Raw genomic sequence first — 72,089 nt, 5'->3', positions numbered from 1 at the left:
GTGACAGACAATAACAGGAAGTGATTAACAAGGTCCCCGACACAGTAGGTCCCCCAGTAGTGGAAATGCTGCAATTCCTTCCACAGCAACATGGCTGATTCAAACCAAAGGGTGGGAGAGCAGAGTCACAACTACAGGACACCGCTCCAAAGACTGTTTTGTCCAAGAAAAAGCCGGATACAAAATGTGAACAGCAGGAAAAGGTGAGGCCTCACTGTCGGCCAAACCGACCATGTTGCCCAAGTGCAACAATAAACAGCATGAAGCGTGTCTGGCTAAGTTAATGTTAAAACATAAAAGACTAATCCACGTTAATGATTTTTTTAACCTTTATTTACCCAGGGAAGGTTTGTTGAGCATGCATACTCTTTTGAGCAACACCTCACTTCACATTCATATTTTCACACCTTCACACTTCACAGTTACCCAGTGTAACCACAGTCTCTACTGTTTACCACTGATCAGCTCCACTGGAGCAGCTGGGGCTTTAAGGAAAAATCCCCTCTTTAATATTGGGATACTTAATGTGATGGTCAGCTGTGATATTATATAAAAAAATATATATATTTGAGACTAGGTTTCCAGGGGCTTTAAGGAAAAATCCCCCTCTTTAATACTGTAAAGAAACAGCTATTGATGCATACCTTGCATTTCTGGGCCCATTTTTTTGTTGTTTGGTGGTGTATTTTTCTTATTCCTACGGATAACTGGCCAGACTGGGTAGACGTCACGTTGAGATATTTCCAGCACAGCTATAATGGAGTTTTTATAGCAGAAAAAAATTCACTATCTAAAACATAAACAGTAAACTTCAGGTTTTGTCAGTGCCTCAGAATCAAAGAGCAAGGGCTTCTTCCTAGACTCACCATTTTGCACCAACGTTCAATCATACAGGGAGAAATCCATCATTGAAGAGGAAGAGAGACCAATTTCTCCTCTGACAGTAGCCTCAATAGCCCAGAATGCAATGCAGCCACAAGACGTGCTGTGTTTTGAGTAAGGGGCAAGACTCGCGTTTTTCTCGACTGGAAAAACTCTTTCGCTCTTATTATGCTATTGCTGTTGCTCTTTCCACCTATACATGAATGCAACCAGTTCATGCTCATTCACTGGAGGTTGTCAAAAGGCATTCTGGGAAATGTAGGAAATCACTAAAAAGGCAGCCTGAGGGAAAGTGGGTACACCAAAAAAGTAAATTACAACAGTTCATCACAAAATAACTCCTGGAACGCAGTGAACATCACAGATTGATGATATTTATAACAGTGTGAGTATCCAAGTGTGGATTTTTTGTGCTGTGCAATATCATTTTGACAGGAATTGTTGAAGGACGAGACAGTTTTTGTCATCCTGCCCAAATTTTGTAGTCTAGATAGTCTAGCTATGTGAACCTGCAACCTACTGGTCATAATCCCACTTTTCTAAGCTTTACTCTGCTGCCTAAAGGCCACATCCACACTAATACGTTTTCGTTTTAAAACGAAAACGATCTCCGTCCACACGAGCGTTTCAGAAATAATCTCCGTCCACACTAACACACCTGAAAACGCATATCACATGACCATTCACGTACACTGGGCATGCGCGTGCCGGTGTAAACAGGAAGCAGATTGTCTACTCTGCGGTTGGTTGCTTAGTTGCAGAAAATACTACGGAGGAAGAACAGCAATGGCGAAAAGTACGACCAGAGATTTCTTTGCTTGGACCGACAACGAGATGGAACTGTTACTGAAAGTAACACATGAGTATAAGGTATAGTATAAGGAAAGGACACGTCGTGACTGATAAGACCCAATCAGGAAGCGAACGTGGGTGTCTGCGTCATCGTTTTCAAAAGTCTCCGTTTCCGCCCGTCCAGACTAAAACACAATCCCGGAGTTTTCGAACTAAAGCGGGGTCAGCAGCGTTTTCAAAAGACCCAGCTGCTGTCGCCCATGATGCTAAATCAGAGCAGGCATGTCAGATTGAACGTTGCAGACGTTCATTCTCAACCACATTTGTGTATGTGAACATTCGTGCTCGTCGTGTGCTCTCTAATTTTGAGCCCTCAGAATCCTATACGTGCGTTTAAATACTGTCATGGCCACGGAGCCAGCATATTATCTGCCATCCTTAATAAGCATTCATACGTGCAGCTAGCAGGGAACATGTGTGGAGAAAAGGTTCTGTGCTCTGATGCTGCTTCTCTCTCTTTCTCTCTCTCGCTCTCTCGGTCTGTAATTAATGTTCTTCAGGGGATGTGTAAATATAGTTGCTCAGTCTTTTAGCCAATTACGCAGAACAAAGACGGCGGATGTCAGCAGAATCCTCTGCGCTCTGGGAGCTCCCAGCACAACCAGGACTGACCTTCAGGCTTTCACGTCTTTGCCGCTCCTTATCAACACACATTACTTTGTTATTGTCATCCAGGCTCGTGCTGTCTTCCAAGGACTGTTTGGGATATGAATCATGCGAGAACACAAACTTTAATTTTAAAGTTTCTCCTCCCTAATTACCTTGCCGAACAAGGACTACATTGTTGACATATCACGATTTACTTGGATGTTTTCCTGCTGTCATGTGTATCTGATGATCAGTACATTTTAAAGTACTGCCAGGATATTTAAGGAAGACAGTGATATCCACTTAGCATAATCCTTCAATTTCATTCAGCGTGACTGCAACAAACATTTTGTCAAGTTACCTCACTTGGATTTAATATGCAGTGAAATGTGTACTGTTGTTTCCTTTTACTCCAAAAATGACATACAATCCTTTGATAGCTTGTGTAATAATTAATAATATGCTATAATATCTCATTCATCCAGTGAAGGTCAGACATATTGGATGGCCATGGATTGGTTCCAATGAGGACACTTTTTTTTTTTTTATATTTAATTTTGAGCTTTTTACAATATATAAACATACAGGAATTCAATAAAAAAATGTAAAAATACAAAAAATAGAACACATAGACACCCCCACCCACTCCCACCTCCCCACCCCAACACAAACGCACTAACACACAAAATGCCAGATTACAAATGAAGAATATAACACGGATGACTGTTAATTGTCCATACATGCCAGATTAGTCTGTGTCAACCAATGAGGACACTTTGAGAGGCCTCCAAGAGGAGACTGTATAACACAGGAAAGGACACAAGGACCCTCCACTCCTCTTGCTCTTTCACTCCTGCATTGATCCATTGATTAATTTACCTTCATGACTAAAGATGATCCTGCCACAATGACACAGCGGAGAGTCAATGACCACTGGAGCTGCTGCAATCCAAGGGACTCATAAACAGAAGTGCTGTGACCTATGAAAAAATCTGAGAAGACAGCCCGAGGTGCGGCTCCGTGCCTACAGGATGTCTGAAAAATGGGTCGCACATGTGGGCGGGCTGATCCCCGTGTCTGGGTGAGTTATGGAAAACAAAAGGATCCATGTTTGCCACAGTGTACACAGGGACCTCCACTCCCTCGGCGCTGATGGGGTGGCATGGGTGGGTGGGGGGTGCTGGCGGCCTTTTTTAATTAGATTTGGTCTCGGGCTCGCGTCCGACCTGACGGGGGATGAATGCGCTGCGCAAACAAAGTGGACATTCATCAGTGTTGCCAATCACACCGGACGTGATTGAGTTACACACCCCGTGGCCCCAGTGCTGGGCTAGCATTACACAGGTCGCCCAGGCAAACATCAGCGCGCTGCACTCACTGGCTCAAAAGGTCACAATGTGTTGGACTCTATTTTACAAGTCCGCCTAAAGAGGTCACATTAACATCTGAGTATTATACCCGAGGTAAATTATCATTAAAGTGTGATAACCAATTACATGTCAATAGGTGAAACCAGTAGACTGAAGAGCTTTGCGAATACATGCTGATATGAATCAATATGGAGTGACATGAAAAAAAATCTACTGACAACCCATACTCCGTGAAAAATGCATTAGTGCTGAGTTTCTAAGTAATCCATAATACTTTTGCTGCCACTGTACTAGCAGTTAAAGAGAATACATTGCATGGATTGATTTATATTTACAAAAAACTTAATTTTAAAAGGGAGAAATACCTTGGATGTGCAAGATTCAAATGCTGAATTGAAGTTCTTAAAGTTGTAAAGCTACTGAAAAATCAAATATCACACTTATAAAATGCAAAGTTTTTGTTTGCTGCTGGACAATATACAAAGTTTAAGTGTTAGAATGTTTTTTTGGGTTTCTTTTTTTACATTCCTAATTTCAGACGGAAACTCCCTCAAATTCACTTGTTTTCGATGGATAGGGTCTCCCAGGGTGTGGTGATGTAAGCATGTGCTGGCTCCCAATCAACCAGAGTTGCATCAGTTGAGCTTAATTGTTTTCAGCTTGAACTGTTTGGATGCCTTCCACTCAAATCATATTTGCATCATTTGAATGGGAGGGCTGGCACTACCTGACACTGTGTGCAATACTGTTACCTCACCTAGTCACTATCTGTGTTTGACTTAAGGTTTTTATTGTTTTCGTTTAATAAGAGAATAACATGACAAGTTAATTGAAAAAGCATGGATCACATTTGTATCTAGAGAATAAGATTTAGATGAAGCTGAAAATAAATGGATAAGTGGAGACCTGACAGTGTCTGAATGATGATGGCTTGTGGTGCACAGCTACAGTAGAAGTCTTGAGGGATTTCCAGCCCCAAACCAAATAGTCCTCTACTCTCCTCCTCCAGTTGTATCAAGAGTAAACAGGAAGCATGTGGCATGTTGTGAGAGGGGGAGGGGAGAGACGGGCTCAGAAGGGAAGCAAAAGGGGAAGACCGGTGAAAGAAAGAAAGAAAGAAAGAAAGAAAGAAAGAAAGAAAGAAAGACTTAGCAGCTCAGTGTATGTACTTTGTTACTGTCTTATATCTTTGTCTTTGTTCTTTGTCCAACTGTAAACACATGAAACCTTTTTTCAAGATTTTGTTGTTGCTTTTTTATTTTTTATTTTTTTATTTTATAGTTTGCCAAAGGTGGGGCAAAATTCCCCGGTCAGCTCCAAACAGTGTAGGTATACCTGGTATGCACCTGAGCTACATTTTGTGATGGACAGTAACACTTAGATCATAGTTTCTTTCATTTCTGTGTGCTTTGAAAATAGCGCTCCAAAGATGAAGTAAGAAATGTAACACTTTGTCACTGATCTGTTAGTCACATGACACAACAACAACAGCAGCACACTTCAAGCAGTGTACCCAACACCGCAGTGTGCCTGGTGTCCTGTGGAATGAGGTGGAGGGGGTGAAGAAGATACTAGGAAAGAGGAGTTAACTCAAGACCCCTACTTTCCTTCTCACAATGCATCTGAGGCTGGTTCACCATGACAAAGACCAGCCTGGTAGCCGTAGCTTACTGTCAAGCGACTTGTTGGCTGATGCTTTATTGATCAGCGGCACTCATTATGCAAAAACCTAAAGAACCCAGGCTGCGAGCCTCTCATCACTTGGCACGGGCGCGCCATGTATATTTCATGACCGCAGCACGTTACCACTGCCAATTCTTCCCTTTGAGTCGGATTCATTGAGAAACCCACAAGAGCCTGGGGCATTCATCTTTTATAATGTTGTTTTTCGTCTCCATTTGATGGTCTCAATGAAAGATTTAGAGAGATGCTTAATCCTATCGGTCGAGGTAGGTAGACGGATGCTGCTACTGCGGCGATGAGACCTGCAGTGGAGGGATGGAGGGAGGCAGGGTGCAGACTGACAAGCAGACAGACAACCATGGCGCTAATATAGCAGGGAGGGAGGTGCTGATGGCCTGTTGCCAAGGTGACACGGGCCAGCCGGGTTCTGTCTCATTTGCAGATGCAAACGAGACCTCGCAGCTCCAACCGACGCCTGCTAAGCCTCCTCTGGAGACACAAACTGAAATTTCCCCCCTGGAGAACAGCTCCTGCATACACCTGAGCTGAGAGCAGAGGGGGAACGCAACTATTTATTTGCTTTTCACGTTTGTCTGCGACGTGCCTCCTTTGTGCCCCGTCTGTCTCCTCTCCTTTGGGAAGGAAGGATTGCTTATAGTTTCTAAGTGTCCGACAACCCCCACATTGACATCCCCTCTTCTTGTCTCCTCTCCTATGCCATTGATTCCCTGTGTTGAATTGGCCTTTTCAGAGAGGGGGCTGATAGCGGTACGTGCGGCTGAATAACAGCCCTCCGCCGACGCAGCACTCCGCCCCAGCGACAACAAAAAGCCAGACTCCTTTGTTTGGCTGGAGGTAAACAGCTGGGAACAGATGATGTTGGCCAGGCTGATTTACGTGGCCACAGCTACCGTGGTGACAAGGCTCTGTTGTGATAGAGACACACGGACCGGGGGAGAGAGAGAGAGAGAGAGAGAGAGAAAGACAGAGAGAGAGAGAGAGAGAGAGAGAGAGAGAGAAAGACAGAGAGTGAAAGAGAGAGTGAGAGGTCAAGTCAGAAAGTGCTTTTAACAAAACATGTTTCACAGAACAACAAATACAGATAAAAACAAGAAAAAAGCACATTACAAATTCAGAGAGCAGAGCTTTTGTGTGTGTGTAGGTGTGTGTGTGTGTGTGTGTGTCTGAAATCCCCTCTAGAGAACACTTCCTGCACACACCTGAGAAAGAAAGAGAGCGATGAACAATAGAGGTATCAGAATGACGACACAAAGGTTTGCAAATGACAAGAAGAGCACAAAAAGGCAAAAGATAAGGGGAGAGAAAATTAAGCATTCCAGTCCCCTTTCTCATGTTGTGTTTTTCTCCCCTTTCCATAAACACAAAGATATTCTGTCTTGCATTTTAATCACCGCCGGCCGGTCGGCGGGGCAGAATTATTGCGTGTTCTGTTGTGATAATTTGGAGGTACAAAGTACAAAACAACAGCAATGAAACTGTCATTAACAAGTGCGGCTGACGCGCGCCTATGAGAAACGCCACATATGCCGCGCAGACCAAATCCTGAATGGTTTAATGGTCATGAATAATTAGGGCATTCTCTCACAGAGCAGATGTCTCTTTCTGCCAAACACTGCTTCTCGCAAGAATGAACGGCAGGGCGAGATAAGCCTGCTGGAGAAGCAGAGTGGGGGTCTCACTGGCTAGGAGAGGAGGAGAGGAGATTGGACACAGTGGCCTGTAATACAAAACCATGCATGCACGTTCACATGCATATATGAATGCACACACACACACACACACACAACATGCACACATGCGTTGATCAATGCCCCAAGCCCTCTGACCCAACCCCCAAAACACATAAACACACTGACACCGACATTATTTACGTGAGCTCCCACTTGAACCTCCTGTAGTCGGGGGAGAAAGCGGTGGCAAGGCGCCACTCGGCTACATAGTCATTGTGTCAGCGAACCCATAAATTATTTACTTTGCCACTCAAATATTGATATGGAAATCACCCTCTTATCAACTGACAGCGAGCATGTCGTCAGAACTCTCTCTTTCTTTTATTCCTTCACACCAACCATGCTTTTATGGAAAATAGCCCCCTTTTTCTGCAATAACTGTTTCCAAGTACAAAGATATACTAAAATGACTCATGGGCTTATTGGGTTTCATCACATATGTTAAGCTGATGTGTCACATGGTTGGAAGATGTGTCACCATCTTTCACAAAAAGGAAAATGGTTTTACTGACATCACAGGAAGAAATTTGTTTTAACATGGAAATAAAGAAGAATGTCCATCCAGTGTCTTAATGAGTGGGACAATTTTCACAAAAATTGTATACTTCTGCAAAATGTCTTTCTCTTTCTCTCTCTCTCTCTCTCTCTCTCTCTCACTCACACACACACACACAGATGCACTGAGAATCTATGCACAACTGATCTCAGCTCTCAAATCTGCGCCGAATGACCAGCCGCATTTTAGCGCTCATGGTCCAGCGGTTTATCATGTATAAGTGCTTTAATAGTATCTAAAGGTCATGTGGTGCCAGGCTGAATGGAGCGTATTCAGCGGTCCGGCACATTGATTCAACCTGACAGCTATATGTCTGCGGACGGATCCGAAAAAATTACACAGAGGGACTCAAGAACAGATCTTCGTTTGTCAGGGGCCACAGACATGCTTGTGATGGCGAGCTGCACTGGTTCACGTGGGGTCTCGCCTGTGTTCAGTTAATTTTCCACTCCATTCAAACCACTCACACATACGCATAGACAAACAAGCATGCTTATATATAGTCACCCCCCCCCCCCTCTCTCTCTTTCTCTCTCTTACATGTGAAGGTCAGCCGAGGAAAACAAGTCAGGCATCAATATATAGATCCCTCTGTTTGGAACCAAGTCAAGGCAGGGGGACTCGAACTCAGGGATTTGGTGCTGGGGAAACAATAATTGGTTGTTATTAGGCGGATTGAATTACAGAGATGTAGATTCTGGACGATCAATGGCCGGCAAACAATTTAGCACTTGAAGCCTATTGATTTCCACAGCTTCCCATACATGCTGTAGGGACTGTGAAAAGCCTTGATGGATCCAGGTATAGCTCTATTATGATAGGGAACAAAGACGAAGTGAGTCAGACGGCGACGCTAACAAAGGCTCCTCTGCCGTGCCTTTGCAAGATTTGATTTTTTTTTTCTCTCCCTGTATTCAACTCAGTCAAACCAAGGAAGCTCTTGTGAACAGTAGCTGTTCAACTGCCTCTTTGCTGCAAAACCTCTTATTGAAGAAAAATCATCCTGCCTGTTGTGGAGATGAAAATGTTTGACTGCAAAACAGCTTTATGTGGTAGATGCTGCTGTTTGTCATAGGAGAGGTGTCAGGAAGGAGAAGTGTTTTGCAGTTGAATTTGCTTTGTTTTTTTTAATCTAATGGCGTGTGCCTGCCAAGCTCAATTGAGTGCGTAAACTGTCACTTCATCAGTCACATTATGCCTTGATTTCTGAACAAGAGAATAACTTACTGGTATCAACTTAGGCAACAACAACTTTGGTTCTGAGTTGCCTTTGTCTTCATATGAATTTGTTTATGACTCAGATGCATCACAAGTCAAGCAGCCATGTGCTCAAGCTCTGACATTTGGTGGCTGTGATATCATGCTTGCCAGCCAAGCTGAAGCAGAGTGTTAGTCCAAGAAAACCCATCAGATAGGATATGGTATTTGTGTGTGTGTGTGTGTGTGTGTGTGTGTGTGTGTGTGTGTGTGTGTGTGTGTGTGTGTGTGTGTGTGTCCTGATCCCCACATCTCCAGGAAATCCCCATAGGAAGAGGCAGCCTGTGGCACCTCATCCCATTTCAGTGATAATGCCATCATTGTCCTTTTGGCAGAAGATGGAAATGAGCTATGCGCTGCTCTTATGGCTGACTTGTGGCTACAGTCAAATGAGGATGTCTTTGTCCACTCTGGATCACCACACCCATCGTTAATTTCCCCCTTCTTATCATGATATTGGCATGACAGCATGCTTCATTGTGCACATTCATAAAACATTAAAGGAGTGTATACCATTGTAGAGCATTTTCCTGCTTTTCTAGACTGCAGTACAGTTCAAAAGCGCTTTTAAAATCCCTCTGAAACACCATCAAGGCTCGTCAGTTTGTGTATGTGTTGCAATTCTATCGTGGCAAAATGTAAGCCACTTTGCAACAGGGAGATTAGAGCTTGTTGACAAGGAAGTGGAGTTCCCAGCAGTTAAGGCTGACTTGGGTTTGGCTTCTGCTCGCACTCATCACCTATAGGCAGAAACAGCAAAACTGACCTCATATCAGCATTTTTGGAGCGTCTTTGGGGCATGTCCAAATTCTGTTTACTGAAACGATGTCCAAGCAATTATTTTGCAGACGGTAGCATGATTGTCACAATGATAGATAACTCGCACAGATGAAAAATTATGTCTCTGAAGCATGTTTTACATGCATTTTGGAGGCAATGGCAGCTGTGAGGTAATACATTTTTAATTCAAAATTTTTGCTGAGCCAATGGATGGAACCAAAGTTGGGTTAAATAGAAAGTCACTGTTAGCCAATGGAGATTTGCAAAAAAAAAAAACCTTGACAATGTCAACTCTATCATTTAAAGGGGAACGCCACCTAATTTCACCTTTCAAATATGTTTTTCCTATATGCAAGGACCGTTAATTCTGATTCAGCAAACATTCACACGTCTCATAACCAGAACCAGAAATGAGAGATTTCTTACCCTTCCTCACACCTTATAATGCCACAGTAAGAATGAATAGGAAAATATGACTGTGACAAATCAATCCCATGATGTTTTTTGGGGCGGTTATGTGTAAATTTTCTGGTCTAGAACTGATAGCACTATAATGCTTAAAACTTGGAGACAGACTTGTTATACTGTATACTGTGTACAGAAAAAGGGACTTTTGCATTTGCGTAAGAAATGAAGCACCACACTGGTTTCGGATGCAACGTTCACAGACTTGCTGACCAAACTAGTCCAGTTCTTCGCACACCAGCCCCCACTGTGTGACCGTCTGCAGCTGGTCTAAAACATCACATGACTGGTTGTGTTGCTTTGTGGAAAAGCATCTCCAGTTCTTTTTTAGTTCATTGCCTTTGTTTACATCTCTTTGCTAACATGGTCATGGTCAACTCTTTCAAAAAGAACCGTTACGACGTTAGTCTGGCTGCAATATCTGCACCGATCACATGGCTTCTAAATCCTCATATTCCCTTTTGTTGCTCTTTCACCGCAGCCATTGTTGTTCTCTGAGTTTTGTCACCGCTATTTCCGCTTTCCCTAGATTCCAGTTATCTTCATGCTGGTGTGGAGTGTAAATAAACGAACAATAGAAAGCCACAGCAAGTATACACAAAATTGTCCTGTGTTTGAGTGGTATTCCTGAATCATCTGATCGGACACCGTTAGACCACTATGTTTCCTTCAGTAGTTCAAAATAGATTTTCAATTGCACAATGATCACAACAGCGATCACTGACCACATGACTGCCACTATATGAGATGGCATCTGTGAGACTGTAGAGAGCAATGTTAAGAAGCTACAGTTACAGGATTTGCTCCAAGGCACTGTGCTCAAAGTAAACATATTTCAAGAAGCCTTTATTTTATTGGCCAACACATTGCATAAAGTTGCAAAACTCCAGAGGAAAGCTTGTCTGGTGCCTTCTTTAACTCAATAGAACATATTAGAAAATGCTTAATACAAGCTTTTTTAAACTTTTTTTTTTTTTTTTTATATGAGAGGAGTGTCCCGGATATTACTCCTTTTTTTCAACAGTGTTCAGTTGTACTTGTTCCAGTCCCATGCTGTTTCCTTTCCTCACTAAACACCATGCAGCAGGGTGGAGGTCAAGCCAGAGGCAGGAGATAAGAGGGACAGAGGGGGAGAGGGAGAATGGAGCAGGGAGAGGAGGGTGTACTCCCTGACCGCAGAGCACAGTGTCTTATCTTGTCCTCTGTCCTCCCCGTCTTTATCTCCTGCACATGGACGTGAAGACTGTACACAGCTGTTTGCCAGAGAAGACGGAAAGAGCACTGTAATATTTTATTCAAATGGACGTGTTTTGCGTCAGTTAAAGTATTTGTCTAGAAAATGACTCATGTAAAGGCAAAAGTGTAGCTCACTAAATGCTCGAGTGTTTAGATGCTTTTAAGTGAAAACCATCAAGCTTTTATGTGTGCTCCAAAAATTCTCCCTCACCCCCAGAATGCGGGATTACCAATTTAGGTGTCAGCTGGCCAATAATTTGATGCGTCATTATCCATCCTGCGCTCCTTTTTTTATCTCATATCAACAAAGCTATGGTATCAGTTAAGGGAAATAAAGTCCAGCATGGCTGTTATATTGTAAAAGCCAGATTTCATTGTACTCACTACTCTTAAGTAAATACTTCAAAAAGTACTCAAAGACTCAAGAATCAAACTACCTACTTTCCAGAAGAAATTAGTATTATTATGACTGTATTATGTATAATATATAGAATGTATAATATTATGAATGTCTGCAGCTAAGTGTCCATTTACTGGTGATTGACCATGTAATGAAGGTAATTTCCAATACACTGGCAGTTGAGATCGTCTTGTCATTTGAGAATTTATTGCAGTCGATGGGTATTGGAGCAGCTATATAGCAAAGCCCTCGTGGTTTTTATTCCGTATCTTCTGCTGTTGTTTCATGGTTTCAAACGGCAATATCCAGGGATGAGTCTAGAGTGGATCTTGGATAAGCCTCTAGCCCTTGGCTTAGGTCCCCACCCCCATCTCTCTCTCTCTTTTCTCTTGCTCTTCTAACTCTCTCTCTCTACCCTGTTTCTCTCTCTATCTCTATCTCTTTCTCTCTCTCTCTCTCTTTTCTCTCAAACAGACACACACACACACACAGAGAGACTCCACCAGCACCACAGACACTCTTGCCAATTTAATAAAGAGAGACTTTGTCATGCGTATCTCTCCCACAGCTTCCTGGCCAGAGTGACAACAGTGTGGGTGAGTGGAAAAACAGGAAGAGGACAGGCGGACTATAGACAGTTCTGGTGGGCAGTGGTGCCTGTGTGTGTGCGTGTGTGTGTGTGTGTGTGTGTGTGTGTGTTCATGCATGTGTTAACCCGCTAAGACTTGTGCTCATCAGGACATTGCTCAACATTTAGAAGCGGCGGTGGTGTAAGAGAGATAGGCTCCCCAGTCAGGAAGGAGAACTGGCTGTTTCCTGGCAGGGACCTCTAGCTGTCAGCTCCCATGTGGCAGTGGGATGTGGCTCCACCATTAACAGACCTGCTGATGGGAAGGCCAATGGACGAAGACCACTGGGGAACTTCACCCAGACCCAAAGCTTTTGGGGTAACTCAATAATGCATGATTTGTGTTTGCTTGGTGGTACAGCATGATTGCTCTCTTGAACGCCCCTCAGGAGGATGGATATCCCTGAAAATGCAGAAATCCCTCCAATGTTATTGAATACACTCTCAGAGAAAAAAGTACAACATTGTGCCTTTTAGAACGGGGCTGTACATTTATCACCGTCCAACAGAGACAAAAGGTAGCCTCCATTGTTCTACCCTTTTATTCAGAGAGTGTACGAGCAGGCGACTAGTGCAATTCCACGATGTTATTGTATTTTCATGTCTTAATATTAATCTACTTTCCCTCCAAATTATTTTGTTGCCGTCAAAGATGTTATGACCAACTGCTTGAATACTAAGTGTCTGTCCAAATAGATTTCTGCTGTGAGTGAGTCATTTGGTAAATAAAGGGAATGACAGCGCTGACTTTCAATTTGGCCTCAGCTGCTTAGCAGTCTAGTTGGAACACACATAAACATGATGACAGACACGCACACACACACATGCACACACACACACACACGCACACACAGACCCACGAATACACGTGGTTTGGGTGTTCACAGAAGGCATTTGAATTCTGTAGTGCATACATGTAAGAGGTGGAATTGCAGTGTGCAAACATGGTGTGATATGAAACCTTGGCTTGAAAATAGGTCATATCAAAGGTTGTACAGCATTTGAAGTGCCTCACTGTTATTGTGCCGATGTATCAGAAGACAAGACCTACTTTAGCTCGACAGCCAGAGAAACTCCCTAGATGGTAAACAGAAAACTGAAATTTATTCCTAGAAAAATCCGGATTCTTATTGTCCTGTCCGAAAAAGGCTATTAGTTCCTGGTGTTTTTGAGAGACTGACCTACAGTCAGAGATGCCTTACAGCTCACTGTCATATTTATGCCTTGAGATTTATTTTGGAGAAGTGAGCAAAGTCCTCCCCCCACCCCCCGCCCCACACCCCCTAACCCCCCCACACCCCCTAACCCCCCCACACACTCCACAGAGACGGATCTGTTTACCGACAGTGAAAAGATGAGAGGTGTGTGTGTGTGAGTAAGAGAGGGAGAAAGAGACAAACTAGGGGGGAGCAAGGGAGGGAGGGAGGGGTTGAACGGGACAGTAAAGCCATGCGTACATATGTGTGGGGGTCAAAGTGCGTGTGAGTGTGTCTTCGTCTGTGCGTGTGTGTGTGTGCGTCGTGTTTGTTGGCGGTGGAGGGGAAAGGTGTCATCGGGTGCTTTGGCCCCGCCACACACCCGACTCCTCCTGACATCTGTGAGTCAATTAGCTGACTGAAGAGAAAACATCCCTGCCCCCTCTCTCCCTCCCTCTCTCCCTCCCTCCCCTCCTCCCTTCCTCCATGCATCCCTTCCTCCACCAAACAACTCCAGCCAGCCAGTTAGATAGTGTAGCACAGAGGCTCCTGCCTGCTCAGGCTGGTGCGAGGCGTTGGGGGAGGGGTGCTAGTCAGGGCTTGGGGGGGGGGGGTGGGGAGGTGGTGGTGGTGGTGGTGGTGGGGGGTGGGGGGGGGGGGTGATGAGGTTGGATGTCAAGAATGTGGCTCATGGTCTGCTCTTTTGTGTGTTTTGTGCAAGATGAATAGGCCCACGGCAGGCTGGGGTGCTAGCCGGCCGCGGTTCCCCATTGACTTGTGTGTTAGAAAAGCCTAAAGGCCCTGGCCTGCCCCTCTTGAAACGAGACAGACGAATAATGAAGGCTGCTGGGTGAACAACTTAAACGCCCACTCCATATAGACATAACTCTTTATCAATGTGTTATTTCCTCCATGGCTCATTCTTGTCTCGGTATTGCATATAGCTTCATTATCTCTCCCTGCTCTTGCGCTCCCGTCCCTCTCTCTCTTCCTCTATCTCCCTCTATCTCTCCCTCCCTCCCTCCCTCTCTCTCTCTCTCTCTCTCTCTCTGTCTCTCTCTCTCCATGCCTCCCAGAGCCCCCTATCAGGATAGTTATTGTTTGCTAAGCTGGTGTGGGGGCTGTTCTTTTTTGTGCCTGGTGCATCCCACATTCCCTTCCCCACTCGTCCCCGATGCCCTCCATGTCCTCAGGCTACTGCTATGGAAATATGCTTCAGTCACATTGCTAATTATTTAAGAGTTGTCACCTCATTAACAGTGCTGGGAGATAATGAATGATTAATAGGTCATTCTTCACATCGTCACTGTGTTCTCCCACTCTCTCCCACTCCCCTCCTTCCATAATAAGTCCTTGTTTGACAGGTTGTGCTGGCTCTCGCTGTCCATTTCGCCGGTCTGTCTCCCGCACGCCCGTGTTTGTTCATGTTCCTGGAGGTAACTGTGTGGAAACGTTGTCACTGGCTGTAAGGCAGGAAGTGCAGCGAAGGGGACATGATTAGTGTTTGTGTCTGCAATGACCCCTTAGGCTAGTAAACGCTAAAGAATGGTGTTGCCTGGAAATGCGTGCACATGAGTTTGCAGTGCTGACTGTAAATGACTGATGTCGCTTGGTAATGAGCCAAGATCGGATACATGAGACAAGGGAGAGCTACAATGATATTTGTATAGCTTGCATTAAGTCATCATCGGAGGGTGTGAACACCTGCAGGCACTAATACTTATCATGTCTTCAGTGTGATGATAACTACGCTGGGAATTCTCAGCTGCAGCGGGGCAGAGCAACTGTTGCAGCGGTTATCTGGTGCCTCAGACATCCCTTCATATTTGGTCTGGGCTCTCTCAGCTGACAGGGACTTTGCATTCATTTAGGCTCACTGCCGTGCCTCTTCTGACAACTCTGCATCGATCTTTGGAATTGGCTTTTACCATTTACTCCTCTTAGAGTGGCTCGATTGATCACATTGCCTCTACAACCCATAAATAAATACAAACAAATACACTTTACGGCTTACGCTTATGAATGGTTGTATGAACACTACATCAGCATATTGATATCTATGATTCTGTGGCTTTCCTTTACCAGTAATTTGTTAGCAGTCATATAGAGATTAGTCCTAATGGGGCTTTTCAAGTGACATGAAAGAAGAGCAGAGAGAATAAAGACATGCCAGTCAAGTGTGTCATAACTGTTGCAAACACAGTGACTGACCAAAGTTCATAGAAGACATCAAGTCATGGCCAGTGTAAAAACAATGGCCGTTCCGTTAACTTCACAGGGAACACTTCCAAAAGCTGTTGGGAAGCTGTTTTAATTTGGAGCGTCCAGACCACCTCCCTCCCCCCAATCACTACTTTCACTCCAGCCCCAACCCCCCTTTTGGCCCCAGGGCCATGAGTGGCAGTTACCAGGTTTTCCCCCTCCTTCCCCTCCAAATTCCCTCACCCACTTCTTCACAACAGCAGTGGTTTGAGTCAGACCCTCCCCCACTCCCTCCCCCGCTAGCCTTGACTCAGGCTTATTGCCCTCTCTGAGCTGCTCGACTGAACAGTGACTGTTGATTGGTGGTTGAGATGGAGAAGGAAGCCTTGGGAGTATTTATAGAGACTCTCTCATTTACCAGAACAATAACAACCCTCCCCCACACCAAGACAGAAAGAGTGGCGGAACTTAAACTGACAACAACGCACGTTGACTTTTGGTTTCACATCTCAGGGGAAATGTGTATACTAGGACACACTTTGTCCCGTTGAATAAGGTGACTGTTGACTATATTTGGTAATGATAATGGAATAGGATAAAAGTTAGCAAAACTGACCGTTCATACCTTTTCTAATTCAGATTCAGAGAGCAGACAAGTGTCTTTAGGTTTTTGGGAAATGCAGTTTTTCTGAATTTGCATTTAGATTTACATTTTACATTTCAGGCATTTAGCTGACACTCTTATCCAGGGTGACTCCAGTGAGTGCAACAGTAGAAAAAGCTTAAATTCCTAGATCACCAAAATTACAAGCAGCCAAAATAAGGAAAGCAAAGGAGTGCCATGTAGAGCTTATGTGTGCCTTGTCCCAAAAACAGGTGGTCAGTTGATGTCCAGGCAGTATGTGCAAGCACATACAGTGACTGTTAAGGGATTTTAATGTGAAAATGTCCATCTGTAACTGATGTACTGTACTGCTTTGGCGACATAGGTTTCTTTCCTGTCATGCCAAAAAAGCATATTTGAATTTGAATTTGACTCTTTGTTAGAGCTGAGATGAGCCAACACATTGTATATGAGGCATGACCTGGTTTCCAGGCGATACTAGCCAATCCATTGACACAAGTGGAGCCCATTCATTTTGCAGCATGTGGGAGCTTTTCCTGAGCACTCAGCCATATGGCAAGCCCAACACTATAGGCCCACAGCTCCCTATCAGCCATAAGGCTCTATATGACGCTACCACTCATTACTGGCACAGAGAGCGTGGGTAGGATTAACACTGAGTCAGCTGGTCCTAGATCAGCGGCTATTAGCCGCAGAGAGAGATGGAGAAACAGATTAAAGATGACTTGGGTGCAACGAGATCAGTTTCCACCGGCAGCTGATTAGCTCACGCTGCGGAGGGGCATAGCTGCCCATCAGGCTGTCCATCTAATCTTCTGCTACTGTAAACATAGGATAACTCCCCCACCTCAGCCTGTCAAACAGAAACTGGCATTACTGCACAGAGGGGATAGAGTACATTCAGCCACTATGATACTCACACAGATTTAAGCATAAAATATTGTTTGTAGTTGTAAGTTGCTTTTTACATGCTGTGCACACTAATGTTGTAATAAATGTGTTATTACATTATATGGCAAAAAAAAATTGTAATTACAAGTTAGTTAGTAGTGGTTTAGGCTTTCAAGTAGAGGTATTGTGAAAATGTGTATATCAGACCAGATTATACAACTGGTTAGAGTTGTTGCAATGTCAAGTATCTCAAAGTGTGACTCATTGGTTACAAACATAATTGCAGAACAAATTCAAAGTCTCTCTCCAAGATGTGATAACTACCATTTGAACAAAGTGACACTTTCTCTTACAAAATGCTCGACAGCACAAACTTAAAGCCAAGTTTGACATTTTTAAAGGAAGTAAATGAACTCTTTGACTGCAGACTGGATCCTCTAGAAATGTAATTATCAGAATTATCTAGATACTGTATGTATATCCATGTAATGATGCATATTTGATAAATTAATAATTTGCAGTCATATATTACAGGGCATTTTTGGCAGCTCATCATGTCGGCTAGTTTGTTACGTTTTATCAAGCTAGTCTGATGCGAGGATTCTTGTTTTGTGTGGTAAAGGTCCCTTTGTGCTGAGATGAGATTGTGTTGAGATTTTCCACAGAATATGACTCAATGGGACACAATGTAACATGTAGTGTAGAGGCTGGTAGAAGCTGGTCTCGATAGTTTAAGGTAATTATACTAATATCTCACAATTAATGTGGTAATAATTTATTGATGTAAAAATGATACGTTGTGCAAATCAACGGCATGTAAGTAAATCAAAGGTGCAAAATTGATATTGATCACTTATGATGAATTACGTTATACCTCAGTTTCTTCACCCTCAAAAAAACCTTGAATGCAGCTCCAAAACAGATGTATGCACCAAGCATACTATAGCCAATAAAGAGGAAAACTTGCCATAAAATACTGAAATAACAGTTATATCACCTATAAAACTGCACTCTCTCTACTGAAGAAAATTTCCCTAATTTTGCCTTGGTTGCTCTGTAGGTGGTGAAAAGCCAGACTGCAAGTGACAACAGGATAAAGGCTCAGCTGTCTTTGAGTGACATCTAGAAGTCACAATAGATATTTTCTGTGATTCCACAGCTTTTCTATTTTTTTTTTTTCAGTAGAGCAACCCTTTCAGTGAAGTGACCTGTTTTCAAAAAAACCTTAACAATCACAGAATTGCAGAAAACCTGGGGGTCTACATAATTCTCTCCCCTATGACTGTCAGTGTCTGTCTGTCTGTCTGACTGACTGACTGACTGACTAACTTACTAACTGCTGCTTATTCTCAGCACAATTGACTGTCATTATGCAACAGAGGGAAATTAGGTGTAAGAGACAAATGTTCAGAAGTTCAAACAGTAACAGTATGATCAGTAAAAGGTTTTTTTTAACCACTTCTCCAGGGTGAGTAATACAGAGTTGGTCCCATCCAAACAAAGTTCATAAGCCACTTGTGTTTTTGTTTTCCTGCGTAGCGTCACCAAGCAGTAGCTTGCCAGAAAGCCAATAATTAAAGTGTTTTTTTGCATGTAATGTAGCATTAACTGTGTGAGGCTATCCTGCTAACAGCACAACACCACCTTGAACATGTTTTGCCATTTATGTGTAACTAAGCTACTGTACAGCTTGCTACATAACAATGTGAGAACAATGTGAGAAAAATAACTAGAAGCAGAGTGTTGTTTTGCACTGTTCCTCTCCTTCTTTATTGACCGGTAGTTTGATGTGAGGGCTGAGGCCAAAAGAGTGCCTGCATTCCCAAGATAGAGGAGAAAACAATGTCTTCCCAATACCTGGAGTGTCGACAATAACAGAGCGGAGAAACCACATTCCAGGACAATCTGTGATGGAAACGTCCAGCTGGTCAACAAAGCAGACTCTAGAGACTGCAAGCGATGCATGATAGCTGCCATTATATCAACAAACAGGCCTGGTTGACTGGAATAAAGGAGACTTTTACCCAAAACACTTACAGTTGGGAAAGGTAGAGAGGTGATACATTAACAGCCAAAGTTGAGCTTACATGAGATCATTAGAGTAACCTTACTTATCTGAACTAGATATTGGAACTGTGCTGCAACTGAAGCATTTTTATTGTGTGTTATACAGTGTGGTGCCAGGGGCGTGTCCAAGCTGACCTGACCGGATCGGATCGGAGGCAATGCTTACAGCCTACTGCTCCTATAAACACAGTCACACAAACTCTCTCTTGCTCTTTCTCTCTTACATGCAAACATGCACAAACACACACACACACACACACACACACACACACACACACACACACACACACACACATACACGCACACACCAATATATTCTCACACATGGGCTCACATGGAAATCAATAAATGGCTAAAGGCAAGGTGTTTGGAGGCTCCTCCCCCTACAGAGAGGTGGCTAAACCAGTGAAACTTACACAATCAGAAGAAACAACCTAGAGGGATGGGGCTGCAATTTACCCTCCATCTGATTATAACAACACAGGCCCATTCAAGGAATATATAATTACACAATGCATATCTGCCACCACAATCATGGCTGATTAGGATTCCATGCAAATATCTTGGGTCTGAAACAGACGGCTTGATCTGATTGGTGAGCTCCAGAAGGTTTGGACACGTTGCCTGCTCGCTCTCATGCAAATGAGACCATTAGGAGCTTTTGGCCCTGGAATGAAAATAAAGACTGTTTCAATGCAGTTTTAAATGCATATCTGGCTCATATTGTATTGTATTATAGCATAACCTTGCACAGAACACTACTCCACCAAAAGAGTCCCCATCAAAGCACAATAGACTTATGTTGATTCTGTTTTGTTTGGACTGACTGGCTGGGTGAGTTTCTCAGAAAGCCCCTGCACCTGGGATTGGCTTATTAACACTAGCTTAAAGTGACCAGTGACCAATGTCGAACAATGACAAACGGCTGCCAATGGTTGCCCATTTACAGATGAGTTCCCCGGACAATAGATTGGCTCGCTCTCCCAAAGTGGTTCCATTCATTTGCAACTGCAGGCAAGAGGTGCTTGTCCTGAAGTAGGCAATCAGAGACACGTGCATCTGCAGAGTGAAGATTCACACACATACACACACTCTTACATCCATGTTCACACACATAAACACTGGCAAAACACACGCATGCATTCAGCAGTAGCTACAGTGCTGCTGCAGCCGGTGTGGCCTAGAATAGCACACAGGCTACATTCCTCTGCCCTCCCTCCACTCCCTCGCTCAGGCAAACACACAGCAGACTGGTGGGTCACATGGACCAACAGTGATCTTGGAGATGAAGTGTACACACACACACACCAGCGGGTAACGCACATGCATCACATCACATGCACAGATCAGTGGGTGTGGGCAAGTTGTGAACATGCATGAATACTTACATACCAATATCGCTTTTCTCACACACACACACACACACACACACACACACACACACACACACACACACACACACAAATACACAAAGGCATGCATGCTTAGGCTCTCACGCTCGATCCCACTTACACAGGTAAACACCTTCACCCAAAGCAAAACACATAAACACATATCTCACAAATACACAAGCATCTATCTATCTATCTATATATATATATATATATATATATATATATATATATATATATATAGATAGATAGATAGATATATACAGTATATATCTATATATATCTGTCTATCTATTTATCTATCTATCTGAAATGATTGAAACATAATGAAATATTGATGAGCCCTTGTGTCCTCAAATGCAAACACAAGAGCAACAGTTACTGAAGAAGACAAACCAGATGTCCAAATATTCTTTAAAAAAGAGACAGTGGGGAGGAGGGTATTTAAATTGGCTAGTGTGTCACAGTTCTCCAACAGCCCCCTTTTTTTTTTTTTTTCTACGCCCATGCACAATTATATTAAGTAGGGCCAATAGGAACAAAGAAGAGGCAGGACCGAGGCTCCACCTCTCCCCGACTGCCTTCCTCTGAGCTTTTTAGATGTACATAATCCCTGAGTTGACCCAGAAAATAGGCAGTCGTTTCAAGATCTGATGCGGCAGTCTTTGTGCACACCGTCCCCGCTTGAGCATGAAGCGTAACCCTGTGGAATACATATTGTAATCCGGAGGAGCCTCGCCTTGCAGAGCAAAACTGTTAAAAAAAAGACGGAGCTGCAGCAAAGTCGCGCAACTTTGTGAAACGTAGCGGATACGGGTAAGTGATTTTTATCGGATTTATTTGTTGGAGAAATTGGGGCTTGTGGTCTGTGTTGGTCTCCGGGGCTGCTGCTGCTGCTGCTGCTGCTGCTCCATTGTTTGCATTCCCTTGTTTAAAACTCGGGAATAAAAAAAGGGATACGAGTAGTCTACAGTGTCGCTAACATCGTTGGATACATTCACTGAAACGAGTCGATGGAGCACAATAAAAAAACACGGAGCCTTTGTTGTTGGATTTTACGAAATTTGGCGATTCAGCTGTTGGAGAGATGTTGCATGATGTCAGTGTTCTTTGTTGCAACCTTACGTGCGTAAAATGTAACCGACAGTAGACATTTTTCTCTCAACTGACATGCAACATAGATGGGGTTTAAGCAATGCATTACGTGAGGCACGATTGTCTTCTTTTCTCGAGCCAGTCATGCATGAATTATCCAGCTGAAAAAAAAATGTATCCTAACAGCGTAGAATGTTACCTGGATTTCAACCTGGGCGTTCATTCCTTGGCACAAAGAGGGGAGATTTTTAGCAAGACTAAACACAAGAATAAGGTTTCCAGTGTTCGCCAAAACGCAAAACAACCCTGCAGAATTTTTTTTTTCAGGAAGCGTCCTCGGTGGTTTGACTTGAGATGACATTGTAACATTAGAGCTAAATTGAAATCGTTTTTTTTTCCCTTTTCAACGGAGGTGAAGAGTGTGTTCATTATAAAAGAGGTCAATTGGCTGGATATGAAATTGGATTGGACTGAACCAATGAAGTCGCTGCCCATCTCACACATAGCATGGCAACATCAACACTATTGTTGTGTATCTTAACCAGGTTCATGCTGGTTCACACTGAAGGACAACTAAATATGTACATGGCATGCGAGTATCACCCCCCCACCCCCACCATTGAATGTTGTCACCCTTGCCAAAACATCTTGTCTGCCCATTGCATTGTCTGAGAATCAAGTCCTGTCTAACAGTGTCCCCTCTATGCTCATAGACAGGAGGCATGGCTGACCATCTGATGATGCCCATGAATCACAGCTCAGCGGGCGCCAGTCTCCACGGTTACAGGATGGGCATGAACGGCGGCCTGCAGGCAGGTCACCAGCAGCATGCCAACCAGCCGGGCATGCGGGCGCTGCCCAACGGCCAGATGATGCACTATGGCGGCGCCCAGGCCAACATGGAGGCCGCCATGAGGCAACGGCAGGGCATGGTGGGAGGGCCCATGAACGGACAGCTGAACGGAGCCCAGATGGGGCACCACCAGATGACCTCTGGTAACATGATGTATAACGGCCAGCCGCAGCAACAGCAGCATCACCCCCAGCAGCAGCAGCATCAGCAGCATCACATGCATCCGCAGCAACACCAGCAGCAACAAGCCCAGCACCCGCAGCAGCAGCAGCAACAGCAACAGCAGTTCATGAATGGAGGGCTAACATCGCAGCAGCTCATGGCCAGCATGCAGCTGCAGAAACTCAACACCCAGTACCATGGACACCCGCTGGGGCCTATGGGCGGGAACCACATGGGCCCCACGACCCAGTACCGCATGAACCCGGCCCAGCTGGCTAACATGCAGCACATGGCCGGGCCGGCGCTGGCCCTGAACGGCATGGACGCGGACATGATCGACGAGGAGGTCCTGACCTCGCTGGTCATGGAGCTGGGCCTGGACCGGGTCCAGGAGCTGCCAGAACTCTTCCTGGGCCAGAATGAGTTTGACTTCATCTCGGACTTTGTCAGCAAACAACAGCCCAGCACCGTTAGTTGCTGAGAGAAACTGATCGAGAACTCTTGAGAAGGGGCATGGATGGAGACAGGAGTGAGAATTGTCCAGGATGGATGACAACTGCTCAGCTCTTCACTTTTTATTTTGTGAGCACCTTCCAGTACAACTAAGCCAAGTTGCAGTGCAGGGTGCGCAGAAGAGACGCTAACTGTGGATAGCCACAGTGAATGCACAGTGCTCGAGTCTCACATGTGCTAGTGGCCAGAGGGTGGTTGGCTTAAGGCCCAGTTCCACCTCTCCCGTCTCCTGGACATGAATGTAATAAAGTAATGCTGAAATTCTCAGAAGCCACTCTGAACAATGCTATGACACTGTGTAGCCTCCAAACCTGGACTCCATGGCAGTTTACCAGTAAAAAGGTGTATTTATTTATTGCTCTCTGAGAAAATTGATATAGAAAACAACCAACAGAGATTCTCCATTTTGAGAATCAAGTGGTTTGGATGATTTTTTTTTTCGGGGGGTGGGATGGGGAGAAATTTAAAATTGAGGTCTCTGTTCATGATTTTTTTCATTCCATTTTGGCCTGGTATTAAAAAATAAGCTCAGATGACAAGGTCATTTAAGAAGAGCTTGGATTTTCTATCACCAAACGGAGACAAGACAGAAGTACAATGTTATGTCATGCATTTGAATGGGAGTCTCATCCAAATTTTAAATGGTTCACTTTTGGAAAAGTGCTGCCTTTTAGATGTGATGTTCTCAAAATCTACTGCTTGTACTGTATGAAGCTGTATAACTCCAGAAATGTCCACACTGTTGTGTTCTATTGGAGATGTAGAACCGCCTTAATCGCACAGATTCTTATTTATTGGTTGTTTATATTGTCCCCTTTTTGTGGTCAAGATGGGGGGATGGTCTTTGTGAAAGGGGTTTTGAGGATCAATAAAGATGGCCTGGATAGAAATGTGGCCTGCTTTTCCATTCATTGTACAGCTCTTCCCCCAGGCAGTGGAGAGCTAGCTAAGTGCTTAGGTTAACCTGGGGGTGAAGGGAAACCTTCATTCATTTCAAGTCTATGGAGGAAATGTTTAAACAGATACAATATTTATGGTTTTTGGAAAGGATATATAGGCCTGTGCACTGACTCTACTCCAAACCTCATGGGTTTTCAGTATCTTATCTTTCCCTGATTTATCGTTTTCAAAGCTAAGGTAAGGCACAGTGTCAATGATATTAATTATTGGCACATGGGGTCACAGTTGGCTAAGAGGAGCAGTATTTGATTAAGGTTATGGAATAATTAATATCAAAGTAAATCTGATGTGACATCTCAGCGATTGATATCCAAAGAGAATTTACTGTTTCCTGAGTTTCAGTCTTGGCGATTAGCTAAACAAATGCTATGCACTGACATTACAGATGGTGAAAAGTATTGGCCATGGCTAAATGATAACATTATGACAAAATAAAGATTGGTTGGCTGACAAAGGGCAGCAGTAGAAGTGCATTGGTTTCTCTACAGCACCCCTTAACATGTCTTTACTTTGCTGGGTGTAAAGACTAATGTGTGATTGGGGGAGGTGAAAATGGCCAGAGAATGCTTACCTTGATGGGGGTTTAACTGACTTGAGGCTTGTAAGCCCTGCCTCGGTGACAGTTGTTACCTTTTCACAGCTAGCACAGTGGGTGGTCAGAGAAACAGAATACTCAATGAATATTAGATGCCATCAATAACTTTGAACAAATGACTTATGCAGAGTCACAGACAGCCCATGTCCATTTGAAGCCACAGCCAGCTGGAGGTGTAAAGCATTCATTCAGCTACATTCAGGTTTTTCCTCATATAGTTGTATTCATCACTAAATGAGGGTAAAGGGATTGTCAGGGGTGGCTGAGTTTGTTGGATTGTTCTGTGCCTCCAGGCTATGAAATGCTTGATTGAGGTCATGTTGGGAATGTCATCACCATATTTAGCTCTTCCCATTGTCAACACAGGCGTCTATAGCAACATCATGAGTAACAAGGGAAAAATGAGAGCACTATTGTGGTCCGCAACCAGGAATAGCACCTGCTGATTGCTCAGTTTTTAACTCAACCTCCATTCTAAAAGAAGCATAATCTATTTTCATTTGTGCAATTGTGCGAGGTCAGTGTGTTCTCGATACCAAATTGAAACACGGCATCATGGAGAAGCATGATCCAAATTGAAATGTCTTGGCCTGGATGCACTCTTACACTTGTTTCAAGTAACAAAAACTGACGTAAGGTTGTGTGTGTGTTTCCTTGGCTTGTTACTGTCAAGAGAAAGGCTCATAAATTGGCCAACTATCTTGGCACAGTGCTTAGTAACGGTTGCAGGTCTCATGCCCATTGCCAATCTGGTGAGATGGTCTTTCTGGAAGGCCAAGAGTGGCACATGGTGCATGTTGGCATACTAGCAGAACCCTGTCTCCACATATATCTCATAATTGTACACTGCACTATGAGGTCCTTGTTTAGCACCAATTAAATGCAGAGGTTTGTTTCTTAATCATTGTGACTCCATGGTGGAATGGGCAAATGCCAAACAGCCCTGTTTGCTCTCCCAATCCCTTGTTATGACTGCTGCCTGCCTCATAGAGACCAGTCTAGACGCAGGCTAAGCAGGGTGGGACGCACTGAGACGTTTACAGTCAGTTCTGTTTTTCTCTCGCTCTCTTGTTTTCAGCCCACCCACAGTAACTGCTGAACGCAACATTGTCTTCCTGTGGCAGCTTGCTGTTTTCTCAATATAAGTCAGAGCCTGAAAGCCACATTCTGATAGAGAGACAGACAAACCCAGGCAAGCTGAAAGAGAGAAAAAAACAACAGAGATAAAAGGGGAAACTAGAAAACACAAGGATTTCTCCAGTTTTTAGAATTAGAAATTAGAAATTAGGTGGAGGGATTTTTTTCTAGTGCCTGGGGATTTCTTAGCTGGGTTTTCCCACCACACTTTTATGATTCCTGAGAAAACCCTCCAATAAACAGCACCCAAAGAAAGGTTTGCACGAGAGGCATGCTAAAGCTAGATCACATTCCTCTCTTCAGTCCCGGGTCTGTGTAAGAACTGTCAAAACCACTTCTCTTCTGTCTATGTGTTGAGTATGGTCGCCTGTCTAGTTTTCTATTTCCAGGCTCTGGTCCAGCTGGTGCCGAGCCTTGCCTGAGCTCACGGTAATCTCAGGCCTTAGCACCAATGACGGATGGGCGGTCATTTGCTGTTGTCACGCATGGCCAGCCCTTCCCACACACACACACATACAGCATCAGCACACAACCTGATCAAACAGGCTGACTGGGATACCTCAATATCAGTGTGGCGCCAGTGAAAGATATAGGATTTGAGCGTCATCTCTGGTCATTGTGTCTGATCTTCACACCTACGCCCATGTTTGCAGATGATTGTGTGTGCATTAACAGTGCAAATAAGAAAATCACTTTGGTAAAGAGGAACATCCAGGAATTGTAACTCAATAAAGATGCACAGCAGATATTCTGTCATTGCAAATTGATATAACAGTAGATTCTGCGTTAGAACACATGAGAGAGCTAATTTTGAGGGGGGAAAATGACGTCAAGAATCCTCCAGCGGGAATAAGAGTGAAAGAAAAGAGTGAAACACACAACGAACGTGAGAAACAAAGTGAGAAATATCGAGTTGTAGGAAGAATATTCTAGAAAACCTGCTGAGGTTCCCAGATCAGTGGATGAGTTATTTATTGACAACATAGGCATATCTCTATCTGAATGCCTGGCTGAATATGAGGAGGACACATGCTTGAACATGTCTGATTCCTAACAAGAGAGAATGGATGTTTTAGTCATGTTTTGGGGCCAGACACCTTTTGTGAGTGAGTGTGTATGTGGCCAGACACCTTTTGTGAGTGAGTGTGTATGTGTGTATGTGTGTGTGTGTGTGTGCATGTGTGTGCTAGCAGGGGGTAAATAAACAGCAGATCCCTCCGGGCAGGGTTCATTCAGTGGACATGTTGCTCAAGCCGAACTTCCTGATTTTCTGGCTCAACTGTCACCTTGTGTCTTTTAATATTCAGTCTTATTGGACAATATTCCTCCCTCCCCTTCGCTTAAGTTCCCCTCTTAAAAAGATACAAACATTTCAACTGCACTAAAATATCAGTTGCTGCATTGTTGGATTCAGTATTGCTGCCAGGCTTTTAGTAAAGCTCAGCGTCTTCCCTCTCTCCCACACGAGGGAAAAAGCAATATAATCACATCACACAAGCCTTTCCTGGAGCCACATAGTTTAGCCGTGTCTCGGTAATCATTTTGTTTTCCATATGAATCCTGCTGAGGAGGCCTTTAAATGCCGCCCTGTTCCCTGTGCATGTATTCTCCAGAGGTAACTGGCTGACTCTGGCTTGTTGGGGCAGGTGACACTGGGGTTGCCTAGTGACTGGCAACTCCCCCTTCGCCCCCCTCCCCAAATCTGGGGTTGAATGGTTTGCCAGCTCTTTGAAGTAAAGGAGGGGGTGTAAATAATTTATTTTCCTGCACACAGCTGACACTTCTCTGTCAAGCCGGCTCAAACAGGTAGAGGTGTCCCAACAATGTCTAAAGGTGGTAAATATTTAAGGGTTGGGGGATTTACACTGTTGAACCCAACTGAGCTGCGCTGTGGTTTCCCAGTAGTATCTTAATAGCACAATGTTCACCTTGATGATGAGTTTAAATAAAGGTTGCATATCCTAAACAGAGCTGCGTTGGTAACAGACATGGGTAAAATGGTGTTTTTAACTGCTTGGAGTACCAGATGGGTGTGGTTTACCGCGTCAGCACAATTCAAATCTGAAAAGTAGTTTCAGTTGCCTTTCTAATACATTCCTGATCGTCTAAACTGTTTGTGACTCATTGAATTGTCTGCTGTGGCAAACCCCGGCCAAGCAGATCAAAACAAATGCTGACAATTACTTGTAGTAGTATTTGACTCAGGCCCGTTTGGTAGGAACGGGGCAAGCAGGAGTTATTTGGGCCAGGCCAACAGAGTTACAGGTTTGTAGGTTAGAATAGAGGGAAACAGTATTAGCACAGGCTATGTTCTGTACACAGTGTCTTTGTGAGCAAGGCTTTAAGCCTGTGTGCTAATCTGGTGACAGTGGCAGGCACATGCTACCATAGAGAGAGTAGGAGGCTATAGGCTCGGGAGGAGGAGGGGGAGTTGGAAGTAATACAGCAGAGTAGCTATACTAATTCTTGTAAGGCTTTTCAAGTGTTATCCCGCTGGTCAATTCTCCACATAATATCGACATGTTCATGCCTGAGAAAACTGTGTGTGTGTCAGCATGTGTGTGTGCCTTTGTGTGTGTGTGCATGTGCCTTGTGATAGTTTGTATGCGTGTGTATCGATGTGTAATATGTGTGGCCGTATATTTTTGTGCGTGCCTGTGCGTGTCTTGTGTTTGTGTGTTTTTGAGGGTTTATATGTGGTCCATGCCTCTGCGTGTGCTTTCTCACCCCTGGAGAGATAATACCCACGCTGCCATGTGACCAGGCATCCACGTTCCGGCAACAACATCGCTGTAACATTTCCTAGCAGAAAAAAAAAAACTGACATTAGCTGGCCTGCACCATCTGCAGGCAGGGGTCTGCTGCGGTGTGTGGGGGGTTGGGGGGGGGGGGGGGGGGGGGTTGTTGAGACAGAGCTCTCAGCTGATATTGTCTCCCAAACAAAGTTGCCGGACACTTGAGACTCGGAAGTGGAGCAGTTCTTGGGCCTAATTTTTAGAAGGATATGAATATCAAAGTTCATTTTAGGAGCGTGTGTAGGTAGAGATCCATATCAGTGTAAAACTAAAAAACCTTTAACTTAACGTGAAAAGGCTGGTTTCATGAGACGTCATACTTCTGACGTGCTATCATTTTTATCTTGTGCTCACCTTTTCCTTCTCTAGAATAAACTCTTCACTACTAATTTCAGAAGCTCTTCAGCAATTTTGTTCTACAACCATATCTGGCCAGGCAGCGACTTGACGTGTGCACGTCCGACAGAGGAGTGAGCTGTCCTGCCCCTGTGGTATTTTGTGTGCCGCACACTGCATTGCAAAATAAACCTCGATCAATGGCAATTCATTTAGGATGATCACAGCTGGGGTAACTGTACTCAAATTCTTGAGGCACTTGCTTTTTATAGATGGAAAGTGCATGGACTTTATCCATGGTAAAGCAGTTGTATGCACAATCCGAAAACCGATCCAAAAATCAACTTCGCGATGAAATCCAAGTATATTTTTTTTATAATTGAGGCCCCAGGACTCAGCAGGCATAGCAGGATCTGAGGCCAGCGGGACCCGCACCCCCACTGAACGTACACTAGCTCATCTGACAGCCCAAAGGCATGCTGGGAATTCTAGAGTGAGTGACTCAGCTGGAGAAGAGTTGCTGGACTGAGCACTATATCCCTTTGATTGTTCTCTCTCTCTCTTTCTCTCAAACTGTGCCCACACTTGTCTGTACAGTGCAACATGCTGGCTGGTTCTAAAGAGGTTGTGTTTCTTTTATCAGGAGTTCGAGTATAGGGTAGGTCCATGCCATAATATGATCAGCTACTGAAAGAAACGCCTGAGAAAGTGTTTTTCTCTCACAGTCTATGACTGATCTGACAGTCCGCAAAACTTCCTCCCATGCATACTGAAACTGGCTCACTACCCTATATGGTATATGGGTGTTGGGCACAGACAGTAGCGGATGACTTAGGTACAATACCCAGTATTGTTAGTAAATATCAAGGGCAGGATTTCCCAAAAGCACCTTAGCATAAAGACAACAGCAATACCACTGTATGTCAGAGCAAAAAAGATAATCTATCAAGCTAAAGTGCTTTCAGGAAACCCAACCAGAGGCGTTTCATAATCATCTTAACACTCCAGATCTCTCTCAAAAAAAAAAAATCTCTCTCTGCTGGCCATCCTGTATCTGCAAAGCAAAGAGTGGTACCTAATAAAAATCACACTGTAGTGTTTGACTCTGCGAGGTCAGGAGTTTGGTGCTAAAGTGAAACTCACTTCACGTCCTCTGCAAACACAACATGCAGCACAAGGAGCTGTTACTTTTATAAATAGCACTGGCTGCATGAATAACACCTTGGCTACTATTAGACATCAACAAACACAGCCATCACTCATGGGCCTGAGCATAGCATACACATGTACACACACTCATTGCACAAATTAGATGTGTGCATGCGTATGCTCTCACACACACGTAGACACGTTCATACACCGCCATATCAGGTGCGATCAGTGGGTTTGGTCAGTGATTTCAACCCTCTGATACGATTTCCTGTTTTCACTGAGGATGTGGTTATATTTACAGTATTGTATGCTACGTCCTTTTATTCCTAAGTATTTACATGGTTACTGCAATTCTCGCCCACGGGCCAAATAGCTCACTTGTGTACTGACTAAGCAAAGTGACAGCAGCGTCTACTGGAAATGCAACAACAATAGGTTCATAGAATCACAAATTAACCAACATGGAACGAGAGGCCCCTTCAAATACTGGAAAGAACTAAAAAGATGATTACGGTGCAGAACAATACAGTAACAACCATCTGAAGTCCTCTTCACATGGTGTAAAAGCATGACTGAGGCGATCTTGCTGAGTCTACCAGATGGAGATATGGCCTCCCATGGCAGTGCATGTCAGTGAGGCCCAAGGAGAAGCAGCAAGGAGACATGGCTGCAGAAAGCTGGATAGGGCTGTGCTGCCCTCTGTTGGCCAACTTCTGTAAGTGAAAAGACCACAGTTTTGTACACTGATGTTTCAAAGGCTGTTAAATAACATACAATAAAACCCCTCTCTTTAATTAAATAAGCAATTTAATAGACAATCTAAATTTGGGATGTATTCGTGCATGTTTTAAAAGTGACTAGCTAACTTTCTTAAGCCACTGTAACAAAAGAAAAAAAAAAAGTTATCACATCTTTTACAGTCTCAAAATACATGTCAAACTCACATTTTACATGTGGCGTAGTGTCAATCTTTGTATGAAGAGGTCAGACAAATTTCAGAGAGAAAATTATGTCCAGAATCCAATAAATCACTATGTAAACAAAACCAGTCATGGGACGATACAGTGTAAACAGAGGAGACTAGATTAGATTAGATTGTGGCTTTAAAATATTGAGAAGATGGTGAATGGCTAATTTCATAGTAAATAAGTAAAATTAAAAGAAAACACATAGTTGAGTTATTATATATTTATTGAACAATGTTGAGTATGATAGCGCTCTCAATGTAGGAACTCTAATAATATAGTATAAAAAATTAAAAAAGTACAAATAACAACAAAGACAAGACAAGGCATTGTAAACAACATCCAGAACAAGATAAAAGAAACCGATTTTATCATGGCAGTATTTTCTGAATAAATGTTTTTTTATTTCATAAAACATGTTTTTTTTCCCCTATAGTTAATAATGTCATCATTGCAAAACCATGCCTCAAACCGAGACGTCAATCAGAAGCAATCCCAACTATTGGGATGAACTTAGTGTTTTTTACTTCCTTTTTTTAGCATATCCAACACAAAACGCTGAAAAAGGCAAAAATGCAAGTCCATATTTTCATGGGGTACAAAATATGAAATGTACAGAATAAATGTAACATAATAAAAGCAGGCCAAAAATAGCCTTTAACAGTTAAAATGGCCACGTCTGACTCTTCAAGTCATATTGAAATGCAAAACAGATGATGACAGACGAGAAGTGGGTGATCCTGCATATCCCATGCTGCCTTAGGGCTGGATTGTGCCACACAAAATAAACATTCCTCATTGGATGAGGCCAGGATAGGGGTATATAATACCAGATATGGTAGTCTGATGGAAGTTGCTACATGTAATGGTCAGTATACGTCCAATATGCAGTGCATGATATACTGAATGTGGGAATGGGGAGGTGGGTTGGAATTCAGTCCTTCGGAAGGCGGAGGGTGGTTCGCTGACCCCCTTAAGGGCGTTTGAGCTTGTCAATGTGGAAGGTGAGTTTGAGGGCGGGGCCGAGCTTCAAGCCCATGTATTTCATCATCATGTCGCTCCGCAGCAACAAGAGGGCTTTCCCATCAATCTCCTGTAACAGAGGGGAGGGAGATTTGAGAGAATAATCGTGTTACTCGGCACTGTCCACCAAGTTCTGTGCAACTGTGCAAAACCTGTGAATAAAAGTGCTAAATAAAGTTTATTATTAAATGAAAGTTGAAGTCTCAAGTAATTCAAATGATCCGCTCAGCACAGATCCCCAAGCTTTTCTGCTGGTGAAGAACACTCACAATGTGTAGACTCTACAAATCTATTCCAAAACGTTATATAGATACATTTCAGAGAAAAAAAATATAATTAAGAAATGATTTCATTATAGTTTATATTTTATGATGTAGAATATAGAGATTACATATCAATACCAATTCATGCTAGTATTATGTAAGAGTAGGTGTCCTGTTGTTCAAATGGTGTCATGTTGGAACAAAACCCTTTAACATTATGAGAGAATACATACATGTTTTCTGAAAAGGTCAGCATGTGGAGCCAGTACTGGGTCGATGTCTCTGATATACTGCATAACATCCTCTACTGTCCACAGGTTGGGGTCCTGACCGCTGGGCCTGGGACTCTCCCGGAAACTGCCTGAGCCTGGGGAGGGAGCACAGGCACTCAGAATAAAACAACTTAATCATAAATCCTTAAGGACAGTCATTTAGCAGACATTTCATTTGCCTAAAACAGAAAAGCAAATAGAGAACCCTACACATTTTGTTATCACAATTTTCCCCAAGGATGCAATACACCAAATACACCAAAGCACCAGAATACCATGTGGTATAACATTACCACACTGAAAAATACTACTTTTTGATTAACTTTCAAATGTTGGTACTGTCCTAGGCATAGAAGCAGGCTGATGGCACCAACTGACAAGCTATGTAACCACAGTGTTTTGTCAAAACTTTTGAATCTTGGGATGCCTGTTTGTCTTATAAATGCTACCAACACAAATCATTTTCCTGTGCGCACTATGAATTTGCATATGTACAATTAGACCGATATATTGGGTTGATTTTGGCCTTTCAGTGAAAATTGGATATCGGCTGCTCAGTGTTGTCAGCCGTTGATATAACAGAGGTGAGGATATGATTTTACTCAACAGGTTCAGAGGCAGACGGTAAAACCTGCAATGAAACCTGCTGACCGACCGAAAAGAATTCCATTAGTCTCGGTTTCAATGGAGAGTTTTAGTCTCCCATGATCTACATGTTGTTTCAGAGGATTTTCCACCCTGCAATGAATAAAACTCTGGGGGAAACACTGAATCCTAACACTCAAATGTACAGAACATACAAAATATACAGAATATTGTATCATCAGTTTCAATTAATAAATATTGGTATTGACCTTCAAAAACCCATATCAGTTGAACCCTACTTGATACTACGATACTCCAAATCTTTGGTGTCACAGGTATTATAAGGGTTACGCCCACAACACTGGTCGTATTGAAGTGCTGTGCAACCTTTGTCAACTGTTCCAATGTTTTGATGCATCAGTGTCTCCGCCTACCTGTAGAGTTGTGATGCAGCAGCTTGGAGGGCGACCTCAGGCCGGGCGTCTGTCCCGTGGAGTTGGGGGAGAGGGGGCTCTTCTTTAAGTGCTCTGACCCTCCAACACCGTTCTCCATGAAGGACTCACCTGGGAGCAACGTGGAGAGAAGGTTCAGCAGTCAGATTAACAGACAGACAGATACTTCCTCAAGGACAAAATGGGGTCAGCAGCCTAGTAAAACACAGCATAGTCAATCTAAAAAGATAAGAATCCAAAATGTAAAGACGCAATACAAAAATAATGCAACTCTGGTAAACGTTGACATATTTCACAGTGATGTGACTAGCCTTTAAAAAAAAAACATACAATAATTTATGTGTGTGTTCTGTCATTTTGCAAAAGGGTACGTCACTTTTTTAAACAGGTGACATTTCCTTTTGGAACAAATCTCTTCAAATATTCCATTAACTTAATTAAAATCTAAGGAAATTGGACTATGATTAAATGATTAACCCCCCTGCCCCAGGACTTAATGCCATTTGCTCCTGGGCCAACAGCTCCTTATATTTTACTATCTCCTGTTATATGATTATACTAGACTTTATTGGACAGTTCTGAGCAGTCAATTATTAGGATTAAGTGTCTCACATAAATGTGCCGCAGCAATAAAAGAGCTGAGAACCACTGATCTTGAATAAATACAATACACAATAAAGTGGAAGACTCATTTAATCAGTGACATTATTTGATCCAAGTCTTGTTTCCATTCTCTTATCACAGTCGAGGAACAGAGAAATGCTAATTCAATTGAACAGAACACATTTCTATTAGCCCTGTGCAGAATACCTCGCACATACATAGACCCAGCAGTGCACAAAGGATGGGCGTCAATTGGGTATGGCAAGGTATGGTATTGCCATACGTTAGCCTAAGCGAGCGCACATTTGATCCTTTAGTTTTTATGATTTTAATGGAGAGCAAAGATCACCAGAAATCTATTTGGTGGCCATATCTGACTCACATTGACCAAAAATGACCAGAAATTTAGCGGATATAAGCGGCTTTCAAAGTTTTGGTGGCAAATTATATTAGATGCAGGGACTTTGCCATAGCTTAGGGTTTATTACTCAACAGCCTGTCCATTCATTCCACACAAAGGTTCACCCAGAAAACACAACGGTACCATACCATCAGTGGAGTGCCGGTGGGTTTTGGCCAGTTTGTGGGGCAGGGGGCTGTTGTAGGAGTCCTGGAGGAACCGCTTGGTGCCTCGGCCCGGGCCCGTCGTCAGACCATCCCCAAAACCTCTCCTCTCTAAAGCCGACACAAATGGAGAAAAGAAAACCAGTTGATACAGCTGATGACTATACTGCCCAACAAAGCCAGAGGGAAGTGGAGTGGACTGGACTGTATATTGTCTAGTAGCATTTATGCACAGTTCTCCTTTTGGTCATGGAGTTCCCAGCTGAATGGAAAAAAGTTCTCAAAACAAACACTTTTTTTAATTACAATTACCCATCATTAATTATTTAGTATTTCAGAGAACTGGAATAGCATCAGCAAGAACACACACTCAACCCCCCTGCTTTCTCCCCACTCTCTCCCTGTCTGAATAACATCCACCACGCTCAGCTCTACGGTAAACAGAAAAACATGATGCAGACTTAACTTGTCGTGGGTTAAACAATTCAGCTAAACCAAACCAGCAGCCCCTCTTATCAAACATGCTCGATGACACAATACTCTAATTCAGCACACTTGGAAAACAAAACTGACTCGCTCGAACCCGTCTGACTGGATAGCCTATGGATTGCTTTTACGTCCTCTTTTATATCTCTTCCTAATATATTTTACTTTTTTTATCATCCTTTTTTGTGTTATTTTATTCTGTCTTACGGCTGTATTTCGTACTTGCTTTGTGAGGCACTTTGTAACACTTTTAAGAAAGATGCTATACAAATAAAGTTTTATTATTGTTATATGGGCTTGCAAGCCAGCAGTTTATGGATAATGTTACTACTACTGTGGACTGCTCATGAGCGCATCCACGGCCATGCATCGACTTCATCGAGGGGAATGAACAACAGTATTCACAAAAAGGCATCACAACAATGGGACATATTTTACAAAACTGGAAAAATTATAACTTATAAACCCTTTTTTTCCCACCCAAAAAACAGTAGCCTGCTGACTGTATGTTAGCACACGGCTTGAGAACTCAAATTTATGAGTATAATTCTTCTTGACATGAAATCTAAACCCTAGTCATGACCTTTGAAGTTTAAAACATACAAAAAGTAGTTATTAATGTTTGCCTTTGTAGGGCAGCATAAAACACATACTTTACATATACACAGGGGAGGCTCACGGTGCGCCTCCCCTGTGCATAACATAAGATTTGCAGCTTGGGAGTGTACTGCCAACATCTCCACATAAATTAGGTAGACAGATAATTTCCCATTGCTGCAGGGAGGTTATTATCTGATAAAATATATATATGCCTAAAAATAAAAAATAAAAATGGACCAACATTGATGTTGTTGACATAGTAAAAATGGCAATATAAACAAAAGCAGTCTCATTAGGTCAGAGTAGAATCTGAATTCAGTGTGTTGTGTGGCAGTATTTTATTTTATTCTTATATTCTTCTCATGCATATGTGCGTGTCTGTATATTTGAGGCACAAAGCCACCCCAAAAACAAACTAATATGTGGAAAATGTAGAGAATCTGGGTTTTTAGCACAATAAAATTTTCAAAAATAGTTTTACACGCCTCATTATCTCAGCTCACAATCGGCAGATCCCAGCTATCATATTTGGGTTTCTAAAAATAAGGATATGAGCTCACCCTGGCTATCGTAAATGCAATATGGCATTTACATGCGCAAAACAGAATATCTCAGTATCCTGAATAACATCAGAATGTCACTGTGCATGTAAACGCGCTCTGTATGAAAAACACACTGACCTGTTGTGTATGTGTGGCCGTCGTAGTGCAGGCCCCCTCTGGCTACAGGCTGGCTGCCAAACAGAGGGTCGCAGTGGAGGTTGTGGCAGAGTTTCTCCAGGAAGCGGAGGACGTAGGTGACGCTGCTGACTGTGGGCAGGGTCAGGGTGTGCTGCTGCTGGTCGAAGTAGGCTGGAGGGGAGACACACAGAGGGCAAAGGGCAAAGGTCAGACAGAAGATCACAGGTTGCTCATGGAGTAAGTGTACATTCTATTGTACCAGTGATGAAAAAGTACTGCGTTTCCTGGGGTTAGGGTTAGGGGTTAGGGTTTTTTTTTTGTTTTGTTTTTTTCCCCAGATCCGGTACTCTATTTGGTAGTGCTTCATGTCACATTTAAGACAGAACTCACACACATAAATGAAAAATCCTCATCCTTGGTAAAGGTTTTATCAGACAAGACCAGAAAATAATGCTCCAGGTGGCACTGTGGTATCATTTCAGTATCAAAACTGTGATACTTTGGCCGGTTTCAGCACTGAAGTCAAAATTTTGGCATTGTGACAACACCAGTACATTCTGCTCTGAATGAACATAATTGAATGCAGGCCTGTGATCAGCTCAATATTAAACAAACGGAAAAAAAAGAAGGAAGGAAAGAAAAATGGTGAGAAGAGGGGAAGTTAAAACCTCAAATCCTGGAAAGAAAAAAAAAAAAAACTTCAAATGATGATCTAATGGCTTTGAATATCAAAATACAATGCACAAGGATTGGAACAAAGGAAGAAAAAATAACTAAAACATGTCAACGTCTCCCCATTGAAGTCAGAGTGTAATCCCTACCTGAGATGACCTCTCCGCCGTGGCCAGACTTGAGGCAGGAGAAGACGGTGCTCTGGTTGTGGGCGCAGTCCACACAGGCCTGGACACACTGCTGCAGCACCGAGGAGGCCCGGCCCGGTCCGAAGTGGTCCGGCAGCTTCTGGATACGCCGCTGGTCCAAATGGGGTCCAACCTTGCCGTACTTGTTCAGGTACACACATACTGGAGGATAGAGCAACATAATCAGGAGGCGATCAGCGGCAAACGCAAATTTAGATGATTCATTTCATCCAATAAATCAAATTACAATTTACTTAAGATTCAAATATTACAGAGGTTTAACATGGTTTAAAGCCATCTGAGGATTCAAGAAGTACAGATTGTGTTTAGTCTCATGGCACTATAATCACTTCTATGGAGAACACAGTAACATTAGGGTACTTAGCTTGTTAGTTAACAATAGTAACTGAACCTTTAGAAAACAGCTTTTTATAATGGCACTATATATAATATCCATCTATCTGTCTAAACACACACAATACATGCACTGCTTATACAACAATATGCTTTATTATAAGTGTGTATGAGTATGTGGTGTCTTACCATCATAAAAATATATGTGTATAACCATCCATCCCAATATCTTAGTCCATGCAAACTAATAGTGACTAAAGTTTTATTTATATACAAAAAGACAACTATGGGAGCTGTGTGAAAATTTGCAGGAGCACATAAGAGTCAGAGCTCAAGTTAAATTTTCTCAATAATACCAAATTATACTTTTTTTTTAATTAAGTAGATGCTGCTCAATAAAGAACAGATGAAGAATGTGTATGTGGAAATGCATTTTCTAAACCTTGATGTTTTGTGGGCACACTGGTATGTAGAAGAGTGAGGTGTCTCAACCTGGCTGTGTAAACCTAACCAAGAAATTATGCAAAACCTATTGAGCAACCATAACAGTTGCTCAATAGTCAGTAAACACACATAAACACAGACAAACACACACATACACAGTGTTGATTACGACTGTAAACAAATTCCAGAAAGGATAGACTACGTGCCATATAGCACCCTCTTCGTTATGTTAGTACTATACTTTTCACGAAACATCCCAGATAGCCCAGTCCATCGATAATGATGTCATGCATGTCCAGTCCTGTGGACGCCACGTACCTGTGGGAGCCTGTAGTGCAGAGTTGGGGATGGTGGCATTGTCCAGGGGCACAGTGCTGGTGTCAGGCTCTGGGGTGCTGCTGGTGGGCGACGTGGGCACTGGGTTAGGGACCACCCGCGGTTTTCTCTGGATACACACACAAACACACATTCACAAATATTATAACATTCGTCATTTTACTGGTTCATTACAGTCAACACATTTGGTGTGAGCATGCATGTAATACAGGGTTCAATGTTTTTTCCTCTCACCCAGTCAGGCCGATAGTTCTTACCCTAGTATGTTTTCAATGGCCCAGCAGGCAAATATTAAGACACTTTTTCATAAAATAATCTATTACTATACAATGCATGATATTAATGGTTCATAATACACAGTATCAAAATGACTGACAAATAATCTAAAAAGTAAATCATTGATTGATTGGGGAAAAAATGTAAAATGTTTGATTTTTAACAACTGCAAAGTATAAATTCCCTTGTTGCACTTAGAGTATTGTATTCATGGTTGAGCCATGATAACTAACTGATAGAAGCCTTTCTGTAAATGTAGTAGTAGTAACATGGAAAAACAACACAAAGACCAGAAGGGAAATTCATAAGGCTGGTAAGTCTCTCCATTAATCTGTCTTGCCAATACTTTAATGGGACCTGATGAGGGGTTGTCAGCTACCTGCTTTGCCAGCATACAGACTAGGTGCTGCCAGCTCTTCATGTGGCCAACCAGTGTGTTTGTGGTAATTGTCAATGTCGATGAGCTCAATACGCCCAGACTCTCAGACAAATGGTACAGTATTCATTCATCATTTTCAATGCCAGGAAGGACACTGCGTCCATGATGAAAGAAACAGCCTTTTTCTTTTTGCTTTGTAATTTGAAGTACCAACTGCAGTGTTCACTCCACACAACTCTGTAATTAACTCTGTGGTGGTGCCCAACCTGGTTGGTCAGAAAAAGCACAACAGAGAGAAGAGTGGGCCGGTGGCAGAGCAGAGAGATGAAGATAACAGGCTTATCACTGGGTGTGAAATAGTAAGACCACAAAATTTTTTGGCCAGGGTTTCTGCTGGTTTCAACAAGTTAAATTTAAGACTTTTTAAGACCTTTTTAAGACCATTATGAATGCAATTTAAGACCTATTTCAGGTCCATACTGGCAAAAAAAGTACGAAGGATATGAGCATTTTTAACAATGAATAAATAAATAAATAAATAAATAAATAACAATAAATATTGGGGCAGCAGGATGGACTAGTGGTTAAAGACACCATCCTTACACCAGATGATTTGTGCCGCATGTCAGCAAAAAACCAAAGTGTCCGTGAGCAAGTCAGTGAATCCCTAGCAGCTCACACACACATACAGTTATTCATTATATTTACTGTTTATTGCATTATAGGATATTATAGATCCGTGTGTAAAGTCCAGAGCACCTCCGCTTTTAATGTTGGCGTAGATCCAAACGCTGTCCGGAAGTCGCTTACCGGAGTTGCAGGAGTTGCATGGGTCGCGCTGGGGCCGGACTTTGATGCTCCCGATGTGAAACCAGAATATTGGGTGATGGCAGGTGTTTGCTGCTGGCTTTTTACGGCAGCTTTATGTTTTTCAGACTTCCCATGCGACTCTAATGCCTTTATACCCATCGTTCCTAATTTCAGCGTTTTCTTGCACAAGGTGCAGCGGGCTTCAAATGTGTTTTCAACCGGCTTCAACCAAGCACTAAATTCGCTGTTCTCGAGCCAGATCTCGTTGAACTTGCACTTGCCCATTTTATGAAAGTAACGTTAGCCCACACACCACATCGCGACACACTAGCTGGGTGTGCTCCGATAAATTCTGACCGGGCTGCACAGTTTGCATTAGTCGTTATTGGTTCCATGTTGGTTTCGTTACAGCTTTGGAGTTTTGTTACAGCGTGATCAATACACATTTTTCCCAAAAACACATTTAAAAGCGAGACTGAAGTTAATGCAACTTTATAAAAGTAACGTTAACTTCATAATCCAATCAATTTTTAAGACCTGTCAAAATCGTATTTAAGACATTTTAAGGCCTAAAATTCATGATTATTGGATTTTAGACTTTTTAAGGACCCACGGAAACCCTGTTTGGCACTAGCCGAATTGGGACAGTTACTAATCAATCAACTGGCCCAAGTGTCAATGGCTCCGGGCCGTTGAACAAACCTTATTGTCCAACTCTGGAGTACTAAAATGTTAATCAGTGATGTATTCTTCTTTTTTTGCATTTTACACCTGCACTCCTCATGTAGCTAAATGCTATGATGTGCTGTATATTAGTAAAGCAGGCATCGCTGTACGTGAATGCGTTGGATTGTTACCTTGCTGCCAGGCTTTGGCCCCCTTTTCTTTGGGATCTTGATTGGTTCTGCCTGGTTCTGGGCTTGCTGCAGAGCCATCCTCTGTGCCCAGTTAGCAGGCAGTCTGCCTTTGGGTCGCCCTGGGCCCGTCACTGGCCGTCCTGGGCCGGCCATGGCTCCCTCCAGCCAGCCAGTTCTCTTGGCCCAGCCCAGTTGCTAACAAAGTGCAGTGGAGACAAGGAGGGAGAAGAGTCAAGTGAGGCAAACTCTTGGGGCAGTGATAGCATACGGTAAACAGACAAAATATGGTTCATTTTGTGGCAATGTAGATTGAAGTGAGACATACAGTCAAATGTTAAAATGTTCCCAGATAAACATCAAACTAAGGTCGCAATGCTAAGACAATTCCTTAAGCATTGTTTCCCGTCAAAGTTGCCCAAAGAGTTGCCCTGTGTATCACGGTCTCAGAAATAATCATTCCGTTTTTGAGAGTGCGTTGCCTGCAAATTCTAACTTATACTACTTGATTGTAAAACATGGCAGGAGAAACTACATGTAAAGATGAGGTCATAGATAAGTGAATACTTGAGGGAGGTAAAGTATGAACAACTGCAACCAACAGCAACATCCATCCTTGACGGTAAGTCTAAGCCTGTCATGCCTACCTTGCTGCCAGGCTTGGGCCCTCGTTTCTTGGGGATCTTGATGGGCTCCAGGCCTTTGCCTGGCTGCGTGCTCTGCGGTCCCACCGCTGAGCCCTTCTGGCTCCAGGGCCCCGTTAGCTTGGTTTTCCTGCGGCCTGGCTTACGTCCTCTCTGACCTGGAGGTCTGCCCACCGTGGGGGTGGGGTGCATGGCTGGGTTCTCCACACTCCCGTCTGTCAAGGCCCCAAGGCTCTTAGGCAACACTACTGCAAGAGCAAGACAGATTGACGGATGAAGAAGAAAAGGGGAGATGGGTAAGAAGCAGTGGCACAGTGACAAAAAAGATCAAATAAAAATAAGTTGAGGTATAACGGAAACCTAGCAAGATTGGCATTACTAGTGTGGCAGTCTGATAGAATTAATCCAGTAAATTCTGAAACCCATCATATAAAACAACCAAACTAAACTTACATAATATACAGAACAACTAACAATGACTGCTTGGTAATGCATGCCTGACCAGTCTGAACTTAGGAGCAAGGCCAGGAATAACAACTATTGGTTCATTCAAAAGCGACTGAACCAACCAGAGGTCGCATAACAGGCATGACATGAGACATAACACTCTTGTGAAGGCCACAATGACCCAGTTTGGATTCAGCTGCAGCGAACAAAGCAGCAGCTTGTGTTACACACACACTCACTCATGTGTTACTCACTGTTTGTGACTCATCAGGTAAGAATAAATGGAGAGGAAGAGTGAGAGAGAGAGAAGGAGAACTTGTACAAGGGGAAAAAATGCATGCGCGTGCACACACTCTCACACTCACTCACCCACTGTCACCTTGTTAAATGGTATGGCTACACAACCGCAAAAAAACAAAACAAAAACACAAAGCAACTGTACTGACTGCAGCAAATTCTTTTTTTTTTTAATGGGAAGGGTTGTATGTTGACAAAAGTTTTTTATAATATTCAAACCAAGCATATCCCTGCAGGGCATGAAATTAAGCCCATCCACTCGCCCAAGGGTGATTTTGGGAGCGGGAGTCCAGAAAAGGGAGACCGAGGATTCCCATGCATGACTGTACCAACATTTAGTTAAGGTGTCATAGAAACGTTCCCACTGAGTGCTTCTCAGTTACCTGTATTCTATTTCTTTGGTTCCACCTTAAAATCCAAGGGCTCCTCACCGCCTCAGCCCGCCTGTCAGAACTCTGCACTGTTGCCATAGCGCCAACGCTCAAAGCTGAGGCGACAGGCAGGCTTTAGCTCACTGACAGAAGTAGCTAGCTAATGTAAACAACACCAGCAGCACTATGAACACACCTCATCCAAAAAAAAAAGAAAGAAACAAAAAAGAAATGAAATAATACACAAGAAACTTGTGATTTTTTCATTAATGTTTGTATGTATATAATTTTGAAGCATGATTTACATTACATTACTTATACTGAGTTAATAATAATACAATATAGTAAGAATAAAAAAAGAACACAAGCTTGTCATTTTTATACATTGTGTATAATTTCATGAGCATGATCTGCCTCGTTAAACTTGATTATTACATTATCTATGCTGGGCTAGCAATAATTTGTCTGGGCTAGTAGAAATTTCCCTACTAGCCTGGTGGACAAGTTCCCAAAATCCTTAAGTTCCACCTCTGATCCCAAACATAAACATCTAATTTTCTTCTCCCCAAACCCCCTTCCCCAGAAATACTTTTTTTCCAAGTGCTGATAAAGAAATGATAATCACTTCACTATCACAATATTTAAAATTGATCAATCCCGTTGAATGACTGAATACAGACCTTTCATAACAGCTGAGCTTGTGCTTCTTAAGCCAGTGCAACCCAGAGACAGTTCAACAGCAGAGAGGGTCACACGTTCTCAGCAGTAAACCAGCTTTTCTCTCTCCCACTTCCTTCCTCCCCTCAGTTACAAGCCACTCTCACTGGCAAACCCACAGCCTCGACAGACCACACTACATCTCTCAAGCTGCAGTGTGTTTAACAGCGAGAGAGCCAACGGGCTGAGAGAAGCAAAGAGGGTGAGAGAGCAAGAGAGGGCAAGACAGATACTCAAGTTGCATCGGTTACATCAAGTAGGGCACGCTCCATAAGACTGCTCACTTGGTTCATTTCAACCTTTTAAGTGAACTCAGAGGGTTTAGATGGTAGTTTTTTTTTTTTGTACATAAATGAACACTCCACAGTTCACACCTCAGACTCACACCTCACACTACATGAATTTAGACTTTGCTGTGTGGTGGTCAGAGTGTGATTCATTTTTCAGTCTGCCTTGTGGTGCAGTTCATTAGCACATTGTGAATGAGAATATGTTATCAGTAAGGCTGCACAATAATGTCTAAAATGATAATACTAATTATTTTTACTAGATACTGTGATCACAATTATTAACCATGATTATTGAAGATTTGAGGAATGTAATTACTATACTTTTGGCATCTTATCTTAACATCCTGACTATTTTCAAATATCACTGACATTCTAAATGAAATGTTTCAATATTGCCAATATTGTACAATTATGAACTGTGGAAACTAAAATCATGATTATACCATTACACACTACTAGTTCCGCTGTCCTAGGTCTACGCTAGGTTGCCTGGAGAAAGAAGAAAATAAAGGTGTAGCTGCAGATAATTATTTGTTTTAACCTGATTGGAGTATCAGTTGGGGCAGGTTTACCTGTTCAAGACAATTTTGATACTGTCAAGTCAGCTGTAAATCACAGAAAATAATTATATTGACTTTCAAATTGACTTTCAAATGCTCTGGTTAGGTTGTCCAAACCTTCTGGCGCTTTGTTATCAAGTGTGACAAATCCGATCCATGTGGTACTCCCAAGCAAATTAGAACACACTCTGAGATTTGTTTGCTAATTATTTGCTACTGGACACAGGTCTGGTTTGCTCAGGGAAACTGCTTATTGATTAAATGATTAACATGCAAACCAGGAGAAATCATGTCTGAAAGTGAGTCATGAGTAAATTAGTAAATCATGAGTAGTCAATTAGCTTCATTCCATGGTAAGCCTGATCAAATTCTACAATAATTATGAATATGAATCTCATTTAACCTTTGAAATTATTTTTAAGTCATTGTTATTTTTAAAAATACTTGCTCCTTTTCAGGGCAAGAGGCGATGTGATCCATAACAGCCATAAAACGGCTGAGTTATGAACAAAGACTGGAGAGTGGATGGAACGTGGACTGAAAAGTTATCAGACATGAAATGAATGAAAAAACCTAAGCTCCGTTTTAAAAGAGGGGGACAATGCAAATGAAAGATAAATTTCTTTTGGTCCACTTACAAGTCCTTGTTGGCTTGAATAAAAAAGAATAAATGTGTTAACACCATAAGAACCTGAAGAACAAAGCCTAATAAAGAAGCGAGCTGCTGACAGCTGTGACACGGTGTTCAGATTTATCTCTAAACCTCCCACCCACGGGTGCACACCCTTCCTTTCTTGAGGGGTAACATTTCAAATGCACATGAATACCAACCATCACTATGGGAACGTGCACACATACACATTCATGCAGAGTGGGTCCTATATTAAATACATAAAAACAACCAGACATAGCTGGCATCACTATGTGAATGTGTGCAAACATACGCAATCGCGGTGCAAGGACACAATAGCCTTTATATACAAGGCATAAAAAACAACCACAGAGAAAAAAAAGAACTACAGTATAGCCAACATAGCTGGCTTCACATGCACCTGCGAGCCTACACACACACACACACACACACACACACACACACACACACACACACACACACAGACACACAGTGTATAGACTAAACTGCAGTGGTATTTGTCCTGGATCAACCCCAGGCAGATTTATGAGAGGAGCGGCCACATCCATTAACACGTCTTGGCCTGTGGGGCTTGTGGTCCGAAATACGCTGTACTTATTAAACACACTTTCACATGGGCACACAAATCAATGCAAAGCTTAGTCTGCAGGCAATTGCTACTTTTAATGGGTGAGCCAGTGGGAGTCTAAATAAGAATAAAAAGACACATGACTGATCCTTAACACCTTGGATGATTCCTGGATAATGTGTCTGAAAGGTGTTAACAGCTTTAGGCTACATGTTGATCAATGGAAACACTCGTAAACACGGGCAAAGAAACGCGCAACAACCAACCTCTTGTTTTTCCATCTCCCCTGAGTGCACCGAGTTCATCGAGTTCACCACAACTACTACAGCCGGCTTCATATTACAGGAAGATAACTTCTCATGAGTTTTTAATCTATATCATTCAGAGTGCATTTTCTACCTTTTCATTCATTTCTACTCACCTCTCTTCCCCAGAGGAAAGTCGAACGCGTCTGGTTCTCTGTACAGCTGTCCTCTCCTTCACCCTCTCCTCCTGCCCTGTCCCGCTCTCCCACTCTTCCTCTACGTTGCTCCTCCTCTCTCTTCCTTTCCTCCCTTCTCCTCTTCTCTCCTCCCACCCTCCACTGACAGTGTAAACAGTCCGCCTTTCACGGCATATGTCTCTCTTTTCTCTTCCTTTCACCCTGGCTCTCTTACTCAACTCTCTCTTGGGTGTCTAATCAGCGCCTTTTTGCCAGGGTGCCAACAAGAGGCCTGCGGAGGGGCACCCTAGCTCATTTCAACCGCCTCATGCCCCCCGACTGCGCCAACTGGGTGAGCGCCAAGCTCTCATAAAACACTAACTGGCTACAAAGACGTGTCCTCCCTCCCTCCCCTTTCCCTCCTTTCTTTTTCCCCTCCTTCACATCCTGTCCTCTACCAACACAAACGGAGGAATCTGACAGATGAGTACAGTTGACCTTGTGGCCGATAACCCTCTTATCCCCTTCTTCCTTTACACTTTTATTTTCCAAACGCATAACTCTGGTGGCTTGGTTCTCCTCTCTCATACTGAACCAGTTATCATGGCTACAACATCTGAACAGCTGCTCGCTTTAAGTAGGAGTGGCTGTAAAACTCCTTGTTTGCTACGAATGGAATACCAATGCAAAAAACAAACAACGTATCAAATAGTACAGTTAATAGCTGGGGTGTGTCAGAAATGCACTCCTTCAGAAGACAGGCAAAACCACAGGAATGCCACCTCAACTTAAACAACTCATAAGCCTAGATCAATATTGCTGCTGGATATTAGAAATGTCACTTTCGCAAAGCGCAGTTCAAAGGAAAGTTCTATCTAGAGTTTATTTGAAACTACCAGTGTTAAAAATGACATATAAACTCACATATTGATGGCTTGATTAACTGTTGCTGATATGATGCCTCCAGCCAGACAAAGTAAATCCCACTGCAAACCATAATGTAACGACCAAATCACCAATTCCATGAAAACATAGTAATAAAACTCTCACAAGGCATGTTGCTGCAATCTGCTGCATTACTGTGGGGAACAAGTTGCTTTCCCCCAACAGTTCTTGGATTTAAAAGCCAAACTAACAAAAGAATACCACCAAACATTGCAGTTAAGCAATGCGCTCTCTTTCACCATCACAGTGCTGTGTGCACAAGTTGAAAATATAAATCAACTGGCTATGCATTGGATTTGTTTCAAAGAAAGCTATTTGGTCATGTCTTTGTTATTATAAAGACAAAATCAGACAAGGAACTGTGCAAAAGGCTCTCACGCTCCATCAGTGAGGTAGACTGAGAAAATACAGTGTCAGACAAATCAGATTTTCCACCATCAAACTTCTGTCAGGAGATGTAGAAAAGAATACTGTCTGTCAAAAAAGTGACAGCCTTATCCCAGATACTCAGAACCTCCCACCCCCTGGTTCGGTCCACACCTTTGGTGCCGGGCGGCTGCAGGTTGTCCCCGGTGAGGGCGCACCAGCCCACTGGGAAGATGTCGCGCGAGTCGTAGCGGCAGTAGTAGTCGAAGGCCCCCCGCCAGCCGTCGAAGGTGACCAGCACCTCCACACCGCGCAGTGCACCCACTGTGGCCGGGCAGATGAAGTGGGGATTCTTACGGTCCACCGCCTCGAGCTTCATGCCCACCTGGAAGGAGTTCTGCTCCGGGGCGGGAGGCTCCTGCTGGGGAACAGGGAGGGAGAGGAATGAGTGAATATGTCTTTGTGCATGCATGTATATCAGGGTGGCAGACTTAACCCAGCCAAATGCTGGTAAATTGTTGCTACAGTTTGCCTACTAGGTCTAAAAAACAGGTAAAAGGTTTGACAGGTAAAACGCCAAAAGCGATATGATATAGATGGACAGCAACAAGTTTGTAAGTGTGTGTGCATGTTGAGCTCGTGAGCCTTGTACAGGTACCTTGTGAAAGATGCGAGAGGGTGCCATCTCAGCCCCGTTGAGTGTCTTCAGGAGGAACATGGGCCAGGAGGACGCGTTGAGACGGAAACCTGAAGCAGAGGACAGTTGTCATAAATACACTGGTTCTAACATCTAAGGGCAGTGTGATGAACGGAGTGAACTTCTGCAAAGCTTTAGACATGAAGAGGAGTAGCTGCTCCTCACCAAACAAATCATGGAGAAAACTATCTAGAACACTTCAATATTGACTGCCTACGAAAAAAGACAGGAGCACTTTTAGTATGCACTTTTAGGTCAAATAGGATATAGGTTTTAAAGAAAGCTCACCAGCGAAACATTAGCCTGTTTGTGGCAACAGTCTGATTATATCCGGCCTAAATGTGCAGAATACAGAGTGCTCCTGTGCCTTTTCCCATGGGCAGTCAAGACTGAAATAACCTGGGTAGGAAGCTTTCTTAGTTGTGTCAGCAAGTTATTTATAGCCATTAGTATCAAACTCTAGGGTCTTCGCTGTCAATCACTGACACCTAGTGGACAAAATGAAAAACCCTGAAAAACTAAGAAAGAGATGAGGAGATATTCTGAGCTCATTAGAAAAACCTTTGCCCATCGTTTTCTACATGCAAACGTATGGAATGAGAATGTTAAAGTCTGTTTATAAAAGCCCATATGTTTTGTGTTTGTGAGTGTGCGCTCACCTAGTGGGGGCTGCAGCATGCCTCCATTCTTCTCACAGTTGCCGATGGGCTGGATCTCAGAAGAGTCCACCAGGCGCCAGAAGTCGTTCTTGTTGTCGGAGCCGTCCAGGCGCAGGCGCAGCCGCGAGCCTGTCAGGCCCACCACTGTGGCGATGCAGGTGGAGGTGGTGTTCCGCGGGTCCTGGGCCTCCAGCTTCATGCCCGCCTTGAACTCGTTCACCGGAGGCGTGGCGCTCTAGGATAGGCAATTGTTGGTGGAAGAGTTAGGGATAAAAATAAAAACAATAAAACCACCTGGACCTAGAAAAATTAAGCGCTAAAGATAAGCACTCTGCATCATTGAAGGGGTATTGCCAAATCCTCAAGGGATGGATGCAATCAAATGATACAGGTTTACACAGCTTGGATAAAGAAAGTGAAATGTGGAGATTCTGTGAGGATCTAATAATCTCACTTACCTGTCTGAAGCAGGAGGCAGGTGCAGCGGTGGCACCCGTCTCTTTCAGGTATTTCTCCCAACTGAAATGCCCTGCAGGAGAACAGCAAGAGCACAACAAACTTCAAATCATATAAGAATCATTTTAAGACAGATGTTTTTCCTCAGGAACAGAACTTCGAACTTTTAAGGTGGTTGGTATCTTAGGGTAGCAGTTCGACTTTTTCTAATTTGTAAGCTGAGTTTTACATATGATACACCACGTAATGCTTTTTGCACCCATACAAAAGGCACCAAAATGAGACATGGAGTCAAAAATCTATTAACACCTTCTTTTGGCAAAATTCTCCTTTAAGGTTAATGAAACAATGCTGAGGCAACTCCTTGGGCATTGTCGCACATCTGAGTTGCCCAGAAAGTTGCCCCATATATCACTGCCTTTAGTGGGTTATTTGCTGTACCTCCTTGGTATTGTGAAGGCACCCGGGAGGGCCGTCCACTCCGGGCATGCTTGATCCTTCTGGCATCTTTCCACTCAATAGCTAGAGGAGAAAAAGAGACACTATTAGCTTTCGTCTACAGCTGGATTTCTCATCAGTCACTGTCCTGCAATACATCTCAAACACCATCCCTGTTCCAAACATTCTCTGGGATCATTGGGCGTTTGCAAAATAAAACATGAATACCACCTACACTGACAAAAGCCAATGATTTGTTGAAGTGATAATGACCTTAAACTAAGTTTGTCATAATACTGGCTTAACCTGCTGAGCTAGCACCGAAAATGCAAATATTTGATATTATCATATCAATTTAGCAATATTTGATGTTATCATACTATGAATGACGTAATCCAGCTTTACCTTTCTGTGGCACCGGCTTCCTCATGCTCTAACAATACTGACCAAGTTCACGACACAACAGTGGCCTCCACTCTAAAGACAGTTAGAGAAAAAGACAGAAAACAGTCGCTACGTTACAGTTGTGTTGGAAGCTGTGAAAAGATGTGAAGATGTGGAAAAAAAAAAAGTTTATTATGACTGAGGTTTGTTGCTGCTGTGACAATTGAATTTCCCGCTGAAATTAATAAAATAGCTACCTATCGATCTCTCTTTCTTATCCAAATTTAAATTCACAGTTCATGTAACTAAAGACTCACTTCATATAACTAAAGACTGGCCTCATAACTAATGACGCACATGGGCTCATGGTTAGGCTACCAGCTGTGTGTTGTATTGCAGTGTTATAAAGGCTGTCTGGAGAGCTGGCCTTGTTAGCTTGTTAGCTCACTGGCTTCCTGTCCTTGGCTCGGGGCAGGCAGGGGGTCGTTGTGGGAGGCAAATGACAGGAGAGTACAACAAAGAGTCTGCCCAAGATGTCAGCTTGCCCCAGTCAGTCACCCAAACACACTACAAGTTACAGCAAATTAACTGGCTGAGTGACTGTGGGACGACGAGTGGTGGCAGGGTGGCCTCGGGGTTAGAGTGACCATCCCATAACCAGAAAGTCACAGGTTGGATCCTGGAAACAGCCAAGTGTCCTTTCAAAGTGTCCAAAGTCTCTCTGGGTAAGAGCATCAGCTAAATGCCTAAAATGTATTGCATATTTCACCTGATTTTAATTGTATTTTTTCCATCACTTTAAATATCTGTTTTAAATGAAAAGTGAATTATAAAATAAATACATTATTATTATCATCACCCCTCTTGGACATACAGTATTTACTCAATAAGCGGATGCAAAGGAGTGGAACTGAATGGGCAATATGATAACAACAGGCAATAAACCTCTAATAAATTAAACTTATTGCCTCCTAATTAAAAGGTCCATGAGTGATCATTATGTAATAAATAACCATGAGGATTGTTTGCTAAATGGCTTGTAGTCAAAGAATGGCCGTATGTGTAGACTAGAGGAAGTCGACAATCTTTGAGGCTCAGTGACCCCTGTAACCCAAAACGTGGGTTCACTAACATTACCAGCCAGACACAACACACAGGTCAGCAGGTCAAACTGATATAAACAAGTGCTTTAAATCACTGTTTCTCAGGTCATCTGGTACACACTGTCCAACCTGGCGTTTTCTAGAAGCACACTGATTTCAAATAACATGAATTTGGGCTGATATTACAATAATATAGGATCTTCACACAACTATAGACACCTGTGTTTTAACTTCAACATCCCCATGCCTTCAAGCGTGAAAACGTAAACAAATCCATCCATCTGATTTTAGCATCGAAACATGTCAACCAGCCGCACTAACTTTCTGCCAGATCTTTGATTACGCAGATACAATTATCCCAGCTAACTTTGTATACGAGCGCTTTTATAATTTAGTTTATAGACCAATGAGTAAAACAGCAATGACAACGGACCCATAAAGCAGAGGGAGTGATATTCACACAAACATACCTTAAAACTTCATAACAGTTTAGAGACGTTTCTCTTCTCCAGTTGATTTTCTTTTCAATAGAAGTGCGCCTTTTTCTTCCGCCAAGGGGGATGGCGTCCAAATTAAAGCGACCCACTCCCTCTTTTTCCGTCTGGGAAAGTGAAGTGACAGGACTGGCATTAGAGAGCTCAGCAGCTACACCTTCCTCCTCCTGTTGCTATCGTGTGTTGAAAACTCACTGCCCGGCTACTGCGGCTTGCCTGACATCTGTAAGAGAAGCTATGTTGCCATTTATAGCCAAAACACCATGTCCCGCATTGCCGAAATGTGTTGAGCTCCATTCAAAACACAAAGCCAACACACACGGGACCCCCCCGCCCTAGCCTGTGCTACATTTGCATGAACGCTAGATGCTCATTTAACATTTTTGCTAATTGTGAGTATAACGGTACTCCCGAGTTAACGGTAAACTTAAAGTCACACCGAGGCTATTAATAAAATAGATACGTGCTAAAAATGAAAACAAAACAGGCATGCATCCAGTGTAGCCTTGCAGACACCACATCCAGCATGCTATGCTATACACGGCTAACCAGACATGCCCACTGCCCTGATGCTAACTTAGCATGCTAGGTGGCTAGCTAGCTCGTTGACCTGATTATAAATATTAGCATTAGCAAAATGGGAGCGTACCAGCACACCAAAGTTAGCCAGTGATAGCGTGGGGTCAACGCTTAAGTCGTGCATAAAAGGAGATGTTGCTCAGTATATCCGAGGATGTTTACCTTGCTTTGTAATGTGTGTGTTTGTTTCTGATGTGGATTTAGTGCTTGTCCGCCATTTTTTTCCCTTACACGATGAGGAGGGGGTGTTTTGCCAACATTGCTTGTTGGGCAGACAGACGGGCAAGCTAGACGATGGAGAAAGAGGAAACCAATGACCCCTGGCGGCCGAAATACGTATCTTTCAAGCAGGTAGCCAATATATCAAAATACTGTGTTTATTTTTCGAAATGACCCCTAAGGAAAAATCTCTAATATTCCTATAAGGACTTACAGAGTGTATGTGGTACTCAGCAGTGAGGATACAGTGACATTCATGGATTTTCTGTTTGTTTGGGGGTTTTTTTAATCTCCTGTTTTCACCATAATATTCCTGTAGGGATTTATAGTGTGTCTGTGGTACTCAGTGGTGAGTTTATAGTGACTTTGTCGTACATTAGGGTATTTTTGGTTACACTTTATTTTTGGATAGTCCAATGCTGATCCATTTACTATCAAGTGACTGTAATGTATCACTCAAAACTCTGAGGATGATGCATTAGTGTGAAAAATAGTGTATAGATAGTCCATGTCTTGGTCAGGGTTAATTCTAGGAAACTAGTAAACATTTTGTCACCTGATGGTTCGTTAGTATCAACACTGGACTATTCAAATAAAGTGTTACCATATTGTTTTATCTCCTATGGTTTCACTGTAAGATCCCTACAATATCCTGATGGATATGGACCTGATTATATATGGTTTATACTTTTGCTGATATATTTTTCATAGTATCCTAAAATGTATTATAGGATCACTATAGTTCTTTTTCATGAGGGTCAGCTTCAACAGTACAAACATTTAAAAATCTAGACCTAAAAAGATTGAATGACATGGATATGTGGAAATATAATGGCCTGGTTTTACCATAAAACAAGGACCTCTAAAACAAGGACAAAACACTGAGGTTTTATCCATAACTGAAGACATACTTAGAACAGATTGACCTGCTATCACACCTGAAAATCAGCCTGGATATGTCTGCAGGTTTTGCATTTGAGAAGAAGTCACATCTCTATACACAAATCTGTAACATTTAAACAGGTCATATTAATGGAATAATCTTGTAATCTATGTTGTCTGATGGCCTAGTAGACATGTATTAAAGAGAAATGTAGCACATTCCAGGTATATGAAACCAAGCTATGGAAATATATTTTATTTTTCATTTGACTTATTCAGATGTTCATAGACTGAGACTTGCAGAGAGGCCAAAACAGACGGCTGTTCAAAAAATTCTGTACAACTAATAACATGCTGTGGTTTTATTAGGCTACAAAAGTAAATTGTGCAAAAATAGTGCCTAACAAAACACTGTGTCCAAAAACAACTTCCAACAAAACAGCGCCCACATGCAGTTAGTTGAGAGGGACAGCTGTGTTTCTAGTTAGTAAACTGCAGAAACATTGAATTTTTCCATTGTTTTGTAACTGTTGTGCTAAAGTCTGATTAATGATAAATAAGCCTTTTAACACATGATATTAGTAACCATGATCATTATTACCTATTCATTTAAAGTACCAATATTAAATGAACCTTAGAGGGATTTATTCTTTTGTAGACTAATAAAAACAAAATAGTATTATTAGTAAAAGTTATTATTGTGTCAGCATTGCTCTAGTTTCATTTAAATCATGCTCTAGTTTTGGGTGTTTGCCTAAAAATACTGGGTATTTGCCTTGAGCATAAATAGAATGAAATTTGATTATCAGTTCACACACAAAGCTTAACTTATTAACTTTGTTGTAGTTAAGCCCATTGAGAGATTATGAACAGAACATTAGACCAATGGCAACATCAAAAAGTGACATAGGAAAAAAAACTGTATTTCAAAGATAACCGCACTCCCGGAACGAAACCGTGGTGAAACAGCATTGAAATACAGTATGCCTGCTGTAGTGTAACAAACCAGGCACAGTACACTATCTCAAAAGATATTCCAGATAAACTGTGTAGGTGTGAAAATTAGAAATAGAGGCCATTTGGTAATGCCATGCCAATTTGGTCTGGATAGCAACTGTAACTATGTGATTTAGAGGAACACCCAGCAGTTCAATTGTGCGTAATGGTCACCTGGCAACACCGCTAATGCCCATTTCAGCCTACGCTGGGCAGGCCATGGCCCAGTGGCCCCCTGCACCCCAGGCAATTATGTTTGGTTTCACACGGTGAAAAGGGTTAATTGGCAGCACCCACGCGCCTGATTGGACCTGTTTCACGCCTGTCGGCCTTCATCGCATCAAAGGAGGCCCCAGTCCACCAGGCACCATTATTAGAACACACACACACACCTCATGGACGGGCGCTGTACACTGAGTCTGTACTTAAAATCTAATGTTCTGATGATTGTACATATGTGGAAGAGTTTGCACACTCCCACACAGATGAAACACTTTATTGCACATGCCCTATGAACACACACGTGCACGCACACACACACACACACACACACACACGCACGCACGCCCACACACACACATACACACACACACACACACACACACACACACACTCAAGTGTCCACAATGCTCATGCACAGACACAAGCATACTCACTCTTATGGAAATCAGATGACGGCTGATCCTCAGTAAGATCACTAGGGGTCAGTGTTGTTTTATACAAAGCAGGTGCAGACGTTTCTGCCGCTCTCGTTCCTTCCCTCTCCCTTCATTCATTTCAGCTTGATGTACTTGTGTACTTTCCACTGAACACAGCATAGTGCAGCTTTACCGCTCCTGCTTAATGTCCATCTGTGCCCTTTACTATCCTCTTAAATTTCATCCTGTTGTAACGACGAGCAGGAAAAAACATTATTTTTTATTTAATTATGTAAATTCTACAGTTGTGTTTGAGGTTTTTTTTTGTCACATTTCAGATAATTCTGTATATGCTGAATTTGTATACTGATCCCAACTTTGTGTCACATCCAGTCTGTGTAGTCCAGTTACATGCAGTGTAAGTATTCTCCATTGTGTGCCTGTATGTTGCTCAGGATCTCCATGTGGTTCTAGTTCGTTATTAATAAAGCTTCAACCACTACGCTACTGGCAGTCTATGAAAGTCCATCAGCCATTATACAAGCCAGTTAGCCTGGCAAATAATAACACTGAGGATGTGGCCCATCCAACACTGTAACTCTCATATTACACCCTTTTCCATGGTTTGACAAATCAGAGGTCACAAAACATGTTAGCAGATACAGTTGTGTGTTCTTATGAAAGATAATATTATTGAAGTTACAGAACAGTGACATTTTAGAGGAGGTAATCACCTGCATTTTGCGAGGAATTAATATTTTTTGACAGTATTTACCAAAATGCACTTACAATGTTTTGGAATGAAACCCTGCAGTTGTTGCCTGGCTGATACAATAAAATCACTATAAGTATAAAGCATAGCACTTATTCACAGACTTAAAGATGAGGAAATTATGAGGACAGACGTTTGCGGTTCTCTAGCCACGGGATAAATACAAGCGTTTGATCAATGATTACAGACAAGATAGGCCAGATAAGTTGGGCCTCATTTTTCAGAATACTTGGAAGTTTGTAAGACACTGGAAATGCCTGGCGAAAAGGAAAACATCCAACACACATGCAAATCATTTATACAAATTCTGCACTGTTTGATTTGCAGATGCAAATGCTTTTGATAGCCCTCATCAAAAGACATTTCAGAACTAATTTCCTCTTATCTTGTCATCAGAGATCCAGGGTTAGATGTTACACAAACATACAAAGAACATGTAAAATTTTTTAACGGAGAGAGGCCTGCTGTGTCAATGCAAATGTGAATCCTCTTATTTGTGTTTGCTCTTTTCTGTTGGCAGCGGTATCAGTTTTTGGTTTGTTTGGAACGCCTAACTTGCTCTTTTCATTTTATCTCACTAATTGAATCTGGCTCTCGGAGTTGGCGATGTGTTTTGGATTTCCAAACATGTTGCTGTAGGTGTCCACTCGCCAATGGCAAGGCTCCACCGGCATGGCTTGTTTCTGCATATACAGACAGTACAGTAAGGATCTTTTTCCACTGTGCCTCCCTGTCACTCTCAGCATTCTGGCACACGCAACAAATTCTCTCCTCTCACACATGCACGCACACACACACACACACACACACACACAGAGACACACGCATGCACAAACCCACATGTACACACACCCAGACACACACGCATACACACACAGGCACGCACACATACGTACACATGCACAAACACACATGTACACACACAGTGAGAATAAGATTATGTGTGTTCCTTCCCGACTATGCCTCGAAGGACTCTGAGCTTGTTCCACAGACGAGGACACACACACACACACACACACACACACACATACTACTCATACACACTTCCCATCTCTGCTGGCATCCTGGGAGGGACGTGCAAGAGAGAGAGCGAGAGCATATGTTGGATAGACGTTTGTTGAGGGGGGATATTTCTCTTTGGATGTTGTCTTACAAGCTCCGACGGCGTGGTGCAGAAAGAAGGCATTTTTTCGTCCAATTTATTAATCCTTTTAGGCAATGTTCTCTGTTCAGAAATGCAAATTGAATCAATCTGAGGCTGACTTTAAGACTTTTCAAGTGGGATTTAATTAGAAGCCAGGGCCTGCAGTTTTTAATGAGAGAGGGGGTGGAGAGATGGAGAAAGGGAGAGAGAGAAAGAGAGAAGCATGGGGAGGGAGAGTGGGTTTGCGGTTTTGATCTGGGGGTCCTGCTGGAGAAAGGATACACAAGCATGCACGACACAGCACACACACACACACACACACACACAAATGCGCCCTGTAGAGCAGAGTATGAGGCGGATGCCCGCTGTTTGGTTTTTCTGCACTTCCTTCATCTCCGTCTTGTGAGAGTTCAACCAGAAATCTCGTTACTTCAATACACATCTCAAACTCTCATACTAACCTATGTCGACATGGATGACTTTAGTTTACGCATTGTGCAGTTTTGGAGCTGCTCAACAGTAAAAGACTGTAGGTTATACTGAGCGGCTCCCAGGTGTGAAAGCATGTGACTGTATGAATGTGAAGCAGGTTATTGCTGAAAAAGAGCATGCATGCAAAGCTAAACCTTCCCTGGATAAGTGAAGGTTTAACTAAAAAATAAATGCATAGTCCCAGTTTAAAAACCATAATGGCACATTTCAATAACAGGCCACACACATAGGCAGATACAGAACACTGCATTTTAATTTGGTTTGGTTCATGTAGATTGGCTTAGCGAGATCACGCCCAATGTCTCTTTAGAGGCATTGTGTGTGTGTGTGTGTGTGTGTGTGTGTGTGTGTGTGTGTATGTGTGTGTGTGCGTATGCGCTCCACACCTGCTGCTCTCCGGCGGCATTCATTCATATTGGTTCAAAGCAAAAAGGGTTATGTAAGGCCCGTCTCAACCGCCATGCAATAAGTATCCTCATTGAAAATCAATTGCTCTACCTGATTTCACCTACCCTGTCACTATATGTGCTGTGCTGTATGTGCATATGTGCATGGGTATGTACATGGGTGTGTGCATGGGTGTGTGTTTCTGTATGTATGCTTGTGTGTGTATGTGTGTGTGTGTGTGTGTGTGAGAGCATGCATGAAGAATGTGAGTGCCAGCCTATTCCAGTTATTTTTAGTTATTTTAGTTATTTGTACAGTGATGGATCTGCCTGTCCCTCCCTTGTTAATGCTCCTAGCAGACAGCAAAGCCCACACAGTCCGCCAATTTCCCTCAAGAGAAAAACCAGTCCCCACGTTTATCAGAGATTTCACTGCCATTTGGCTGTCACGTGCTACGGCTGATACATTTTGGGGAAATATGGTGCCGTTAAAAGGGGTGAAGTCGGTCTGTGGTGTCGGGGTGCGGTTTCAGAGCTCACGCTCTCCTCGCTCTGCAGAAACTCCCTTCTTTCCCTCTCCCTCGCTTGCTGTCACTCGTTCAAAATGGGGCCGGGGCTGGAGAGCGCTGGCTTTTTTTAGGGGCTGTGTGACAACTTCAAGGCCACTTTGTCTGACTGGCTGGCTTTGCTCTTTCTGTATTTTCACTTTTGTGGTGGAAGCCTCCACCCGAGCCTGACGCAGCAAAAGAAGGGGAAGGGAAGGGTTTGACTCGTCAACGTTTCTAACTTGACCATTTCCACTTTCATGGTTTTCTCTGTTTCTTGCTGTCTCTCACAGAAGCTATGGTTTATCTATGTGCTTGGGAACTGCAAAAGATACATGTCAGGAAGCATGTTTCAAGCTTGCGATGCTTACTATAGGCAGGTAGAAACTAGAAATGATATGCACGTAAACAACAATTTGGGATGCCAGCGGAGTTGATGTACAGTATTGAAGGGGACGAGGAAGGAGGGAAGAGAAGTGAAGAGATGACTTTTAGGCTGCCAGGAAAGACATGAATTTACCAATTAAAATGACAACTCTAGTGTGTGCCTCGCAAAATGCTTGACAACTAGTTGATACTGTCAATGTTTAAATAATACTAATTAATCTCCATTATTGAAACATGTTATTAATCTCTCTCTCTCCCTCTCTGGCTGTCTCTCTGTCTCCTTCTCTCCCCCATTTAATGGAACATGAAAGGGAAACCCAAAGAGCAAATGCTGTGTTGTGGTCCTTGTGGGGAGCTCATTGAGGGACGCACATCAGAGGAGAAGACAGGCAGAGAGACAGACGGGCGGACATGTTTCGACAAACAGACAGTTGGTCCAAAGCTCCTCCCCGTTCTACCACTCTGCCTCCTCTCTCTCTCTCCCTCTCTCTCCCTCTCTCTCTGTCTGCGTCTTTGAACTCAGGCCTTCATTAACAATCTGCTGATTAACAGGCTTGGGAACACAGGGGGGTAGATGGATCAGAGGAGAAAAGATAGAGGGAGGAGAGAGAAAGAGAGAGAAAGAGAGGGGGGGGTACAAGTTAGAGATACAGAAGAAGGAGAGGGCATGGCAGGGAGACTCATAGAGAAAAAGAGAGAGACTGACAGGCAGGGAAAGAGAGCCAGACTGACAGAGAGAGAAACAGAGAGAGAGAATGAGAGAGAGAGAGAAACACAGAGAGAGAGAGACAGATAGAGAGCATGGGAGAAAGTCAGTCTGATGGACAGAGAGAGAGAGAGCGAGAGACAGAAAGAGAGAGAGACAGAGAGACAGACAGAGAGAGAGAAAGAGAGACGGGGAGAGAAGGAGGGATGTGCCTGTTCTGAATTAATGACTGCTCTCATCAGAAGATGAATGTTCTCCCATTCTCCCCTCGGAACCAAGCTCACAAATAAAAAGAAAGTCAGCCCAACGAATAATGAATACACAAATAAATAAATAAGCCAATAAATAAATGAATAAACGTGACAGAACTCCTGAAAGACAGATTATGATCTATGTACAGTCAGGGGTGTGCATTCACACGTGTGTGTGTGTGTGTGTGTGTGTGTGCATATGTGCTTTTGTAAATGCATGTTTACTTTTGTGTGTTTGTGAGGCTGCATGTTTGTTGGTGTGTGTATTAATGTGTATACATGTTTGGGTATGTATACATGCATGTTTTTGGTGTGTATTTGTTGGTGTGTACATGTCTGTCATTGTTGTTGTGTGTGAGTGTGTGGGTATATGTGTGTGTTTGCTGGTGTGTGAACTTCTGTGTGTTTGTTGATGTCCATGAGTGTGTGTCCTATGTGTTGGTTTTTACATGTATGTGATTGTTTGTGTGTGTGTTGGTATGTACATGCATGTGATTTGGGGTTTGTGAGCGTGTCTTTGTGTTGGTGTGTGTATGTATCCATTTTTGTTAGTGTGTGTGTGTGTGCGTATGTGTGTGTGCGTGTGTGTGTGTGTGTGTTTGAGCGGGGGGGTCTCTGGTGAGTCTCCTTAACATCAAACAGCTGGAAGTAATAAAATATTTAGGAAGCGCTGGGAGTCTGTGAATATTAATACTGCCTTTTCCTTCTGTCTCTCAAACCTCCCTCTCTCCTTTTCCCTCTCTCTCTCTCTTTTCCTCCCCGTTGCTCCCTCCTTCCTCTCTGGCTCGCCCGGCCTCCGTCTCTCTTCCTCCTCTCCTGCCTCGGTCTGCCTGTCCCCTCTCTCTCTCTCCCTCTCTCTGGTCCCAGCTTATCATTTCCCTTTCTCCCTCTCTCTCTCTCTCTCCCTCGCTCCCTGTGTTGACCTTGTTTATGGGGGAATTACAGTCATCTAATTGGGAGTCTGCTCTGCCGGCTGGCACTGGGGTTGACGGAGGGAGAGGAGAGGAGTTGACCCGGGCCGCTCTGTCTCTCTGCGTGGTGATAAGTGGTGTCACGAGTCCTCTGCGCCACCATGCTGCACCCTGCCATGCCAAATACAGAAGTGGACAAAAAGACAGGCAGACGGACACACTGGCGCCTGAACAAGGAGGGGGAGGGGGGGTGTTTTGGCCCACCCAGATTGGAGGCCCTTGACCCTCATTTCAAAGAATAATGTTAAAACGGAAAGATTTGCAGCTATTACCGTCAATATGGCAACTCGAAATCAATCTAAGAGTTTTTCTATGCACACAAAAGGCTTATTTCTCTCAAATTTTGTTCACAAATTTGTTTAAATCCATGTTAGTGAGCACTTCTCCTTTGCCAAGATAATCCATCCACCTGACAGGTGCGGCATATCAAGATGCTGATTAAACAGCATGATTATTGCACAGGTGTGCCTTGGGCTGGTCACAATAAAAGGCCACTCTAAAATGTGTAGTAATCTTGGCAAAGGAGAAGTGCTCACTAACACGGATTTAAACAAATTTGTGAACAAAATTTGAGAGAAGTAAGCCTTTTGTGTGCATAGAAAAAGTCTTAGATCTTTTATTTCAACTCATGAAAAATGGGAGCAAAACCAAAAGTGTTGCGTTTATATTTTTGTTCAGTATATTTGTGTCAATTAGTATCATTAGCCTAAGGGCAGCTCAAGTGATGTGAAGGCTGATTTACTTGATGAAGGTTGAGTAGTTCTGGCCAAGATGCCACTGGATGGATGCAATAGCCAAGAAGAGGCCCGTTACATACTCTATGCAAACGACACGTCAACATTTTTCAATGGGATGCTAACACATGTTGCCATGTCATGCGTTCCATGACTGAACAACTGCAAACAAAGTAGTCGTTTCTGGTGTGAACACATGCCAATGCATGCTGACTGATGACAGTGATCTAACTTTGTGTACAGGGTTGTCAGTGTCTTTCTGTGTAACTGCATTTTTGCTTTAATTTGTCCTTTTATTTATTATTTGAAATTACTGTAATGTCATTTTGTTTATTTTTGGTGTTCTAATTTTGTACTCATGGTCATTATTGTGTTCCTTATTGTTTTGAGTCTTGTTTTGTCGTAATTGGTTTCTTTTATTTTATACTCATGTTGTAACTACTTGTCTAGATTTATGTGAACCCCAAGAAGACTAGCTTGTTGCCTGTGCATCAGCTAATGGGGATCCTTAATAAACAAATAAACAAATAAGCAAACAAACAGTCACTAAGTACCTCAGTGTGACAACCCCCCGCTGAGAGGCATCCTCTGGATTGCAGTGGTTCTGGGTAATCAGAGGCGCGACACGATTACAGTTGTCAAATTTTTGAAAATATTGGAAATGCCTCTTTTCTTCTAAGTTCCGCATGGCAAAACAAAAGAAAAATATTCCCCATCTTGCATTCTCGCCGTATTTAAAGGACACATGTACCATTTTCTTTTCAACTTTTTCTCTTGGCTGCGACTGAGAATGCATAAAAGTAGACATTCCTCCACAGTGGCCATTTGTAAATTCCTCGCCCAGGGTCACTGGCTCCACCGGCTTTGCTTCCCCCTTGTGGATAAATAGTTGGGCAGAGACTGATAGACCAGCAGATAGACAGAAAAGCAGGATTTAAGCAGACAGATAGACAAATTGATAGCCAGTCCAACCTTAGACTTTACGGCACAGTGGTAGTGTAGTGCGTCTGACTCCAGATCAGAAGGTCATCACTTATCACAACAAGATCATTCCTCCACTCCTGGCTGCCCTTGCCCTTTGTCTCGTCTGGTGAAATGCATGTATGTCTGTGTCAGAGGGACATGCAAAAGAAACAAATTCCTAATTATTCTGTTTATTACATGGTGATTGAAGCACAAAAAAAAAAAAGAGACAGGCAGAAAAAGTATGCTTTAGGCAGACAGACAGGAACTACAGTCAGACTGACAGCCAAGCAGACAAGAAAGCAGGTAGCAGGCTGACAGACAGGAATCCAGAGAGACAGAGTAAGGCTGCGTTCACACTACAGGTGGAAGTGGCCCAAAAAAACACATGGAATCGCATCTTTTTAATTCTGACTTACATATACATATCTGATACGAAGCAATGCAGTCTGAACGGTCAGCTCACAACTGATGTGATTTTTTCCTCACACTCCACAGTGTCACTTCAGGAAAAGATGGAGGACAGCAACAATGATGGAGGTCATCTTCATCAGCTGAGGAAGTCTCATCCAACCTCCACTGCAAATATTCCTTAAAATGTATGCTTGGACCACAATTTCACCAGTTTCCATGATGTACTGTCTCGCACATATGATGTCATTTGCACATGTGGGTATAGTTTCATGGTAGAGGTCTGTTCATGCTAATGTTGGATATGGGCCACTTTTCAAACATGAATGAGAACAGTTAAGACAAAAAAAACAAAACAGATCTGAGATAAAAATCGGATTTTAACATTAAGGCCTGTAATGTGAACGTAGCCTTAAGAGACAGACAACACAGGCAGATGGACAGAAAGAGACAGTGAGACAGGCTCTGGGCAGTGAGACAGATATATAGTCATACAGAAAGACAGGCAGACAGGAGGGTTGGCTGTTGTCAGCATCAGTGACAACGGCGGCAGCAACAGCAACAACGAGCAATGTAATTATAGGCTCTCTGATTAAAATCAATCTCATTTCTGCCACTCACAACACTTTGCCAGCTGAAAAGAGCTCTGCCTCTTTCTGACACGTTGGCTGGCTTTGATATCTGGCTGCCGCGCGATCCCGACATCCTCGGTACACACCGAGTCAGAGACGGAGATTGACAGAGGAGACTGATAGGGATTGATAGAAAGACTCAAAGATACACCAAGTAAAGACAAAGGGACAAAGTCAAGCCGGACAGATGGGCAGGAAAGACCGGGAAGAAACCAGGGAAGTCATCGATTTGCTGGTATAGATCAGAAAGTCAGAGGCTGGGAGAGGCCCGGAAAAAGAAAGAGAGAGTGTTTGAAAAGGAAAGATGGAAAATAATGTAGAGAGATAGAGAAACACAGAGGGAATAAGGTGGTAATCGCTGTGGTTTTTGCACTGCACTTTGTCTTATTTATTGGATTTTCTGTTGATGAAGTTTGAGTTTCTGTAGGTGGCGCTCTGTTCAGTAATGGTGGCTATAGCTGCTCATGCTAACTGTTCTTTTTCTATTTATTCCAAACAAAACACTGCTGCTGCTGCTGAGGGAAAAGTATCACGCATCATCAAATGTCTGAAATGGCATAATAATACAGTAATATTATTTATACTATATTTCTTTATTAGTTCATAGTAGAGATAGACAGGAAAGATGGGAGAGAGAGAGAGAGAGAGAGAGAGAGAGAGGGATGCCGTGGCACAGAGGTCCGAGGCCGGATTCAAACCCCAACGTTCAACCCCAACAATCACATGCTATGTGTTCTAGCCAACTGAACCACTAGGGTGCCCGATATATGTGAATTTTAACGGTAAATTCTCACATGGGAAGGAGCTTGTTTACATGACAGACGTGTGGTTTTCGAACATTTCACATGCGAAAACCTCCATTTCACACGTGTTTTAGAGTCCGATAGGGAGAGAGACACATGCACAGCAAAAAGTATAGAGAGTGAGAGAGACAGAGAGAAAGACAGAAACACAGAGGAAGGAGAGAAAGACAAACAGAGAGAGGGAGTGAGTGAGAAAGAGAGAGGGAGAGAGAGAGAGAGGCGTCAGTGTGGGGAGGATTTATGAGCGGGGCCTGTCTGTTGGCTAGAGGCCTGGTCCCTCTGTGGTCCACTCCTCTGTAATATTCACTGCTCCTCAGGCTCCCATGTGTCTGCCTGGGGCCGCAATGCACACACACACACACACACACACACACACTCACACACACGCACACACACACACATGCACACCCCTCCAAAAGAATCCAGCCACTGTACAATTACCCGTCTGCTATGTCATTGGGCAGTTGACATCTACTTCCTCATTCTCTCTCTCTCATTTCCCGCCAGTTTCTGTCTGTTGTGTATGAGTGTGTACGTACACATGGTTCTCTTTCTAACTTCATTCAGTATCTCAGCCTATAGTAGAGCGCTCCTATAGGCTGAGATGCCTCACTACGTTATCAGAGAACCAAAGGTTATGTCAGGTAAACTCAAAGGGTAACTTAGGTATTTTTCAACCTGGACCCTATTTTCCCATCTTTTTGTGTCTAAGTGACTAAAGGGGACAACAATTTTTGAAATTGGTCCAGTATTGGGCGAGATCGCTTCAGTCGGCAGCCGCGAAACGGCCTGCAATGTACGTCCACTAAAAGTGCTTGTTTTTGCCACTGACAGGCTCAGATTGTTATTAGAAGTGTCTGACAACATTATGGAAAGGACCCTACAGAGAAATGAAAAGTTTTTCTTCACCTTTCACTTGATCCTGTCTGTGTGTAACTTCCTGCAACAACTCAACTCTCGCGAGACTTGAGCGAGACTTGGTTACACACAGACCGGATCAAGCAAAAGGTAAAGAAAAGCGTTTCATTTCTCTGTAGGGTCCTTTCCATAATGTTGTCAGACACGATGCGCGATTTGCCCCGTCGGATTACATTGCAGCTCGTTTCGTGGCTGCCGGCTGATGCGATCTCGCTCAATACTGGACCAATTTCAAAAATTGTTGTTCCCTTTAGTCACTTAGACACAAAAAGATGGGAAAATAGGGTCCAGGTTGAAAAATACCGAAGTTACCCTTTAAGGTGTGTGCAGAAGCAGTGGGGGTTGTGCACACCATTGCAGCCATACTGTAGACATGTACTGTACATGTGCAAGCATTTCATATAGAAACATAATATTCATTGCAGGAACACATACACACACACACACACACACACAAGCGCTTCAAATCTACACAACTAGAAAAAACCTTGATCTTGGTCTCTTCCCTGAGTGCGTCCTCTTGGCTGTGTAAAGGGGTCAGAGAGACAGAGAGAGAGAGAGGCGTCAGTGTGCATTTAATGTCAGCGTAGTAAGTGTGACTGAGGCCATGTGCCAGACATGTCCATGTTGTATTGGGGGGTGGGGGGTGTTGAAGGGAGATTCCTGTGCTGTGACCCTGCTCAACTAGCCCACAGCACTCTGCCAGGCCAACAGTATAGAGGAGAGAGGGAGGAGGTAGGGAGGCAGGAAGAGAGGAGGTGAGGGAGGGAGGGATGGATGTAGGGAGGGATAGGAGCATCTGAGGGGTATTTTAGTGGAGAGAGAGAAGAATGGGGAGAGAGAGAAGGAAGGAGGGAGGAGGGATGAGGGAAGAGGGAGGGAGGAGAAAGTGATTTTACCAGTCATGGAAAGAGAGAAAGAGAAGAAGAGCCGATAGAGGGAGGGAAAGTTAAGGGGAGCTAGGAGGGGATACAGGGAAGGGAGGGAGAGATGCGTTGGTCGGAGAGAAAAGAGTGTGTGTGAGCGTATATGCGTGTGTGTGTGTGTGTGTGTGTGTGCGTGCGCATGTTCAAAGAGAGCGCATGAGGGATTTGACAATAAGAAAGACAGTGAAAAAGAGAAAAGAGAAAGAATATACAAACATCAGTGACATCAAAAGAACAAGAGGGAGAAAAAGGCTGAGGGACAACAGAAGAAGAAGCAGAGCAAAGAGGATGAGGAAAACTTGGGAAATAGCCCATAAAAAGTGTCTGTGTGTGTATCTGTGTGTGTGTGTGTGTGTGTGTGTGTGTGTGTGTGTGTCTGCCTGTGTCCGTATGTGTGTGTGTGCCTCTGCCTATGTTTGAACCCATTTGTGTGTGTATGCCTGCATCTGCGCATGTTTGTGTATATATTTGGGCATCCATGTACGTATGTATATATGTATGTATGTATGTATGTGTGTGTGTGTGTGTGTGTGTGTGTGTGTGTGTGTGTGTGAGAGAGAGAGAGAGCCCCTCTCAGTAGTGTGTGTCCCATGCAGCTGCCAGTTCTGATCCTCTCTCTGCCTCCACAGGACCTTCTAGAGGACAAACACTGAAAGACAAACACAAACAGACCAGGGTCGGACCGATATATTGGTTTGACGATATATGGGACCGATATTGGCCTTTTATCAAAAATCTGATATTGTCGGGTCAGCGTTGTCCGCCTCCAATATGGTGGATATGATGCAGTTTATTTGATCACCTATTTATTGCAGAATTGATCAATATTGCATTGGTCGTCTATGGAAAGCTCTTAACCTGAATTGATTCTAATGATTTAAATGATTTTGATTGGATTCCTCAAGTATACATACATCTCTGTTATGTTTTATTATCATTATTATTATTATTAGTAGTAGTAGTATTAGTAGTAATAGTAGTAGTAGTAGTAGTAGTAGTATCATAATCCTGGACTTCAACCGAGAGTTTTATTCTCCCATTGTCTAAATGCTGTTTCAGTGGCTTTTCACCCCTGCCAATAATACAATTCTGGGGGAAAATATTGAATACTAATACTAATAATTTTTTGGCGAGGAAATGGTCACATTTAAAGAAATTGAATATTGGCAGAACAAAACGAATATTGGTAGCTTCAATCCAATAAATATCGGTATCGTCCTTCAGCAGCCCATATTGTTCAAACACTAACACAGATGCTTTGGATGTGTGTGTGTGTCTGCACTGAGAGAAAGAGGCGTCTATGAGGGGGGGGGGGGGGCTGTGTGTATGTGAGTGTATGCATGTGTGTGTGTGTGTGTCTGAAGTAAGAGAGGTAGAGACAGGGAGGGAGAGACGGGGACAGACAGACAGACAGACAGACAGAAAGAGGCAGAAAGAGAGTCCCAGGCAGAGAAAGATAGACGGAAAGCCCTTGCAGAGAGCCAGTGCTCAGTGGCCTTGTGTGATCCCTGCCACTTCCAAACAGCATCAGGAAAGAGTGTTGCTCTGGCCGCCAGCCGGGCTGTCGCCATAGGGACCCAATTCAAAGAATCCCCGGCCAAACCATCTGAATAATGGAGAGGGGTGGGGGGGTGGGGGTGGGGGGGGGGTGGGGGTGGGGGGGTGTTCGAGGATGGAAAGACCCAGTGAGAGTGTAGATGTACTGTTCGAACCCCCCCCCCCCAATACTGTTATCATCTGACCCACTGATCAAAGCCCTCAGTTTCTGTCTTTCTACTCTCTGTCTCTATTTCTGTCTCTCTCTCTTTCTCTCTTTCTCTGAGTTTGAAGTCCTTTAAGTGAGACGAGAACCCCAAATTTTCTATCCGAGTTACGACTCTGTCTCTCTCTCTCTGTCTCTGTTTCTCTGTTTCTCTCTCTGTCTCTGTTTCTCTGTCTCTGTCTCTCTCTCTGTCTCTGTTTCTCTCTCTCTGTTTCTCTCTCTGTCTCTGTTTCTCTCTCTCTGTCTCTCTGTCTCTGTTTCTCTCTCTCTGTTTCTCTCTCTGTCTCTGTTTCTCGCTCTGTCTCTGTCTCTCTCTGTCTCTGTTTCTCGCTCTGTCTCTGTCTCTCTCTCTGTCTCTGTTTCTCTCTCTGTCTCTGTCTCTCTCTGTCTCTGTTTCTCTGTCTCTGTTTCTCTCTCTGTCTCTGTTTCTCGCTCTGTCTCTGTCTCTCTCTCTGTCTCTGTCTCTCTCTCTGTCTCTGTTTCTCTCTCTCTGTCTCTGTTTCTCTCTCTCTGTTTCTCTCTCTGTCTCTGTTTCTCTCTCTCTGTCTCTCTGTCTCTGTTTCTCTCTCTCTGTTTCTCTCTCTGTCTCTGTTTCTCGCTCTGTCTCTGTCTCTCTCTCTGTCTCTGTCTCTCTCTCTGTCTCTGTTTCTCTCTCTCTGTGTCTTGTTTCCCTCTTTAGCTCACAGAGAAGAATTCAAAGTGTACTCTTAATGGCTTACATGTGTTTCGATTAAGAAGCTGGCATGAGCGTCCCGTTTTAATGGGCTTTCTGCGCTCTTAGTTCACTGCTGGGCTAGGCTATGTGGTGGGGATTTGGAGGTAAAGGCTTTTAATTGCCATGCTATGGTAGGAATGTGGTCTGTCAGATGGCAGGTATGTGGCGTGGCAGACACACACATTTTCCACATTTCAGACACACATATGCGTGCACAGATGCTCAAATGATATGGGCATCGCATACATACCAAAACAAATGCTTCACAAAAACACGTGAGCTAACAAGTCAGGTAATCCAGAGAATAAAAAAAAAACTCAAGCGCATATGTGTACTTGTGTAATGAAGTTTAAGTCGGTTAAACTCACTGCCCTGATAGAAATGCTGTCCTTCGTCTTATTCAAGAGTGCCATTTTGAATGAACAGGATCAGTAGCAGCGCCGTCTGTCATGCTGGCAGGCATGGGACACGTGGCCTTGAGAGGTAGAGGCATCTTGAGAGAAGGCTGTAGTACTTGCAAGCACACAAGTGTTGCAATGTTTTACCTTGAGACCATTTACTGTGAGCATCATATGTTGCAAATATTAAGCAACTGCCTTTCTGCGTCAGTCCTGGTGGATCTTAAATCTTGAAAAAAATAAATAAATAAATAACTGCCTTTCCTGTGTACAATGTTCGGAAAGAGTTGTACTGGATATGACCTGACCACACCAGCAGGGCTCTCTCTCTCTCTCTCTCTCTCTCTCTCTCTCTCTCCCTCTCTCCTTTCCCTCTGTAAAATGCATCGCAGACACAAACCACCCTGCGGTTTGGTAAAAAAATAAAATAAAAACACCGGGTGCAAAATGATCCCAGTCCTGTAAAATTAGACGAAGGGAGGGAAAAAAAATGAGCGCACCCAATGTGGCATGTGTGGAGCTAATGATGGGTTGGTGGGGTGTTGGTTTTTGTGGAGGAGAGAGGGGGGGGGGGGGGGGGGGGGGGGCGGGCCGTTGCGCGTGATGCAATCAGCGCCTCTCGTCCGTCCGTACGGCTAAAGCGGGCCGTCCCCAGGCATTTCGCGGTGCGCCCACAGGGTCGTGCCAGGGCATGTGTGTGGGAGCTCGGTGGAGGGACACGGGATAGGGCTGGAGCAGGGGCGGAGAGGCGTTAGAGAGGGGCGGAGGACAGGAAGGAGGGGGGGGGGGGGGGAGGGGTCGAGGAGGCAGAGAGTGTGAGCCAGGGATGGACGGATGGATAAAGGGAGGGAAGGAAGGAGACAATATGCGCACAAATACACACACACGTAAATCCACACCTACTCCAAGTCACCCTGTTATTATCATTATGCAAGTGTGACTGCAAATGGTCCCCCTGAGCAACAATGGGACTGAGCAATGAGCCCATAAACAGATACGTGGAGCAGTGTTGGCATTTTTGATGAGGCAGCACCACACACACACGCACTGACACACACACACACACACACACACACACTCCTCTTTCCCTTCGACCTCTGCTCTCGGAGGGAAGGCAGCGCTGGCACACAGCCTGCCGTAGGGACTGAGCGACAGTGTGCCCAGCTGCATGCCAACTGTGCCCGCGGGCTGCCCCAACCCCGGCACCCAAGGGAGCAAGCAGCCTCTCCCTCTCTCTCTCTTCCTCTCTCTATCTCTCTCTCTCTCTTCCTCTCTCTAACTCTCTCTCTCCCTGTCCTTCTGCTTCTCTCTTCCTCTCTCTATTCCCCTCTCATTCTCCTTCTCTTTCTCTTACTCTTTCTCCTGCTTTCCCTCTCTCTCTGTCTCCCTCTCTCTCTCTCTCTCTCTCTCTCTCTTTCTTTCTCTTGCCCCTTCTCTTTCTCTCCCTCCCTCCCTCCCTCTTACTGCCAGTCCTAGAGAGTGAGTGACAGGCTGTGAATTGCTCTGAGGCTATACCCAGATAAAAGGCAAGGAATGCACATAAGTATACACACACACACGCACACACACGCACACACACACACACACACAAACACACACACACTTCCAGACACATACACTTCACTGGGAATCACATCCACTGTCACATAGATAGACATTGGTCCTGCCATTCTCTTGTTGGTGAGAGCAATACACACTCAACACACTGAATGTGGAGTGACAATCTCTTTGTCCACCCTCCCTCCCCTCGATGCCTATGTGCTTGGTCACTCACTGTAATGGTACCCCACATCAGTGTGTGTGTGTGTGTGTGTGTGTGAGAGAGAGAGAGAGTGTGTGTGACTGAGATACAGAGAGACAGGGAGAAATTGAGAGAGAGTGAGAAAGAGAGAGAAAGAGTGTGTGTGAGTGTGTGCATGCATGCATGTGTGTATGTGAGTGTGTGTGTGTGTGTGTGTGTGTGTGTGTGTGTGTGTGTGTGTGTGAGTGAGGGAGAGAGAGAGAGATTGCGTCTCACAGTGTGTGGTGTCAGGTCTGGCTGTGTGAGCTGACACTGATTATAGTCTTCACAGCTCACTCCCATCACAGGCAACTAGCCACGGCCAAAGCCCTATATTTCAAAAAGTTGCAACACTGTGCAGGGTCTGGAATTGCTTTTACGCCTCCAGCAGTTTCAGCCGTTGACTCCCTGGAACAAAATTCTGTAGACATATTGTTGGACTTACTTCTCGGCATTAAAAATAGCTTATTGAGCATTCAATCAGGGTGTACTGTGACCTAATGGGACCTTTAAGAATTCAGTGGTATAAAGACAGGCTGAGCACGCCAAGCCTGGATTCAAGTCTGTTCAACAAAGTGGATTAGATTATCCCAAGCTTAATTTAAGTGGCGTGTAGTTGCATCTGTGGCCTCTAATATGTTCTGCAATGAGAGAATGTACTCCGCAAACTTGGATTTGGTCTTGCAGGCACAATTTCCACCTCTCTAAATTAGGCCTATATTGTTTGTGCATATTTTATTTATTTATATTGCTGGAGCGCTGCTACAAAATCATCCACTCCAAGAGTTTTCTATGTAAAACAGTGGCGGCCTGCTCTTGTTGAGACACGTTCTCCTGTCGTTTGTGTCCAATGACAGGTCGTACTGTGGAGTGTATAATTACAGTAACAAGCCTTCTGTCTTACCCTGTAGACGCCGATGACGAGGAAGCCTTCAGAAAAACAAACAGTGACACTGATGACACTGACGCCTACACTTAAAGGCTACCAAACCATAAGACCCCATTCTGTGTGGACGGTAAGTGTTTTTTGTGCGCTCGCTTTTTTTCAGTGTCATTGACTGCTTTATGCCAGATATAAAAAGCGATGCATGGCCAACGGAGCGCGTAATGGGCAGATTTGACTAACGTGTGAGTGCAGAGGAGTGGAAAAGAGGAGAGAGAGAGAGAGAGATGGCTAGAAGAGAGAAGGAAAGAGGGAGGGAGAGGGAGGAAGAGAGAGAGATTGAAGGAGAGAAAAAGTGAGGAAAAAGCGAGGGTGGGGGGATGGAGAGAGGATGAGAGAGAGAGATTGGAGGAGAGAGGGATGGAGAGAAAAAGTGAAGAAAAAGAGAGAGTGGGGGACGGAG

At 43.5% G+C, this 72,089-nt stretch overlaps 2 protein-coding genes across 3 annotated transcripts; one reads left to right on the top strand and one right to left on the bottom strand.

Moving 5' to 3' along the window:
- The first annotated feature begins 21,450 nt into the window (after positions 1 to 21,450).
- On the top strand, positions 21,451 to 24,333 carry cited4b (Cbp/p300-interacting transactivator, with Glu/Asp-rich carboxy-terminal domain, 4b). The gene is made up of 2 exons (XM_071908505.2): positions 21,451 to 21,636; positions 22,629 to 24,333. Exon 2 carries the CDS (start codon positions 22,638 to 22,640, stop codon positions 23,409 to 23,411), a length of 774 nt encoding a protein of 257 aa, XP_071764606.1. The 5' UTR covers positions 21,451 to 21,636; positions 22,629 to 22,637; the 3' UTR covers positions 23,412 to 24,333.
- Positions 24,334 to 31,611: 7,278 nt separating this feature from the next.
- Positions 31,612 to 52,536, bottom strand: LOC139918953 (polycomb protein SCMH1). 2 transcript variants are annotated; one of them, XM_071908498.2, is made up of 17 exons: positions 52,475 to 52,536; positions 51,710 to 51,840; positions 50,158 to 50,229; positions 49,756 to 49,836; positions 49,317 to 49,387; positions 48,859 to 49,093; positions 48,161 to 48,249; positions 47,677 to 47,923; positions 41,872 to 42,116; positions 41,228 to 41,422; positions 38,888 to 39,014; positions 37,733 to 37,933; positions 36,908 to 37,082; positions 35,131 to 35,249; positions 33,961 to 34,089; positions 32,903 to 33,036; positions 31,612 to 32,476 (listed from the first exon to the last, which is right to left on the bottom strand). In XM_071908498.2, the coding sequence occupies exons 3-17, from the start codon at positions 50,180 to 50,182 to the stop codon at positions 32,357 to 32,359; spliced, it is 2,193 nt and encodes a 730-aa protein (XP_071764599.1). In that variant the 5' UTR covers positions 50,183 to 50,229; positions 51,710 to 51,840; positions 52,475 to 52,536; the 3' UTR covers positions 31,612 to 32,356. The 2 variants fall into 2 exon arrangements, with proteins under 2 accessions (XP_071764599.1, XP_078143245.1); XM_078287119.1 differs by having other exon boundaries at positions 35,131 to 35,256; positions 36,912 to 37,082.
- Positions 52,537 to 72,089: the final 19,553 nt, after the last annotated feature.

The sequence above is a fragment of the Centroberyx gerrardi genome, chromosome 12, assembly GCF_048128805.1.
Source record: "Centroberyx gerrardi isolate f3 chromosome 12, fCenGer3.hap1.cur.20231027, whole genome shotgun sequence".
NCBI lineage: Eukaryota > Metazoa > Chordata > Actinopteri > Beryciformes > Berycidae > Centroberyx > Centroberyx gerrardi.
The sequence above is the reverse complement of the archived record's forward strand: the minus strand, read 5'-3'. Positions and strand labels throughout refer to the sequence as shown.

Bases quoted from the DNA above. Each gene is read 5' to 3' on its own strand.
- LOC139918953 (XM_078287119.1), bottom strand. From the start codon at position 50,182: ATGAGGAAGCCGGTGCCACAGAAAG. The intron at 49,388-49,755 runs GTACAGCAAATA...GTTCTCCTGCAG, and splicing joins GCCTTCACAATACCAAGGAG to GGCATTTCAGTTGGGAGAAA. The intron at 47,924-48,160 runs GTACCTGTACAA...CCTGTTCCCCAG, and splicing joins CCTCTCGCATCTTTCACAAG to CAGGAGCCTCCCGCCCCGGA.
- cited4b (XM_071908505.2), top strand. From the start codon at position 22,638: ATGGCTGACCATCTGATGATGCCCATGAATCACAGCTCAGCGGGCGCC.